The sequence below is a fragment of the Pelobates fuscus genome, chromosome 4 (genome assembly GCF_036172605.1).
Source record: "Pelobates fuscus isolate aPelFus1 chromosome 4, aPelFus1.pri, whole genome shotgun sequence".
NCBI classification, from domain to species: domain Eukaryota; kingdom Metazoa; phylum Chordata; class Amphibia; order Anura; family Pelobatidae; genus Pelobates; species Pelobates fuscus.
In genome coordinates this window covers 370267067-370339155 of record NC_086320.1, presented here as the reverse complement: position 1 = coordinate 370339155, position 72089 = coordinate 370267067, and positions in this window count along the sequence as shown.

Genomic DNA, 72089 nt, shown 5'->3' with positions numbered 1-72089 from the left:
TAATATTGAACATCGGGGTTCTGGATGGGAAAATCACGAAGATCGGGTCTACTTGAAAATACTTCATCCATTACTTCCAAACAATCATGTTGACTTTCAGTAGGTTGTGGCAAAAGGGTAGCTGGATTTAAGGTGTTTACAGTCTCTAAATGCACTCTTGGGTTTTCACACAACATTGCTTGATACTTGGTCATACGGCTGTTACTAAACCAATGATTTCCTTTGTAATCCAACAACGTCTGTACTGCATGTGGGACTCGTACATAAAGTTCTTGACCCAGAGTGAGTTTATCGGCTTCAGCTACTAGCAGGGCGGCTGCAGCTACGGCTCTTAGACAAGGTGGAAGTCCGCTGGCCACTGCATCCAGTTGCTTAGACATGTAGGCAACAGGTCTTTGCCATGATCCCAAGTACTGTGTCAATACTCCCACAGCCATTCTTCTTTGCTCATGTACATACAGGTAGAATGGTCGTGTGTGATCAGGTAGACCTAATGCTGGGGCACTCATCAAAGCCTTCTTCACATCTTCAAATGCCGTTTGCTGTTCTTGAGTCCATAAGAAGGGGTCGTGCTCTGTACCTTTGATAGCTGCATACAGAGGTTTTGCCAGTATCGCGTAGCTGGGAATCCATATCCTACAGAAGCCTGCTGCCCCCAGGAATTCTCGCACTTGTCTTCTATTCTTGGGTATCGGTATTTGGCACACAGCTTCTTTTCTCTCTGGCCCCATAATTCTTTGACCTTCAGAGATATGGAATCCCAGATATTTGACAGTTGGCAAACACAACTGAGCCTTCTTTCTAGACACCTTGTATCCTGCCTTCCAGAGAATGTGTAGTAGATCGTGCGTTGCTTGCTGACATATTTCCTTTGTAACTGCTGCTATCAACAAGTCATCTACATATTGCAACAATACACACTCTCCTGGGATGGACTCGAAATCCAATAAATCTTGACTTAGAGCTGAACCAAATAGGGTAGGTGAATTTTTAAAACCCTTGGGGCAGTCTTGTCCAGGTCATTTGGCGTTTTGAGCCCGTTACAGCGTTTTCCCATTGGAAAGCGAAGATACATTGACTTTCTGCGGCAATTCGGAGGCAAAAGAAGGCATCTTTGAGGTCTAAGACTGTAAAATAAGTAGCCCCGCCCGGAATTAAAGCAAGCAGGTTATATGGATTGGGCACAACTGGATGTATACTAACAACCGCATCATTGACTGCTCTCAAGTCCTGCACAGGTCGATACTCATCTGTACCGGGCTTTTGAACAGGCAGCAATGGGGTGTTCCAGGGGGAAGTACAGAATTTTAGGATACCATACCGTATGAACTTATCCAGATAAGATTGGATGTTCTTCTTAGCCTTCTGCGGGATGTGATATTGTCTTAGGCTCACTGGATAAACCCCAAGTTTTAGTTCGATTTTAATAGGTGGAATATTGCGGGCCAGTCCTGGTGGGTTGTTCTCTGCCCAAACTCCTGGTATGTTGAATAAGGATTCATCACTCCTAGGGTTTTGGCTAGTCAACGCTGTATAAAGTCGCCACTCTTCTTCCTTTGGTACGGATAATGTCATAATACCTGAAGGTCCATTGAACTTTAAAGATGTTGTTCCATTTGGTAGGAACGTAATCTGCGCTTGTAACTTAGATAGCATATCACGTCCCAGCAATTGGACTGGACATTCAGGCATATAAAGGAATTGATGTTTTACTACGTGGCCTCCCAATGTACAGAGTCAACTTTTAAGAACCGGTTTTGCAGCACTTCTTCCAGTTGCTCCTATTACAGTAATAGTTCTTCCAGATGGAGGAGCAACTAGATCAGTCACCACCGAATGTTCAGCACCAGTGTCGATCATGAACGCACTCCTTTTTCCCCCTATTGATACATCAACCATAGGCTCCGCTCGACCAAGGGGGATGGAGCCCGGTCGGCATCAATAGTCCTCCATGACCGTGTCAGCCAATCCTACAAAGTCCCTTCCTTCTCTATCGCGGGACCTTTGCGCTGCTGGATAGTACCTATCTTCCCTTACACTTCCTCTGTTCCCATTACTCCCTCTATTACCATTGCTCCCTCCGGGGCCTCCTCTACCTCTCGCTCTGCCTCTAAAGTTTCCATAACCTGTCCTAGGTCTGTCTCTCTCATACTGTTCTCTTCGCGGACACTCATTTCTCCAATGCCCTTCTTCCTTACAGTATGCGCACTGATTTCTACTCAGAGGTTCCTCATTCCACTTACTATCGCCTCTATCTGGGCCCCGTCTATCTACGCCTGCGATCGCTACCGCTAGCATATCTGCCTTTCTACGCATCTTGCGCTCTTCCTCTTTCTTTGTCTCTGTTTCCCTGTTCATATATACTTTATTCGCTACCTCCATTAGTTGGGTAATAGACATACCTGCGAACCCTTCTAACTTTTGTAGCTTGCGCTTAATATCTCCGTAAGCTTGGCTGACAAAGGCGGAGTTCACCATTCGGGAATTATCTGCGTCTTCCGGATTAAAGGGGGTATACAAGCGGTATGCCTCCAATAATCGGTCATAAAAGACACTGGGCGCTTCATTACTTTTCTGAATCACCTCAACTGTCTTCGACATGTTAATAGCTTTCTTCCCTCCGGCTTTCATGCCAGCAATTATAGCGTCTCTATAGGCTCTGAGTTGAACCATATCTGCGCCATTTACATTCCAATCGGGATCGGTATTAGGGTAATGTGTTGCGGCCCATGCTGCTGGATTGGCTTGATTCAAAGCACGGGCTCTATCCTCTAGCGCTTTAATGGCCGCTTGATTAATCCTTGTCCTTTCCTCATTATTGAACAATGTCATTAATAACTGCTGGCAATCAGCCCATGTCGGGTTATGTGTCTGAACTATCGAGGTGAACAGATCGGTCATAGCTTGTGGTTTCTCAGTGTACGAGGAATTGTGGGTCTTCCAATTCAAGAGATCGGTAGTCGTGAACGGGACATATACGAAGACTGGGTCAGCATGTGCCATTTGACCTGCGGCATCGATATAGGCTGACCCAGGATTCAGACGAAGAGGCATCTGATAATGTTTTAATTGTTGGGTACCGGTCAGTTGTCGGGTTAGTATGGGGCTACGTGGAGGGGCGTCAGTTAGAGGTTCCAGTCGGGGGGAAATAGGGCATGAGGATGTGGGAGCTTGATTTTGGGAAAAGTTAGTAAATAGAATACTCCCAGCCGAGCTAGAAGAAGCTTGACCGGAAGTTTGAAGTGGCGCCAAATCAGGATATTTAGATCTAACGGGGGTTGGTTCTGGTTCCGGAAGGGGAGGTTTAATACGAGGGGGGGTGGATTCTGTACTAGAGGAGGAAGCGGAAGTGGACGAGGGCAATGAGTGGAGGGGTATAGAACTTCCTGCATTCGCGTTACCTCTTCCTGTAGGGAAGTAAGGGGGCGGCAAAGGGATCTCGGACTCAGGGGGCGTGTCCAAAATGGGCCTAACCACCGTCCTAGTGGACAAACAAGTCCTGGCCACCATGAGGCGACATTGCTCCTCGTGGCATATCTGAATCCATTTTGGCGAGTCGTTTACGGCCTGTCTCCAACAATCAATATATGGAAACTGTCCGTAAAGTTCAGGCCTACCTGACACAGCCACGTGTACACGCTGTATCAGGGTTGGATCCAAACTACCACGTGGCGGCTATGCCGCAACCAAAGTAGGCCACTCCCTAGTGCACAAAGTAACCAAACGTACAGGAGACATTTTAACCCCAAAATCACATGTTTTGAATCCCTTTTTAAAATTCTTTACCATACAACCTAAGGGATCCGGAATCGTTGACTCCGACGCGCCCATACTTATCAATGGAACGTCGTTGACAACGAATACTATGCACGCGTTCTATTCAACAGTCACACCCGTTTCCTCTGGCAACAGCACCACGTGGTACGGTTACCAAGTGAAACGTACACAATAACACAATAAACACTCAGGGAATTCCCGTACACACACAGCTGTTACACCAGTCACTAGATAATCAATATTATGCCCTTTGGCGAAACTATACAGTCACCCACGCTATAATTCTCTATATATGAATTACCCGTCTATAACACACCCCAGTAACATCGTCTTTTACAAATAGCGGTTACAGTACGGTTAGCATAGGTCAAAGCACAATTTAAGGTCACAATACAATTATTAGTGGTTATGGTGTTAAACATGCAATAGACGACAATGATTAGTACTTATATACAGTGTCAGTAAATATACAGGGTTATGGTACCGTGCACTATGATACAGCAACACACTATTAACACTCTCGCTAGACGGCTGAGCTCGCGCTATCTAACAAGATATACACTTTACTAACAATCTTTAACACATTTACATTTCCCAACTAAACTATTGGCCAGTACCTTGAATGGACTACCTAAAACTATCTACATCCGTTTTGGTTAGCCACACTGCCCAAGCACCACATATAGCGAACTAGAGGACCGAATTTACACAGACGCCTCTTAGTCGATTACTCTATCAAAAATCTAGTGGGTTCCAAATTTACACGCCTTCCCACTTAGCCAAGATAGGTTGAGAGCTAGCGAACCGAATTTACACAGACGCCGCTTAGTCTCCCGGTCCCTCCGACCTAGCGAACAAAATATACACCCTAGAACGCTAGTCTAGACAAGACACCGGTGTCCGGCTAGGGCTATTTACACCAGAACCCCGCCTGACTAACCAAATCAAACGGTCTTACTAAAGAGCGTTCGATTGAGCGGTGCGCCTTCGCTCCTTCCCTCCGACAGAGGGGGAAGATTCCATACACAATTCAAACCCCTTATGGGCCTACCGCACAATCGGTATACCCCTAGTGGGTCTGCCGTCTAAAACAGCAGTTGTCTTACCTCCTCCTGAACCTGAGTTCACACTCATCGACGGGGACACCCCAGCACTTCTTACGTAGAGGCCGATGATCTCCTGGACAACAGACCAGTGGCGCCGAGACGAAGGGAGGTCCACGCAGAAGTTCAGGGGTGCAGCCGTAGAGAACGTGGGCAAAGATAGACCGTCTCACGCCTCTGCCTCTCAGCTACCGTTGAACGATGAGCTTCCCGGCCAATGCACCAAATGATACCGGAGAAACTGACGGAAGCCAAGCACAGAGAGATGGACACAGGTTTCTTCAGGAAGGAAGAGATTCTTTATTGGATCACCGATCGGGACTCAGAGGGACTAATGTCACCAAAATACAGCAAGTTCTGAGCCCCGGACAATAGTGCAGGCTCCTTACATAGGCACATAACTCCTCCCATATTAAGCTCCACCCGCACATTCTCTTGACCAATCAATACAAATAAGAATTAACTTCCTGCTTGACCGCATGGCCTGTCCAGCACAATGGAGGAGGGGAATACTACATCCTGTATTCTTGCACATGCTCCATACACTACTGATCGTATCTTGCCTCGTGCAACCAACTGATCGATACGTCAGCATATGCACGTACACATGCCACGTGGTAATCTCGGCCTACTAAATTTATTTTTACCGAGATTCCACCACAAAACAACAAAGACCATATATAGTAGTAAAGTCTTACACCTGGAGATAATAAGATTCAATGGTGAACTCACAAAAGTGAGTAGTAAAATTATTGTGATGAAGGTCATTCAGCCCCCTCTCCATAGAAGGCCATTCCTGTACATTCTCACATGACACATTTGACACCCTTTGGTCAGGTACAGAATTTTGCACACACTCACATAATTTAACAGACAATCCTGGTTCTGGTACAGATTGACATGCTCTGCCCTCCCTCCCAGCACAATTGCCTGCATACATTTTCACATGTTTCCACAGACATCCCTGGTTCTGTTACAGGTAGATATTTATCCACATCCTGCTCTCTCTCCCAGCGATCACAATTCACAAGGTCGTCCAAGGTTTACACCTTTGGTGGAGCAGTCGGCCTTTCTGGCTCACAAACATTGTCCTCTGGAGCATAGAGCATCCGGCCCAAATCTTTTCCCAACAGAACATTAACAAGGATATCCTCAGAAACCCCTACTTCCTGCAAACCTTTTTCCGCATCCCAATCAAGGTACACACGTGTCAGGGGCAAAGCAGGGCACACGCCCCCAATTCCATTGATGGACATGGTTCTTTCACGGATTATGTCCTTCGTATTCACCACTTCAGGGCACACCAACGTGAATAAAGCTCCAGAATATCTCAGTCCCACGGTCAGTGGTGTATTTAGGATTTGTGCTTCCCTCACCCCCGTTAATTTACAATTTTGCCACCCCTTCCAGTCAAGGCCGCACTTTGACTGACAGATGCACACAATCACTGATAGATGCATACACTCATTGACAGACACACACTCTCATATACATTGACAAACAATGACAAACACACACACACTCACTGATTTGACACACTGACAGACGCACACTCTCACTGACAGATGCACGCACTGACAGATGCACGAACTTACTGACCGACACATACACACTCACTGACCGACACATACACATTCACTGACCGGCACACACACATTCACTCACACACACACACACACATTCACTAATACACACACTTACAGACACACACACACATACATACACACACTCATAGACAAATACACACACATTCACTCACAGACACACAGACACACACACTCACAGATACACACACATTTACTCACAGACACACACAGACATTACCACCAACACTCACAAATTATTATTTTTATTTTTTTTAAATCCACCCAGCCTCCCTGGGAGAGCTGGAGTGAATTACTTACCTGTCCAGTAGGGCTGCTGGGTGGGCAGGCAGTGGGCGGACAGGTAGCGTAGGCAGCGAGGGAGCTCTGGTTTTCCTACTCAGCTCCCTCGAGCGCCGTTTAGTGATGCTGGGAGCCGGTCTGACGTCATATTCCGGCTCCCGGCTTCATTAAGCGGCAGCTGAGCAGGGAGAGCTCAGGTGAGTATGCTCCCTTGCTGCTTGCTGCCAGCCTCGGGGGAGCTCAAAAGTGGCCAGCTTGAGCTCCCCAGGACACGAGGCAAGCAAGGGATCTGCCTGAGCGTTTGGAAGCGGCTTTTTTGCCGCCCCCTGCAAAGTCTGCCCAAGGCAAATGCCTTGTTTGCCTCTTGTAAGATACGTCCCTGCCCATGGTCACTAGGTCACCCACAGTTACACTCTGCAGGTTATCCTCTCGTTTCCCCACAGACCCACCCACAAGCAAAACCAAAGGTACCCCTGCGGGGGTGCTCCCACTTTCACGAGCTGGTGGGGGTGTATTCCTAGTGGGGCAATTCCTGCTCAGATGGCCAATCTGCTTGCATCGAAACGGCGGGCATGTGACTCACTTGACATAGCCCTGGCTACATTGGTAGTCGGTGGTGAAGTTCTCATTGCAGATCTTGCAGGTGGTGATTGAACTGTAGCCCCTCTCCAGGTAGAAGTAGCAGCCCAGATAAGTCCATGCCTGGATGTGGGTGCATGGATGTCAGCGTAGTCATCTGCAAGTTCTGCGGCACTCCCTAGCCACTCTACATTAGGGCTCCGGGTCTGAGGGTAGTTGATGCTGCCTGCATACTTTTTTTAAAACTTTTTAGGAATACATACAAATCAGTCCCCTCTTCCAGGGAGGGAAAATCATCCTTGCTGAGCCTACGAGTGCTGGAATCTGATGCATTGTTGTTCAGTGAGGACTGAAGGGTGAACTGCAGTTTGGCATTTCCAGCTCATGTCTCCTTTGCGCCTCCCTTTTGGGAGATTCTCTTTCTGCAGCCTGCAGTTGGATCATGATGTGCAGGGCCTCCTGAGGATTTGCAGCCATCGGTTGCCGAAATAAATCAGTTGAGGAAATGTCCTTAATGTTTTGAGGGGTGCAACCACTAGGCATTCCAGTAAACAGCGCTCCTGCAGTAGTAAGGAGCTCAGTAACCCTTTCAGTGTCAGTCTCTGGCTGGAAAACATGGCTGTCAGCCTCCATAAGGTCAGCAATAAGTTGTGCCTTGTTTTTGCCAAAGGTTGGTAAATCCATTGCTTGGCACTATAATTCCAGGGCCTCTTTGGGTTGTTTATGATAGGCCTCCATATTCACAAATGGGATAAAGAAAGAAAACCAAGAGATGGGGAGGGAAGAACTCTTTTGCAATTTGTATGTATTTTAAATCAGCACTGAGCTTCGTCTTTGTAAATTACACAAAAAACAAGTATGCAATTTCTTTTAGTGCTAAGACTCATTTACAGGTCAAATCCAGCAAGCACTAAAAATCTCTAAATATATCACACCAGCTGCCACCAGTTTGTCCTGAACGTGGGCTATTGGCCCAGCCGAGACAGTTGGGAGAGTGTGGCAGCGTTAATGACACCAGACCTCTGGTTACCTGTTGCTAGTCCCAAATGAGTGAGTTCATAGAGAACAAAGACACAAGCTGATTAACCCCTTGGTGACCAGTTCATTTTTAAATTTTCTTACCGTTAAGGACCAGGGCTGTTTTTACATTTCAGCGGTGTTTGATTTTAGCTGTAATTTTCCTCTTACTCATTTACTGTACCCACACATATTATATACCATTTTTCTCACCATTAAATGGTCTTTCTAAAGATACCATTATGTAATCATATCATATCATTTACTATAAAAATATAAAATATGATGACTTTTTTTTTAAAAAAACACACTTTTTCTAACTGTCACCCCCAAAATCTGTTACTCGTCTACAACCGCCAAAAAACAACCATGCTAAATAGTTTCTAAATTTTGTCCTGTGTTTAGAAATACCCAATGTTAACATGTTCTTAGCTTTTTTTTTTGGAACGTTATAGGGCAATAAGTACAAGTAGCACTTTTTGGTTTTTTCTAAACCATTCTTTTTCAAAATTAACGCAAGTTACATTGTAACACTGATAACTGTCAGGAATCTCTGAATAACCCTTCACATGTTCATATTTTATAAAAGAAGACAACCTAAGGTATTAAACTTGGGGTATTTTGACTCTATTCATGCAACCATTTTACCACCAATCTATGCCAAATTTAAAAAGTTTTACTTTTTAAAACACTCATATTTGTCTTCAGCGAAGTCTCACGGGCAGGGCTCGAGTCCTGCAGGAACGCATGGGAACGGCGTTCCTGCACTTTTTCCAAAGCAGGAACGCCGTTCCCAGTCCTGCAGGACCTGCCCGCTGCCCTGCTAACTGAACACAGGGACCATCACACGCGGCGTTCTTCTCCAGCTCTAACTCTCGCGAGACCCGCGGCTGTGAGAGCGTTGCCACGGGTTACCATGGCAACGCTCCGCACAGGCGAGTCTCGCGAGAGTTGAAGCTGAGAGAGCTGGAGAAGAACGCCACGTGTGATGGCCCCTGTATGCAGCGGCTGCTACTCTCCACCGGACCACCAGGCGATCTCCCCCCTCCCTGACAAGGTAAGAAGCAGGGAGGGGGGAGAGTAAAGTAAAAAAAACATAAAAACAAAGGTTAAAAAGCAAATGCATCCCCTCCCCATCATCCAGCACACACACACACACACATAATCCAGCACACACACACATAATCCAGTACACACACACACACATAATCCAGTACACACACACACACATAATCCAGCACACACACACACATAATCCAGTACACACACACACACACACATAATCCAGTACACACACACATAATCCAGTACACACACACACACACATAATCCAGCACACACACACATAATCCAGCACACACACATAATCCAGCACACACACACATAATCCAGCACACACACACACACACACACACAATCCAGCACACACACACACATAATCCAGCACACACACACACACACACACAATCCAGCACACACACACAATCCAGCACACACACACACACACACATAATCCAGCACACACACACACACACACAATCCAGCACACACACACACACACACACACATAATCCAGCACACACACACATAATCCAGTACACACACACACACATAATCCAGTACACACACACACACATAATCCAGCACACACACACATAATCCAGTACACACACACACACACACATAATCCAGTACACACACATAATCCAGTACACACACACACACACACACATAATCCAGCACACACACATAATCCAGCACACACACACATAATCCAGCACACACACACACACACACAATCCAGCACACACACACACATAATCCAGCACACACACACACACACACACAATCCAGCACACACACACACAATCCAGCACACACACACACACATAATCCAGCACACACACACACACATAATCCAGCACACACACACACACACACACACAATCCAGCACACACACACACACACATAATCCAGCACACACACACACATAATCCAGCACACACACACATAATTCCAGCACACACACACACACATAATCCAGCACACACACATAATCCAGCACACACACACATAATCCAGCACACACACACATAATCCAGCACACACACACACACATAATCCAGCACACACACACACATAATCCAGCACACACACGCATCATCCAGCACACACACGCATCATCCAGCACACACACGCATCATCCAGCACACACACACATCATCCAGCACACACACACACATCATCCAGCACGCACACACACACACATAATCCAGCACACACATAATCCAGCACACACACACACATAATCCAGCACACACATAATCCAGCACACACACACATAATCCAGCACACACACACATAATCCAGCACACACATAATCCAGCACACACACACACACACACACATAATCCAGCACACACACACACATAATCCAGCACACACACACACACTGCACTTACTACAAACACACTACATTCATTATACACACTCTACACTCATTACAAACACACTAAATTCACTGTACACACTGCACTCACTACACACACTACATTCACTATACACACTCTGCATTCATTATGCACACTCTGCATTCACCACACACACACTACATACACTGCATTCATTATACACACTGCATTCATTATACACACTCTGCACTCACTACAAACACACTACATTCATTATACACACTCTGCACTCACTACAAACACACTACATTCATTATACACACTCTGCACTCACTACAAACACACTACATTCACTATACACACTTTGCACTCACTACAAACACACTACATTCACTATACACACTTTGCACTCACTACACACTACATTCATTATACACACTGCATTCACTACACACACTACATTCATTATACACACTCTGCACTCACTACAAACACACTAGATTTATTATTCACACTGCAATCACTAAAAAACACTCTACACTCACTACAAATACACTACATTCATTATACACACTCTACACTTACTACAAACACACTACATTCATTATACACACTCTACACTTACTACAAACACACTACATTCATTATACACACTCTACACTTACTACAAACACACTACATTCATTATACACACTCTACACTTACTACAAACACACTACATTCATTATACACACACTGCACTCACAACAAACACATTACATTCATTATACACACTCTGCACTCACTACAAACACACTAAATTTATTATACACACTGCACTCACTACAAACACACTACATTCATTATACACACTGCACTGAATACAAACACACTACATTCATTATCCATACTCTGCATTCACTACAAACACACTACATTCATTATACACACTGCACTGACTACAAACACACTACATTCATTATCCATACTCTGCATTCACTACAAACACACTACATTAATAATACACATCCTGCACTGCACTATATGCATAGGAGTGTAATTTATTTTTTTTAGCGGGGGGGGGGGGGGGGGAATCTTGGGTGAGCTCCCACACTTTTTTCCCCAGGACTTGACCCCTGCTCACGGGTATAACAATACCCCCATGTAAAGGCTTTATGGTGTTTTGCAAAGTTATGGGGTTAAATATAGGGTTTAAAAAAACTAATAGAAAGGTGTAATTAGAAACAAGCAATCAAATGGGCTGCAACATATAACTACAAGTGACCTAAATAGAGTGTATACTCCAAATCTGAAAAAGTATATGTGCGCTCCTAAAAACTAAAATAAAGATAAAAATTAAAATAACACTTATAATACAAACGTATATTTAATAAGTAAAAAAACCTTATGATCAAGAAATTTAAAAAACATATGAAAACATGACGAACTGAATCTTTTGCTAAAAGGTAAATAGCCAATAAAAAATCAAATGGATATACAAATCCTGGTAAATAATGAAAAAGCCAGGATAAACACCTAACAGATACTCGGTCAGCAAAATATGGAACAAAGTATCTGGAGGTGTAACCAATGCTAACAATTTGATACACAGGACATAAGTATCACACAAATATAGGAAAAGTACCTTGCCTCGGTGGGGGCCTCCACCGAGGTGTAGATGGAGAGGAATAACAGTGGCCACAGATTGTAAAAATCCAACTGGAGAAAAGTATAAAACGTTGCACCGCGGTCGGGATCTTCAAAAAAGACCGCGGTGTAGATGGAAAGCACTCCTCCAGTGGGGCAGAGACTCACTCTCAGGCTGGGTATGGTGTGCTGCACTGCGGTCGGTGTCTTCGAAAAAGACCGCAGTGTGAAGCAAACCAACTCCCGACAGGATACCGGCACACAGCTACAACTTCCCGCAGCAACAGAGCAGAACGTCCTGAAATCAGCTGCAACTCATCGAATACTCATTAAATATAGGGTTTGTCAATTAAATTATCTGGACTGTCTGCCTGTGTTGTCAGACAGGTCCCTTAAATTATAATTAATAAAATAAAACAATTATGTAGTTAATAGTTAAATTCTTAAATATATATATATATACACCCACACATATAATACATGTGTATGTATACATGTTGTGACCGAAAGCATGGAATTGTGTGGAGGGAATCTATATACCTCCCCAGATTTTGCAAGGTTCCTACTTTGTGTAATTAGCCCCAGGGAAATGTGTTATGTTAAAATGAATGTTGCACTTTAAATATGTGTATATTTGGGCCCTGGGGTGGAGCACTTGGAGAGTAGGGTGGGCCATGCTCCACTCCACATTTTGGAAGTTGCTTGGAACCTACAGGTTAGAAGTCCTGTTCCAGAGTTTCAATCCTAATTTAACTCACCTGAAAAGGATTGTCAATTACAAGTGCTATTAAGTACTCCCCTGCCAAGGAAGGATGGAGATTGTGTTTGGTTTCTGTGAGTGGAAACAGAGAGCTGAAAAACCCTGAAACAGTAAGGTTGTTATTTATATTTATGTTGGGAAATTGATAAGTCATCCAACCCAGTTAGCTAATTATTTTGTTGAGTTAGTGCTCAGAAGAGCAAGGATTGGGGGGCGTGGTTTACAGCCGGAGCAAGATGGACGTCTCCATGTGAAGCTCCGCTGGGACCACATAGCCAATAGCTTATTTTAGCACATAAACTCACAGAGAAACCTGGGGTGTTACCGGGGAAACGGACATGGAGAAGCGGACCCTGAAAAAACAGCCCAAAAAGCAGACAGAACAGGGCAACACAGTCTCTGAAATGTTCGCGGCCTCCCGCGCCATGAGATCCACGCCTCAAGATGGCGGACGGGTGAGCCCGCGAGTGTCCCACTCACCTTCCAGCCCCGGAATGGCGGCGACGTCGGAGGTCTCAGACACTAGTGCCGCACAGATATTGGCAAATCTGGCGGAGGTGCGTAGCTACCTAGCCACCGAAATCGCCAGAAACACGAAAGAAATTAAAGCGAAATATGCGCCCTGGGCGCGAGAACGACCGAGCTGGAAACGCGGGTTGAGTCCACGGTCCTGGCTCACAACACTGCTACAGCTCACATTAACACGCTGACCTCGCGACTGTCTATGGCGGAAGCTGCCCTGGATGACATGGGGAACAGATCCCGCAGGAACAATATTCGACTGCGGGGTCTGCCAGAGAAGGAGGGTGAAGGCCCCCTCATGGAGGTCGTACTGGAGATACTGAGGCCGCTTCTCCCCGAGATCCCTGACTCCCACTGGCATATCGAGCGGGCACATAGGGCACTAAGGCAACGACGTGCGGATGATAAACGCCCCAGAGACATTATAATTAAATTCATGTTCTTTCAAACGAAAGAAGCCCTTATGAGACGCGGGCGTGAGGCCCCCATCAGACATGGCGGTATTGAACTTACCCTTTACCAGGATTTGACACCGGAGACTCTGCAAAAACGGAGGCGGTGGCGGCCGGTGACAGAACTCCTCCAGAAAAATAAAGTGCGGTATGCTTGGGGCTTCCCTTTTCGTCTACTTGCATTCCGGGACGGGCGCACCAGAACCCTGTACCCGGAAGGAGATCCGGTTGCCTTCTTGCGGAGCGTGGGGATCCAGGATGGCCTCGAGGCAGCGGCGTTACCCCGGCGGTAGAGGAGCTCCGACCCCTCCCACGAGAATGGTACTCGGTAGGCAACCGAGGCCAGATGGGTTAGCGGTCGGCGGTGAGATCCCGCCTGCATTATTGGCTGGGTAGGTGAAGGACCGTTGGGGGGGCTCTTGCGGGTGGCGGGATAAGCCTGGGGGGCCCCAATGAGTAGAGGGCCAACTTATAAAAAATTTTATTTTATTTTTTATTTATTTTTCTATTTTCTCTCTCCCCTTTTTTTGCTATTTTTAGGAGGGGCGCTTGGCAAATGGGTGGGGCGCACCAGGGCCGCCGGAGCCCGTCTTTGGGTGGGTTAGGGGTGAGAGTTTAGGCTACCGGCTGCCTGCACGGGGGGGCATTGTTTGGGTCGGAGGGTCTCTGGCCGGTGTAGCGACCTTTTTCATCTTTTTGGGGGGGGGAAGGCCTCGGTGGGGGGACCCCTCCACCCGCTGGTTTTATTCCCGCCGGGCTGCCCCCACGTATGGAGGCCTGGGGGTCGTTAGTAGACTGAGACTTCAAAGTTTCTACACCCTTGCGATGTATAGACCATGTTTATGCTCATGCTTGTTCAGTGTTTAAACGTGTTTAACGTATGTGTTTTTTGGGCTTGTATATTCTCTTGTCCTCTCCCTTCGTTGGACGGGTGGGGGCAGGATGGCAACCGAGCGGAAGTTGGGGCTCTCACGCTCGATAGTACGCAGTTTTTGCGGTCATTTAACAGGCCCAAACCTCAAGGGATGCGCTGGGGTATTCCCAACGCTGCTTGGTTCTCGAAGAAGGGGCATGTGGGATTCGAGTCGATGGGGTCACAGGCCGGGGGTGGGGGAGCGGGGAGCGGGGGCAGTGGCCTGACGCCCCGGGCTAACAAACTTAGAGCCGGTTTTCTAAGAGGTGCGGGATGGTAGCTTTACCGACAAAGGGGGGTGGGGGCTTTTCAGGCCCGGATCCTTATTATACTGATTGTAATTTTAACACGGGGGTCCGTTAGGGGGCGGCTGCTTCCTATGAGTCACGGGGAGGGTTGAGGGGCAAGCCGGTCCAGGGGGGTCGGGGCAATTGGGGTTGAAGCGTTTCCCCTCTATCACGTATAGATACGCTGTCTCCGGATATCACCGTGCCCCCCTGTATCGCCTAATCACATAACAGGACGGGCTGCTGCCACCGCCGCGAGAGGTCTGTCTCCCCGATCGGGGACCTCCAAATAATTGCTAGGGGGAATGCGTAACAAAGTGTGTATTACTGCTGGTGTCCGGACGCGCTGGTCCCTGGGCGGCTGAGCCGGCGGCAGGCTTCTCGTATGCTAATTTGCGTGGGGGATGACTGTGGCCGGCTCGGTTGTGCTCCATGGGATTGCGCTCCTAAACGGCGGATCCTCCGCCACGCTAGCGAATTACTGGCAGCACAATTAACATAACGTGATTTCCCATCTAGTCCAGTCCCTTCAGGACTGAACACTGAATGTTTTCTCCCCATTTCGGCTATAGATTATGTTTGCCTCATGATTTGCCTAGTGTACTGCTGTAAGCACCGAATCTTTAAATGTGCAGCGGTTTTCATGAATGTCAGGCCTTCTCGTTCCGCTGCTATAAAAATGTATACTGTTGTGGCGTTTGGAATGTGTTCGGTATAAAGATGTGGATGACTGATGCTTTATGACGCCTCTCCTGTATACCTTACAGTAACGCACATGGTTATAGGTCATATGCCTCTATCTTATATGTTTTTTTATGAATAATTGCATTTTTGCCAGGCTGAGGCCTCGGGCATGGGCTCTTGTCACCCAGGGTGAGGAGTTTATCTCTTTAGATGCAAGCTGGCACTGGACAGTGCCCGCATTGGCTGGTCCATGTCCCTTCTGCTCCAGGGCTTTCTTATCAGGTGCTGGGGGGAATGGGACATTTACCCCAACGTGGCCTGGCTGTGGGTAAGACCAGGCGATTTCTGTACAAAGTTATTCTATCACTTTCTCTAACCCTCTTCTATTTTCCCTTTACCCCACTCTCCACTCCCTTGCCCCTTCTCCCTCTTTTATCTCGTAGGGGGTGGCGGGAGGAGGCGGTCCAAAATCATAGACAAGACACGGGGACGAGACACGGCCTATACATAGCGGTCCACCATAGTTTGACACATGCCCATTAAACTGGTTTCACTTAATGTAAAGGGCCTAAACGCACCCAAAAAAAGGCGGCTCTTATTTAGGGAACTTAAACGTTTAGACCCGGATATAGCTCTTATACAGGAGACACATCTTCCCAGATCGGCCAAATTCGCACTTAAAGACCACACTTATAACACCACCTTTGAAGCGAGAGCCCTCAACAAGAGGAATGGCGTCGCCATCCTAGTGCATCGGAGGTGCCCGATTAGCATCCATAGAGTTAGCGCAGACCCAGCAGGACGTAGCGTACACCTGTCAGGTTCCCTGTTCTCCCACACGATCCACATCTCCAATGTTTACGCTCCCAACGACCCTTCCAAAGAGTTTTGGGCAGACCTCGCCAAAGTTGTCACTACACTCCCGAATGGTATGGTGATAGTGGGCGGAGACTTTAATGCAGCCCCATCCCCGGCGGCAGACAGGGGGCCATGCAGAGGACTCCCACGGTCCCATAGAAGAGGAGGCCAGGACAAGCTGCTTCATACGTTTATACAACAGTCGGGCCTTATCGACATCTGGAGAGCCCAGCACCCGGACACGAACGACTACACGTTTTATTCACAGCCCCATAACACGTATTCCAGGATCGACTTGTTCCTGGTCAACCCCCAGACTGTTTCTAGGATTGTGGACTCCACGGTAGGATCCATATCCTGGTCGGACCACGCGGACGTCTCCATTACCCTGGACAAACTGAGCGCGGCAACTCCATGGACGTGGAGACTGAATAATTCCCTGTTGAGGGACCCGGAGATAGTTGAAATTGTACGCAGGGAACTGGCCGACTACTTCCTTAGAGAAGCCGCATCGGGGGTATCTAAAGCCGTAATATGGGCGGCACATAAGTCTGTCATTCGGGGAATACTCATCAGGGAAGCGACCTTAAAGAAACGCCGGAAAACCCAATTGCTGACGTCGCAGTTGAGCGCTCTGAGATCGGCGGAACAGAGACACAAGTCGGATCCCACACGGACCAACTTGGACACAGTACAAGAGTTGAGGCACAGTATTTGCGACTTACTCATGGAGGATACCACGAGACCTGTCTTGTGGTCTCGGCGGTCCTTTTATGAGAAGGCCAATAAAATAGACACCTTGTTGGCAAGATCCCTCAGGCCGCGCCCGCGGAACACGCATATTACAAGGATTAAAGATGCTGCGGGAGCATACCGGACGGATCCCAATGATATCGCCAAAATATTCTCAGAATTTTACTCTGACCTATACAACCACTCCAGAGGTGAAGACACGGAACCTCAAAAACGTATGGAAGAGATTCGTGGTTTCCTATCGGGGATCCATCTCCCGACACTGAGCGAAGCCGATGCGACCACCCTTAGTAGCCAGATATCGGCGGAGGAGATAGACGCAGCGATATCAACTCTGAAGAGCAATAAGGCACCTGGTCCGGACGGCTTCGACGGAAGCTACTATAAGACTTTCCGGGAAGAACTGGTACCCCACCTCGAGTCATGGTTTAATGACCTCCAAGACGGGGGGACCACGGATCGAGATATGTCCCTTGCGAATATTGTCTTACTGCCAAAACCAGGAAAGGATGACTCCCTACCGGAGAATTTCCGCCCGATATCTTTAATTAACCATGATTCCAAGATCCTAGCGAAGGTGTTAGCGATCAGATTGAACCCGATCCTCACTAGCCTGGTCCATCCAGACCAGGTGGGTTTCGTGCCGGGGAGGCAGTTGTTCGAGAATACGAGACGAAACATCGATCTCATAGAGAGACAAGCTCGACTACAGATCCCGACGTTGATGCTATCACTGGACGCTGAAAAAGCGTTCGACAGAGTTAAATGGCCGTTCCTATTCGAAACACTGCGTCAATTCGGGATGCCGGATCGTTTTATCAAGACAATACAAGCCTTATACACTAATGTCAGGGCACAGGTTAGGATAACGGGAGCGAGGTCGATCCCATTCCCGCTGAGCAACGGCACGAGACAGGGCTGCCCCCTGTCGCCGCTGCTATTCGTCCTATCATTGGAACCTCTCATGCAAAAGATACGCACCACCCCAGAGATCGAGGGCATCGCGATACGGGGACAGGAATACGTAATCTCGGGCTTCGCCGATGACGTACTACTGTCATTGACGGCTCCGTTGAAGTCAATGACAGCCCTGCAGAGGATATTGGCAGATTACGGCATGGTGGCCGGTTACAAGGTTAACCTCCACAAGTCGTCCGCACTCCCCATAGGGATGAGCGATGCCGAGATTACGCACATCGGGAGAGTATTTAACGTCCAAGTGGTGAGGGATCATATTAAATACTTAGGCATCTGGCTAACAGCCGACCCCTCCCTGCTACACCAACAGAACTACGTGCCCCTAATTAGACAATTAATGCGTGACCTGGAGGTGTGGGTAGATAAACCGATTTCGTGGATCGGGAGGATTCATTCGGTAAAAATGAATATCTTGCCTCGGATACTTTTTCTCTTTCAAGCCCTCCCGATACACTTGACCAAGTCCAGCTTGGGGCCACTCCAACAGGCAATCGGTAGGTTTATCTGGCACAACAGGAAACATAGGACGTCGCGAAATATACTTTACAGGGCGAAAGAGAGGGGGGGCTGCCAAATCTTTATTATTACTATGTGGCGGCCCAATTAGCCCAGATTGCGTTGTGGCATACACCCCCTGACGAGAGGCGGTGGGTGGACTTAGAATCCTCTTTGTTGAACCCGGACCTCCCCCAATTCCTCATATGGACCCCAAAAGAATTTAGACCCCTAGACAGAGTCCCGTGCCAAGCGGTTCAGACCTCCTTGAAGGTCTGGGACACGAACGCCCTTAAACATGACCTGACTGCCGCTTTATCCCCGATGACTCCGTACTTGAGAAATAGAGATTTCCCTCCAGGTATGCGGGCCCGAGACTTTAAAGGCTTGGAAACCGCGGGACTGCAGAGACTGCATCATCTATATGTTAATCAGTCTATGATCTCCTTCGAGGATTTGAACGGCAGGACCCCGCTGAAGCCTTTTGACTACTTCCGTTATATTCAACTTCGGGATTATGCCCGAGCTGCCAGGATCAAACGAGCGGCACAGATGCCCTTTACGTTCTTCGAGAAGATATGCTGCAGGGAACAGTTTCCGAGAGGACTCATCTCCTGCATATACGCACACCTGAGTACCCACACCTCGGAATGGGGGACCATGAAATACACTGATCAATGGGAAGCGGACTTAAACGAAGTGTTAGAAGGAGCTGAGTGGCAAGAAATTTGGGAAGCAGCCGCGGCCTCTTCAGTGTGCGTAACCCTGCAAGAACAATCGTATAAGACCCTTTTCCGATGGTATGCCACCCCGGCGACACTTTTCCGCATGGGAAAGGTTCCGACGGACGTATGCTGGAGAGGCTGCGGCCAGAAGGGTACGTATATTCATATGTGGTGGGAATGCCCGATAGTGCAGATATACTGGAAGAAAATAGCGACGTTATTAGGAGATGTATTTGACAGGGTGGTGGAGCCAGACCCGTGGGTATTCCTGTTATCGAGATCCCTAGAGAATTGGTCACGAACAGAACAGACCCTCCTCCACAGAATAACCCTAGCCGCAAGGCGAGCCTTAGCGCAAACGTGGCTACAGAGCGACACCCCCACCTTTGCATTCACAAAACATAAAATAAAGGACACATATCTGATGGATAAACTGACGGCTCAGGTTAGGGGGACTATCAGGAAATTCGAAAAGATCTGGGACCCGTGGGTTAGCAGCATAGCTAACGACTGAGATGTAACCAGACAAGATTGTTCTTGATTAAAACCCCGCCACACTAACGAAGTCGGGGGGTTTGGACTCCCACCGTCCCACTTGTATCTTATGTCGCAGAGCGATTGCTCACAGTGACGCCTAGGACAGATAGCTGGTGGAGGGGGATCACTCCCCCTTCCCTATTATCGTTACTGGAACAGAGGTGCTGCTCGGACCGACCTCCTTCCCATAATCCGCCTCATCCCCACTCGCCTCCCCTCCCTTTTTTCCTTCCCTTTCTCCTTTCTTTTTTCTCCCCTCTTTATATCTGCATATCTCCTTCTCCTCGAATCTTCGAGGAAACTTACCTTCTTTTCTACCTTTGAAATCACGATATTTTGAACTATCGTATGAGACCAGCATAAGGGTTTACTTGCAGCCGCCGGGGTTATGGGGGGCTTGCCGCACAGCTAGAGATGCAAATGCGATTATTCATAACTCCCTTAGTTGCATAGTATTGTGACTACATTACGATAGTTCCTTGTTATATCTTGTTGTTTTAAGATTTAAAAAAAACTAAAAACACTTTGCGAGATGTACAGCGATACTTAAGATCGCTTTATCAGGACTGGAAATTATGGGCAACACCATATTGGACGAGCATGGACATTGGAATGTGACACACATGCATAGTGCGTCGTCACGAAAGAGGTTATCATGGACTACCATTAACATTACATAGTTGCACACCATCATACCGTATTTCCGTTCTGTATTGTTGCTTTTATGTATGATATGTATCTGCTGTCTTGCAATGAAAAATAAAGAATATAAAAAAAAAAAAAGAAGAGCAAGGATTTAGTTTTATATATTTTGTTACAAACTTTTATACCTTACTGTGCATTTATTTTGGAACCACAATAAAAAGAGCAAGTCTTTTTACCTCATCCAGCGTGTGAAGTGTCTCTAAAGCCTGAAAAGACTGTGTGTAACACCCCAATCCCAGGACAAGGTACCAAGTGAAAGGAGTACTTTTATCACAACGTATATATTTGTGTATATATTTGTGTTGGGGGCAAAAGAAGCCGTAAAGAGTGATAGAGAGTAATATAAGAATCGCATAATACAGAATGGAAAAAAGTCGGTTGAGGTGTGCCGGAACCGACGATGCTTGTAGGCCTGTAAAATAAAGAGGGCAAAAAGGAGAAATACTGTAAAATCGTTAATACAGTCAACAATCAACATACATACTTATTCCCAAGGTTATATGATAATGCTTGACGGAGTTCCAATACTGGTTGTGGAATGTACCGTGAGCCGAGGACTTACAATGACTTAATGTTTAATTATGTGTAGTGTTATATGTGGTGAAACCAGCCTCGCCACTATGTTCTGGAGAAGCCTGGTTGCCCGCCTGCTACCTCTGGACTATGGCCCCATGTTAAAAAACTTTATTTCTCCCTGCAGAAAGGCTTGTTCGTGCCTTTCTGCCAGGGTGCTCGGTAAATTCAATTTACCGAACAAACGCCACCTGGGTATGGAGTGTGCAGGCAATTAATCTCCCAGAAGCTGCGGTTAACCGCAGCTTAATTGACGAACGCTAGGTGGCCGTTGTTCGTATAGCCAAACACGTTGCAGCGGCCATCTTAAATTGCTGAACGGCCAGCGGTGTTCAGCTACAAAACTGTGGAACTGAAAACGGTCACTTATATTCACGAACACCGCTGAGCCGCCGACCTCCCTCCTCCTGCATTTATCCGAGCGCTGGTCCCTTCTGTATTTTCTCTGTGTGAACAGTGCAACCCCAGATAGCTAGGCCATGGAGCCCATTTGTATAACGAAAGACTATGTGAAAGACTTTGGCTCAATGGCGATTGAACTGTATGTATGTGATCTGAGCGCCATTCGGTAATACAGGGAGTGCAGAATTATTAGGCAAGTTGTATTTTTGAGGATTAATTTTATTATTGAACAACAACCATGTTCTCAATGAACCCAAAAAACTCATTAATATCAAAGCTGAATGTTTTTGGAAGTAGTTTTTAGTTTGTTTTTAGTTATAGCTATTTTAGGGGGATATCTGTGTGTGCAGGTGACTATTACTGTGCATAATTATTAGGCAACTTAACAAAAAACAAATATATACCCATTTCAATTATTTATTTTTACCAGTGAAACCAATATAACATCTCAACATTCACAAATATACATTTCTGACATTCAAAAACATAACAAAAACAAATCAGTGACCAATATAGCCACCTTTCTTTGCAAGGACACTCAAAAGCCTGCCATCCATGCATTATGTCAGTGTTTTGATCTGTTCACCATCAACATTGCGTGCAGCAGCAACCACAGCCTCCCAGACACTGTTCAGAGAGGTGTACTGTTTTCCCTCCTTGTAAATCTCACATTTGATGATGGACCACAGGTTCTCAATGGGGTTCAGATCAGGTGAACAAGGAGGCCATGTCATTAGATTTTCTTCTTTTATACCCTTTCTTGCCAGCCACGCTGTGGAGTACTTGGACGCGTGTGATGGAGCATTGTCCTGCATGAAAATCATGTTTTTCTTGAAGGATGCAGACTTCTTCCTGTACCACTGCTTGAAGAAGGTGTCTTCCAGAAACTGGCAGTAGGACTGGGAGTTGAGCTTGACTCCATCCTCAACCCGAAAAGGCCCCACAAGCTCATCTTTGATGATACCAGCCCAAACCAGTACTCCACCTCCACCTTGCTGGCGTCTGAGTCGGACTGGAGCTCTCTGCCCTTTACCAATCCAGCCACGGCCCATCCATCTGGCCCATCAAGACTCACTCTCATTTCATCAGTCCATAAAACCTTAGAAAAATCAGTCTTGAGATATTTCTTGGCCCAGTCTTGACGTTTCAGCTTGTGTGTCTTGTTCAGTGGTGGTCGTCTTTCAGCCTTTCTTACCTTGGCCATGTCTCTGAGTATTGCACACCTTGTGCTTTTGGGCACTCCAGTGATGTTGCAGCTCTGAAATATGGCCAAACTGGTGGCAAGTGGCATCTTGGCAGCTGCACGCTTGACTTTTCTCAGTTCATGGGCAGTTATTTTGCGCCTTGGTTTTTCCACACGCTTCTTGTGACCCTGTTGACTATTTTGAATGAAACGCTTGATTGTTCGATGATCACGCTTCAGAAGCTTTGCAATTTTAAGAGTGCTGCATCCCTCTGCAAGATATCTCACTATTTTTGACTTTTCTGAGCCTGTCAAGTCCTTCTTTTGACCCATTTTGCCAAAGGAAAGGAAGTTGCCTAATAATTATGCACACCTGATATAGGGTGTTGATGTCATTAGACCACACCCCTTCTCATTACAGAGATGCACATCACCTACTATGCTTAATTGGTAGTAGGCTTTCGAGCCTATACAGCTTGGAGTAAGACAACATGCATAAAGAGGAGAATGTGGTCAAAATACTAATTTGCCTAATAATTCTGCACTCCCTGTAATGTGCGCTCAGATCTAAGCTATCTGGGGATAGGTTGAACGTTTATGTTTTATGCAGTATTTGTAACATTGTGTATTTTTATGTCTTTTTGCTAACATGTGTGTAATGGAGTTTTGCCTCTATCCGTGGAGATAATTGGATTACTCCCCAATTATCTCCATGATAGAGAGGAGGGATTATACTGTACTAGTGGGATTGTTTCACTATGTATGTCTGTGATTGGTCACTGTGCAATTTGTGTCCCAGTCTTCCACCAGGTCTCCTAGGGGAGTGTCCACCTGGTGGAAGACCTGCATAAATACCGGGCAGGTAGCCCCATTAAACCAGATCACTGCTTGACACCCAACACGGAGCTTTGTCTCGTTCTTGGGGGGGGGGGGATTTATTGTATGCTGTTCCAGTTCGACTGCTAGGAGTGTAAACTGTTCGTATGGTTTTTCCTGTTCGGCTGTTTGAAGCATTCGTATGGTTCCGGTTCGGGAGTTTGGAGAATTCGTATGGTTTCCTGTTCAGGAGATTGGTGTATGGAGTAGCTGCCTGTGAATCTGGGAGGGAATATCTCCTAAACGGCTTTTAACCCCTTTTATGCCTGGGGGTGCCGTTACAAATACCTTATAACATGGAGGAGGAATACTGTGGACACTGACAATCTGGAATCTGACATACACGGGAGTCATACGCTGACTAAGGTAATTGTTATAAATATCTAAGAGACTAACCAATATAAACCTTGCAAATAATTGAGGGGCTAATATGATAGCTAACTGGGGAGAGCTGTTAAACAAGATAAGTATAGGCAATTAGAATAAATCAAGTGGTATAATATGTGTTTTTGTTGAACATCTAAAAACACAAGATCAGAGACAACATGGGTTTACTTCAGGGAGATCATGCCAAACTAATCTTATTGATTTTTTTGATTGGGTAACTAAAATTATAGATCAGGGTGGTGCAGTAGACATTGCTTACCTCGATTTCAGTAAGGCTTTTGACACTGTTGCACATAGAAGGCTTATCAACAAACTACAATCTTTGAGTTTGGATTCCAATATTGTTGAATGGGTAAGGCAGTGGCTGAGTGACAGGCAACAGAGGGTTGTAGTCAATGGAGTATATTCAAAGCTTGGGCTTGTCACCAGTGGGGTACCTCAGGGATCTGTACTTGGACCCATTCTCTTTAATATTTTTATTAGTGATATTGCAGAAGGTCTTGATGGTAAGGTGTGTCTTTTTGCGGATGATACTAAGATATGTAACAGGGTTGATGTTCCAGGAGGGATAAGCCAAATGGAAAATGATTTAGGTAAACTAGAAAAATGGTCAGAGTTGTGGCAACTGACATTTAATGTGGATAAGTGCAAGATAATGCATCTTGGACGTAAAAACCCAAGGGCAGAGTACAGAATATTTGATAGAGTCCTAACCTCAACATCTGAGGAAAGGGATTTAGGGGTGATTATTTCTGATGACTTAAAGGTAGGCAGACAATGTAATAGAGCAGCAGGAAATGCTAGCAGAATGCTTGGTTGTATAGGGAGAGGTATTAGCAGTAGAAAGAGGGAAGTGCTCATGCCATTGTACAGAACACTGGTGAGACCTCACTTGGAGTACTGTACACAGTACTGGAGACCCTATCTTCAGAAGGATATTGATACCTTAGAGAGAGTTCAAAGAAGGGCTACTAAACTGGTTCATGGATTGCAGGATAAAACTTACCAGGAAAGGTTAAAGGATCTTAACATGTATAGCATGGAGGAAAGACGAGACGGGGGGATATGATAGAAACATTTAAATACATAAAGGGAATCAACACAGTAAAGGAGGAGACTATATTTAAAACTACCACAACAAGAGGACATAGTCTTAAATTAGAGGGACAAAGGTTTAAAAATAATATCAGGAAGTATTACTTTACTGAGAGGGTAGTGGATGCATGGAATAGCCTTCCAGCTGAAGTGGTAGAGGTTAACACAGTAAAGGAGTTTAAGCATGCGTGGGATAGGCATAAGGCTATCCTAACTATAAGATAAGGCCAGGGACTAATGAAAGTATTTAGAAAACTGGGCAGACTAGATGGGCCGAATGGTTCTTATCTGCCGTCACATTCTATGTTTCTATGTTTCTATGTTTCTATTAACAGCATATAACGTGAACTTAACCTAGTAGTATTGAGACATAGATTCAAATTCTATGAGTGATGAAACCTCTTGAAAGCATGCGAATTGTTAATCTGTCACATATCCACACTTGTTGTCCGATAATTGATAGATACCTGAGCAGTTGTTGCCTGACAATTAATCGATAGCCCAGAGACAGATTAGTGGTGAACGTAGATAAGTGATGAGCATAGCAATGGTCAAGTTGATAAACCAGCATTCATGGGGAAATTAACTGCGAGTACAATAGGTGGAGAAATGGAATAGTAGCAATATTGTGTAAACCAGACATTGTAAGTAACTAGGATCTGTATCCACAAGAATATATGATGAACAGTATTTACATAGACCCTAAAATGGTCAGATAAGTTCAGTAGAATTGCAATTGAGCTAACTAGTGAATTGGAAACCAACCATCAACGACCCCTAATTAGGATACTAAACCAAAGTAACCTGCTTTAGCAGACGTATGTACAGTAAATGTATGTACAGGTTAAAATTGTATTTCTTATCCTATGTATCGACCTAAGTATGAGCATAACCTAAATTTATAGTTAATTGCGACACCTGCTATGTAGGGGAGCCAAATTGAATTTCGAAGTAGGTAATAGAAAGAGTTAAATAAGCCGCGGTTGGCCAGCCATAGTGGCTTTCATGAGTATGAGGAGGAGTGGCTTAACTTAATAATGACAGTATAACAATTTACCACCATGAAACTGATAAGCGTGGTATCGCAACTTATCTGTATGACATGTTTGAATAACATGTTTGAATAACAGAATAATGAGTGTATACCTTATAACATACTGGCTTACTAGCTAATGCCAAGAGGCGAAACGATTAAACTTGGTTGGTGATGGGTGAGGCCCTGCTAGATGCCAAGCAGCTTGAGAGGCTCTACCTATACATTAGCGTGAGGGGATTTCGTGGCCACCAAATGTTGTGGCAGGGTGTTGGCCTCTCGGTGACTTTTAAAGCATAAGATAGAATGGGAATGACAGGTGAGACCCTCTCTATGCCACCATGAGAGGCGACTAACTATGAGTTGGGCCGATGGGCGTAGTACCTCTGAGTATTAGGATGGGTGCTGGCCTTGCGGGACCACTAACCTAAGGCATAGAGGCCTGTGAAATTATTAACTATTGGACGCCTGGTGTCCTGTCAGCCAGTAACGAAGCTAACTAAGGGGGGAAGGGTATGGTGCATATAAGGACATGTAAATTGACTTACCCGAGAAAAGTAAGTCAGTCATGCGGTTTAACATGAGAAATAGATAGAAGCAGATCTATAGCGGTTAATGAGATAGTTGTAGGAAATGTGGTATGTGACGTAAAATTATAGATATCCTGTATACCTATAGGATAAGTAGCGCAGTTAGTTGCAACCATAACATATTATACTAACTTGTAATTCATCTGAACCTCTCTGTGGCCAAATGATCTGGGACCTTCTTGAGGGAAGAAACCATATTCAAGGTAAAACAGTAGTCCTGTTTAAGGAACATAAAATGTGGTAATACATGCAAGAGAGTAAACTATACATTTAAGTAGCATTGAAGTAAGCAGCTAGGGAAGCCACCAGCGGGTAATTAAAGATAAAGGAGCCTAACCTTAGTAAATAATTTTGATTATACACCAAGTCAGAAATTAGAGAATGTACTATACTGAAATAGTGATAGTGTCTCATCCCTAGTTAAGTGTCCAGACCCGGACTTCCCTGTATATAGAAACAGATACAAGAAACAGTATCCCTATATTTAGAAGTGGAATAGTAGTAACACAGAGAGTATAGAATATACGGTGTTGATCCCGGAGAAGTGGTAAGAGAAATTGACGTGCAGGTGATTTAGGTTAAATAACCGAGACTTAGTAGTATGAGTATAGGAATATACCAGGTGAGCAGTAGAGGCGTAAATGAGTGAATCCTTCATGCAGAAATCACATTTATTTAAGTGAACCATATAAGGAGATTATTGAGTCCTGTAAATTGATATTGAAATTTACGCCCCAAACAAATTAGGGAACCAATACAAGGAGGATAACTCCTAGCTTGGGGAATATGCACATCATATAAGAGAACAATGTTTCATGACATTCAAGCTTAAACCAGGGGCCTACACCAAAAGAGTGTTTAGAGGCGTATGATAGTAACTGTATGCAGAATTACCATAGTTAATTAAACCAACCATAGAGTATCACCAGATATATAAACAAACACGTAGTTGGGTTACCTCTCCATAGTATTATGATAACCAGCTATTTATTTAGTAAAATGACATGTTGTAATTCATGCAGTAATGAACCTTATATTCTAAATGACCGCTAGAGGTCAGTATTTAATTTCCAGACTAGTTTCGGGTAAATTGCAAAAACCGTGCGGTTAGATATACGAATTTTCGCACAAAATGCTCTATCCGGCCATACGAATCTTTTCACGAAAAGCTATATCCGGCCATAGGGCTTTTCGTGCTGACTAACGAAAGGGGGATCGTACGTTGCAAGATACCAATTATTGTGAACGGTCATTTGAAAGAATGGCTGTAACAGGAATTGAATTGAAAAAGTGTATGAACAGATTAAAAACAACCGTTCGGGAGTTTGAAACCGAACTGACCATTAACATAGAATAGTAACCTTGTGAAAAAGACTGAAACAAAATGTTCGGTAGTTAAACACGAAATGTTAGAATCATGAAAAAACGCGAAAGGATTTTGCAAACTGTATAAGTAATTGAGATAGACCTGACTCGTGATGACGCCGTGATGGCGCCGTATGACTGCGACCATGGCGCGACAGTTAGGTCAGTAACTTGCGGTTTTGGCGCGTTCCTGGATCTGTCTTCGGAGCTGCCGGCTTGGAGGACTGAAACGTGGATGTTTTAAGCCGAGTGCTGCAGACAGTGAAAGACAGCAGGAACACGTAAACCACGTGGTGAGACAGGTAAGTTGCAAGATGGCGACCTGCATGTGACCAGGAAGTAGTCACATGCAAATCGCTAGAACAAGAACGGTGTGGAGCAAGGTAAGGAGTCCCTTTAAGTAGGGAAATCATGCCCCTCCCACAATTACAGGCAAAATCCTTAATACATATATACACACATATACATATAATACGTGTGTGTGTGTGTGTGTGTATATATATATATATAGATGCACACACACACACTTTTATTTCTTATATATGTATAATATAATTAAAGCATTTTATAATATATTATTCATATCTAATGCATATATATGATTTCATTAAAAGTGTATTTTGAGATATATGTGTATAATGAAATCATATATATGCATTATATATATATATATAATATATTATAAAATGCTTTAATTATTTTATAATAAATGTACATATATAATATACACCCTGTTCCAAATTATTATTATTCTATTTAAGTATCACAAAGATTAAATATTTTGTTTTTCAGTTTAACTCATGGATGGCATTGTGTCTCAGGGCTCTTTTGATCACTGAAAACAATCTCAGACGCCTGTGATAATTAGATTGCCAGGTGAGCCCAATTTAACCCCTTAAGGACACATGACGTGTGTGACACGTCATGATTCCCTTTTATTCCAGAAGTTTGGTCCTTAAGGGGTTAAGGAAAAACTGCTAAAGGAGGGTGTTCCACATTATTAAGCAGAGCACCATTTTCATGCAATATGGGGAAGAAAAAGGATCTCTCTGCTGCCGAAAAGAGTGAAATAGTTCAATGCCTTGGACGAGGTATGAAAACATTAGATATTTCACGAAAACGTAAGCGTGATCATCGCACTATTAAGAGATTTGTGGCTGATTCAGAGCACAGACGGGTTCGTGCAGATAAAGGCACATTGACGAAGATTTCTGCCAGATCCATGCATCGGATCAAGGGAGCAGCTGCTAAAATACCATTACATAGCAGCAAACAGATATTTTAAGCTGCTGGTGCCTCTGGAGTCCCACGAACATCAAGGTGTAGAGTCCTTCAGAGTCTTGCAACTGTGCATAAACCTTCTATTCGGCCACCACTAACCAATGCTCACAAGCAGAAACAGCTGCATTGGGCAGAAAAATACATGAAGACTAATTTTAAAACAGTCCTGTTCACTGATGAGTGCCGTGCAACCCTGGATGTTCTAGATCAGTGGTTCTCAAACCAGTCCTCAAGACCCACCAACAGTTCAGGTTTTGTTAGTATCTCCATTGGAATAAAACAGGGAAATACATAAATCCTGGACTGTTGGTGGGCCATGAGGACTGGTTTGAGAACCATTGGTCTAGATGGATGGAGTAGTGGATGGTTGGTGGACGGCCACCCTGTTCCAACAAGGCTGTGCCGTCAGCAAGGTGGTAGTGGAGTCATGTTTTGTTCTGGAATCATGGGAAGAGAGCTGGTCAGCCCCTTTAGGGTCCCCGAAGGTGTAAAGATGACCTCTGCAAAGTATGTGGAGTTTCTGGCTGACCACTTTCTTCCCTGGTACAGAAAGAAGAACTATGCTTTCCGTAATAAAATCATCTTCATGCATGACAATGCACCATCTCATGCTGCAAAGAATACCTCTGCATCAATGGCTGCTCTGGGGATAAAAGGAGAGAAGGTCATGGTGTGGCCTCCATCCTCCCCTGACCTCAATCCTATTGAGAACCTTTGGAGCATCGTCAAGCAAAATATATATGAGGGTGGGAGGCAGTTTACATCCAAACAGCAGCTCTGGGAGGCTATTCTGACATCTTGCCAACAAATTCAAGCAGAAACTGTCCAAAAACTCACAAGTTCAATGGATGCAAGACTTGTGAAGCTGTTATCAAATAAGAGGTCCTATGTTGAAATGTAACGTGACCTGTTAAAATGTTTAAAAAGTTAAAATGTTGTTATAAGTTTGATTGAAATAGCTTTTGATTTCAGTAAATATGCTGCAAACACAACAAAGGACAATTTTCAGTTCTTTACACCCTATAAAGTGTTTTGAAACTTACTGTGCGTAATAATTTGGAACAGTGCATTGTAAGTTTTTTATGTTTAAAAAAAATACTGTTATCATTAGGAGGTTTGTTCAATAAAATTTGAATTGTACTCTTAATAGTTGATAACATGACTGTTATTTACATCAATTATTTAGGTAAATGAGAAAAATATCATTTGCATAATAATTTGGAACAGAGTGTAAATTACATACAGAAACACAGATAACAAATTGCAAAACAATCTATAAAATAAAACAAGAAATCCTTACATATATTTACCCCTTATATATAATTCTTGTAGGAGCTACGGATGTTACAGGTCTCCAAGTAGTTGTAGAAAAAAAACATCTCACACTGGATAGTCCAACATCTTTAATATATACCTTAAACTAGTTGTTTCTAAGTGGACAGCTTCCTGGGGGGGGGGGGAGGGGAGGGATCAGAAGGGTTTGGCCTAGCAGTTTATTGCCCACTCCATCTTTTCTTAAATGATGTTGTCCTTTGAAGAACCCAAAGTCAGAGCATATGCACCATCACCTTTTACGATGCCCTATGTCCACCTCTGGTGACGGTTATCTTGTAGTTTTATGGCTTAGGCCTGGAGTAAAATCAAAGCATACAATAAATGTTATCCCAAAACGTACAAAAACAACTCATAACATATATCAAATGCTAACTCATGCTTTGGCGTGACATGTTTTCTTTATTCCAAGAATTACTTGGAAAAATTCCTGCAAACAGCAACACTATGGGTAGGAATTGATTAAAAACATGATACACATCAATTTTATAACCAACCAAAACATACCACTGTCAGTCGTTATTATTATTATTGCCATTTATATAGCACCAACAGATTCCATAGCACTTTACAATATTAGGAGAGGGGGGATTTTACTGTAAATAGGACAATTACAAGAAAATTTACAGGAACGATAGGTTGAAGGGGACCCTGCTCAAACGAGCTTACATTCTATAGGAGGCGGGGTGTAAAACACAATAGGTAAGGAAATAGCAATCAAATAAGGTGGGAGTGAAGCAGAGCTGGAGGAGAGAGTAAGAGACAGGTATGTGAGGTAGAGCTTACTCTGGGAGGCAATAAGCTTTCCTAAAAAGATGGGTTTAAGGCACTTCTTAAACGATTGAAGACTAGGGGAGAGTCTGATGGCGGTAGGCAGGCTATTCCATAGGATCTATCCATTACCAGAATATGGATTCTGAGGTTTTTTGGTAACTAAGACATGAGCTGTGAACAATATGATAAAATTTAGGAGAAAACAGTGCAAGGTGCAAAATATCCACTCCCATACTTTGTTGGAGATTATGTCCTACGTCAATATGTTACCAAAAGTGTAAGCGGCATTTTACCCAGTCCACTCAAAGCAATTTACTGTGTATTGAATAAACACCAATCAGGGGATCAGTACATTAGTTTCATTTTTTATTGTGTCCTTGTAAACCACCTGCATTTCATGGGTCAATTTAAATAAAATACGGCATTATGTCACATAGAGTGACCTCTCACTCAGCTTAGATTGCAGCCCATAAAACATGTCTTCATACACTCATAAACCCAAGGTCATAAGGGTACGAAGGCCAGCAATCCTGCAGATTCAAGGTCATCTTTTTCTAGGCTCCATTTGCCATGTTTGTTTTGAAATTAATGACTTTAGTTGCCTTTGTAGGACCAAGTATCGTACCAGACAGAAGCAGCTGCATCAACAGTTCAAAGAAATTACAAAAAACGAAATAGCCTGCAAGTATCTAAACTCCCTAAATGTGCGGGTCTCATTGTGATCCATGAATTCACAAGGATGGCCAGATCTACTGATAATCATAATATGATTTACCAACACTTTATATAGAGAAAATAAATCAAAATATTAGCTGATAACATTAACAAAATGTTAATTCCTTTTTTGGCTGCATTTCAATTAAAGCAAAACAGTTAACATAAAATACATTTTAAAAAATGCTCATAGTGAGACTTATGGGAAGAAAGGCTGGCAAGGAGAGAGGAAGAAAAAAGGGAGTGGGGTTACAAACAGGGGTGCTGTAGACAGACCCAGCACTGCAAACCGCAGGTGTTCAGTTGGGGATCTGTGTAGCAAAGTATGTTTACCAAAGGTGCATTTTATCTAACTATGGTTATGGAGAGTATCACAAAGCCTAGCCCTTATTGCTTAGATTTTGTGGACATACCTATTTTAATAAGACTTGCAGTGTTTGCCATTGCAAAGCCTCTTAGCTGTAAAAATCTTATGACATCATTTCAGAGAAGAAAAGCGGAGTCTAGTTTGATAGCGATGACCATTCAGCAAGAGTGGCTGAGGGACAAGACAAACTTCCACTACCTAACTCATAAGCTTAACCCCTTAAGGACACATGACATGTCTGACACGTCATGATTCCATTTTATTCCAGAAGTTTGGTCCTTAAGGGGTTAAACACGGTAAACCAAAGAGAAAACTGTGGGAAACTTCCACTACATATGACAGAAATGTCATCTACTCCCAAAGGCTCTAAGACACAAAGGAGAGTGATCCAGGTAAACATTATGGTGTTTTACAGCACCTAGTTACCAATTTATAAGCCACTTGAGCCCACTTTCCTTCAAAGAGATGCAGATCTAAACTTTGTTCAGATCAAAGAAAACTTTCTCAACTCACTTTCAATGATCACAAAACCCAAATTGTTTTACCAGAGGGATTGGTGCCTCTTCTTCCCCCTGGATTGGCAGATATCATCAAAGAATAAATAGTTGAAATTGCCCCTTCTCGAATGTAATGAATCCTGTTCTTACATGGTGGTCTGCCCATCAGCTGTTTCTCTGATCGGGCAGACTGCCTCCTCCTGTCTTTCTACTCGATTGGCTAGTCTCCTGCACGCCCCTTTTTATGACGCGGCGTACGTGTGCCGCTGTCAGGCAAAGGGCAGTGCTGAGGGCAGGATCTACAGACACCCTCTCACATTTTGGGTGTGTGACTACATTAATCACGCCCCCAAACATATAAAAGCACGTTTAGCCAGTGTTTCAGTGCCCTGTTGTGGTTCCTAGAGTGTTTTTAATTCTGGCTTAGTGCCATTTTGATATTGACTCAGCTTTTTCCTGACTACTCTGATTTCTGATTCCCTTGATTCGGCTCTGGTATTTCATTGTGGTTGTTGTCTGGCTCCCTTTGACTATTCTCTTCCTATTACTATCAGTCTGGCCATTCTAAGGACCGGTTTAGGTATTTAATTTTGTACCTATAGGAGTGTTATTATTACTGCCTGTTGGCAGTGGCGTCACTGGGGGGGGGGGGGGGACTGAGGGGGCCATGGCCCCCCTACATCATGCAGTGCCCCCCCACTTGAAATTGTTGCCCACAATGCAACCCCAGTACACATACACAATGCAGCCCCTAGATGCACACACACACCTATTTTTATTTAAATCCACCCATCCTGTGGGAGAGCTGAGTGGATCTTTCCCTGGCATCCAGTGTGTCTACTCCCAGTCTTCCTGCAGTTTCTCTCTGCTCCCCTGCGTGCTCTCTGTAGTGATGCCAGGGGCCAGAGTGACGTCCTGTCACTAAACAGTTCCATGCTCCCTGCAGCGACCGGCTTTAATGTTTTCTGCGCTGCTTAGCAAAGGGCTGACAAATGCCAGGTGCCAGGGCGAAATGTCTAGTTGCCATGGCGACCTGGCGCCTGGAATTTGTAGAGCCCTGTGTATGTATGTATGTGTGTATGTATGTATATATGCACAGGTTTATAACTGCCCCTCTACTTTTGTTCCTGGTCCCTTTTGTGCCCCATCTAAGTTTAAATCCTGGAGATGGCTTGTTGGGTTACCCTAATCGTGACATCGAAGGCTCAACATTTGAAAAGATGCTTGAATCATCTGAAAGATGAAAAATCCAGGTGTGTTCCATCCAATTGTGTAGATAAGCCATACAACTATTAAAACTGTCAGCCTTTTTGGGTGACAGTCTTTGCTTGTCTTTACATTGAATAATCTGTTACTGCAAAGCATGTCCACTATAACTAGTAAACTGTTCTCCCATCATTACTGGAAGGCATCACGGTCACATTGAGTTTGCTTATTGAAGCCAGGATTCCCAAGAATACACATCACTGGAGAACACGAGGACATCATTCCATCAACAAAGCTGCATCTTTTCCCAATATTAAGCATGTACTCGGGATAAGGGCCATAATGGCAGATCTACATAGGAAATACCTATTTTATTAACAAGATATTTGCACTTAAATGTGTTGCGTCTTGTGTGAAGGACTGTTCCCAGCATGCAGCTGTTATTAATGGCTCCGTTTAACTTCTTTACATTCTTTATAATTTATTTGATGACTTAAGGCGTTCAGAGGAAGCTTTTAATGCCTGTCTCCTAAATTCTATTGCCAAAATTTAATTTGTAAGAATATCTAAAAGTGCATGCGTCAAAGTCCACTTCTTAATAACAGTTAAACAAATTTTTTATAAGTGCATATGTTTAAACTATCTCCATTAATACAGTAGGTTTAAAAATGTAAGTGTTTTTTTTTTTTTTTTGAGAGAGACACTGTCATGGAGCTGTGTTAAAAAGAGAGCAGTGTCATTAAACAACCATTGATATTAAAGCTGTTTTAAATGTCACAACCACAGCTGTGTCTGAGGAACTTAGAGTTAGAGGTTGGTAAACACTTGGGGTTTTAAAGGTTTGGGGGCAGAGCGTTGAACTTAGAAGGTGCATTGAGTTAGGGGTACCTAGACTCAAGATACTGTCCACAAACACTCTAGTGTTTTAGATGGTTAAAGGGTATGTGTACATACACACACTCTAATAAACTGGGGTTTCAACGCAGAGTACACTACACCCCATTACAAATGGTTTTGAATTGGCACCGTTCTCTTTTGAATTCTATTCCATTATAGTATAATTTTACCACATGACAGGAGGCTTCATATTTGCATATCTTTCTTTACTGAAAACTCCAGCAGCATAGAAACATAACAACCAATCAGAAAAAAGATATGGTGCCCATAAAAGGCCCTGTCTATGATATCACTTCCTCTTTCTTTGCTGCTCCAGCCTACAACAGGTCAGAGTATTTTACCTCTCTGGTATAACCTAGAGTTTAGATTGATTACTTAATTATTCTTTTGTCTTTATTTTAAATCTATTTCTCCTGGCCATCCTATGCCTGTCCCCTTCCCTCCTTTACTTGATTTTACTACCTTTATTCACGGTCTCCTAAACTTGTACTGACTTCTGTTGCGGCCCAAGCCGCGCTCGCTTTGCAGACCCGCCTAATAGACTCGCGGGGACTGTGTGGGGACGGGTGGAGGGAGGCCGGTTCGGTGTGTTGTTTTCTCCCGCGCTACGGACCCGCAACCGCGAGTCTGTTGCTCACTTTCGAGCGCGAGCGCCGGCCATCTTGGATCTCGCGGCTCGCGAGATACAGGGCGACCACCTTCCCTGCTCGCTCTGCGGATCGGGATTCACCCGATCAGCACATTCTTCTGAGTAAAACCCAAGGATTTTTCTCCCAGGTGCTGGGGCAAATGTAGCTTATACTGTTTTTTAGTTATTCATGCCTTGCCACATAGCCCTGCAGCCCATTGGGTTAATTTGAAGTATTACTTGGGACAGCCAGTCTCATTATATACACACTGCTTCCCATGCCAGGATGGAGATGTAAAGCATGCACAGCATTAAAGGAGACTGAGTGCACTGTGGTACCCTGTACAGGGTCATACTGTATTACTGTACCTATACAGGGAGTGCAGAATTATTAAGCAAATGAGTATTTTGACCACATCATCCTCTTTATGCATGTTGTCTTACTCCAAGCTGTATAGGCTCGAAAGCCTACTACCAATTAAGCATATTAGGTGATGTGCATCTCTGTAATGAGAAGGGGTGTGGTCTAATGACATCAACACCCTATATCAGGTGTGCATAATTATTAGGCAACTTCCTTTCCTTTGGCAAAATGGGTCAAAAGAAGGACTTGATAGGCTCAGAAAAGTCAAAAATAGTGAGATATCTTGCAGAGGGATGCAGCACTCTTAAAATTGCAAAGCTTCTGAAGCATGATCATCGAACAATCAAGCGTTTCATTCAAAATAGTCAACAGGGTCGCAAGAAGCATGTGGAAAAACCAAGGCGCAAAATAACTGCCCATGAACTGAGAAAAGTCAAGCGTGCAGCTGCCAAGATGCCACTTGCCACCAGTTTGGCCATATTTCAGAGCTGCAACATCACTGGAGTGCCCAAAAGCACAAGGTGTGCAATACTCAGAGACATGGCCAAGGTAAGAAAGGCTGAAAGACGACCACCACTGAACAAGACACACAAGCTGAAACGTCAAGACTGGGCCAAGAAATATCTCAAGACTGATTTTTCTAAGGTTTTATGGACTGATGAAATGAGAGTGAGTCTTGATGGGCCAGATGGATGGGCCCGTGGCTGGATTGGTAAAGGGCAGAGAGCTCCAGTCCGACTCAGACGCCAGCAAGGTGGAGGTGGAGTACTGGTTTGGGCTGGTATCATCAAAGATGAGCTTGTGGGGCCTTTTCGGGTTGAGGATGGAGTCAAGCTCAACTCCCAGTCCTACTGCCAGTTTCTGGAAGACACCTTCTTCAAGCAGTGGTACAGGAAGAAGTCTGCATCCTTCAAGAAAAACATGATTTTCATGCAGGACAATGCTCCATCACACGCGTCCAAGTACTCCACAGCGTGGCTGGCAAGAAAGGGTATAAAAGAAGAAAATCTAATGACATGGCCTCCTTGTTCACCTGATCTGAACCCCATTGAGAACCTGTGGTCCATCATCAAATGTGGGATTTACAAGGAGGGAAAACAGTACACCTCTCTGAACAGTGTTTGGGAGGCTGTGGTTGCTTCTGCACGCAATGTTGATGGTGAACAGATCAAAACACTGACAGAATCCATGGATGGCAGGCTTTTGAGTGTCCTTGCAAAGAAAGGTGGTGTGACGAGAGCAATCTCGCCACATTGCATTGGAGAAGCCTGGCTGCCCGCCTGCTGCCTTTGGACTATGGCCCTGGGAGATTGGGCCCTTTAAAAACAGTATTCGGCCATACCAGAGTGTATGTCACTCATTCTGGCCCTTTAAATACAGTGGGGTCATTTGGTACTTGCCCTGTGTGAGCTGTGGTAACCCAGATAGCTATACCATGGAGCCCAGGGCCGGCCTTAGGGGTGTGCGAGCTGTGCGGCCGCACAGGGCGCCATGGTGCAGGGGGCGCCCTGCGGCCGCATAGCTCACACGGCATGTCTGTTAGCCGCAATGCTAACAAGACATTTGCCTTGGGCGGCATTTTCCAGGGGGCGGCAAAAAAAGCCGCCCCCAAATGCCCAAGGCAAATGTCTTGTTAGCCTTGCGGCTAACAGACATGCCTGGCTGCTGGGCGGTCGGGCGGCGCTGGCGGGCGGCTGGCGAGGGAGCACTTCCTCTGAGCTGTATGCTCAGCTCCCTCGCGCGCCGCAGAGTGAGGCTGGGAGCCGGAATATGACGTCATATTCCGGCTCCCAGCCTCACTCTGCAGCGCGCGAGGGAGCTGAGCATACAGCTCAGAGGAAGTGCTCCCTCGCCAGCCGCCGCCAACGCCGCCCGCCCAGCCCAGCAGCCACTGGACCACCAGGGAGGAAGAGACCCCCCCAGCATTCCCAAAGGTAAGGAGGCTGGGGGGGTCTAAATAAATGTTAAAAAATGTGTTAATGTGGGTGAGTGTGTGTGTATGTTAGTGTGTGTGTATGTTAGTGTGTGTGTGTGTGTGTATGTCAGTGTGTGTCTGTGTCTGTTAGTGTGTATGTTAGTGTGTGTCTGTTAGTGTGTGTGTGTATGTTAGTGTGTGTCTGTGTGTATGTTAGTGTGTGTCTGTTAGTGTGTGTGTGTCTGTTAGTGTGTGTGTGTATGTTAGTGTGTGTCTGTCTGTTAGTGTGTGTGTATGTTAGTGTGTGTGTGTGTATGTTAGTGTGTGTGTGTGTATGTTAGTGTGTCTGTGTATGTTAGTGTGTGTCTGTGTCTGTTAGTGTGTGTCTGTGAGTGTGTTTGTCTGTTAGTGAGTGTGTGTGCCTGACTGTGTGTGTGTGTGTGAGACTGTCTGCGCGTGTGTGACTGTCTGCATGTGTGACTGTCTGCGTGTGTGTGTGACAGGGTGTGTGGGAAGGGGTAAGGAGTGGGGGAGAGGGGGATGGGAAGGGGGGGCGCTGTGAAGATTTTTTGCACAGGGCGCCCAAATGCCTAAGGCCGGCCCTGATGGAGCCTATTCGTGTGATTAAAGACTTTGGCTCCATGGCGATTAAACTGTATTTGGTTGGTCTGAGTGCCATTCACCTAATAATGTGCACTCAGACCTGAGCTATCTGGGGATATGTGAAATGTCTGTGTGTTATGTGTAAAATGTGACTTTATGCATTTTAAAGTGTTTTATGTCGTTTTGCAACCATGTGGTTAATGGAGTCTGCCTCTAGTCCTGGATAATTGGATTACTTCCCCCCATTGTCTCCAGGATAGAGGGCCCTGTAAAACCATGCTTCCAGAAGGTCAAATGCACATTTGTACTAACTTTTGAACCCCTGGTCCAATTCGTATGATTTTTGAGTATGTTGTTCCCCTGAATGGATTGATTGTGAATATGTATTTTTATGCGAACCAGACTACTCCCGTGGTAGTGCTGGCATCAGGGCAGAGTACCGCTGGTCTCTGCCCACTCAGCAACCCACCAAGGCAGCCTACCAGTCCCCCACACAGCCATGGTGAGGCACCTGGACATGGACAAATTTCTCCTCTACCCAGGTGTAGTAACCAGTTATTGTGGGTGGGCTGTATTGCTGTTTCTGTTTTGTGGGTGGGCCGCTGGACTAACAAGGGCACTGACCGGCAGGAGGTCAGATACCCTGTTAGTCTGTTTGGAAAAGGGGAGAGATGTGACGAGAGCAATCTCGCCACATTGCATTGGAGAAGCCTGGCTGCCCGCCTGCTGCCTTTGGACTATGGCCCTGGGAGATTGGGCCCTTTAAAAACAGTATTCGGACATACCAGAGTGTATGTCACTCATTCTGGCCCTTTAAATACAGTGGGGTCATTTGGTACTTGCCCTGTGTGAGCTGTGGTAACCCAGATAGCTATACCATGGAGCCTATTCGTGTGATTAAAGACTTTGGCTCCATGGCGATTAAACTGTATTCGGTTGGTCTGAGTGCCATTCACCTAATAATGTGCACTCAGACCTGAGCTATCTGGGGATATGTGAAATGTCTGTGTGTTATGTGTAAAATGTGACTTTATGCATTTTAAAGTGTTTTATGTCGTTTTGCAACCATGTGGTTAATGGAGTCTGCCTCTAGTCCTGGATAATTGGATTACTTCCCCCCATTGTCTCCAGGATAGAGGGCTTGTAAAACCATGCTTCCAGAAGGTCAAATGCACATTTGTACTAACTTTTGAACCCCTGGTCCAATTCGTATGATTTTTGAGTATGTTGTTCCCCTGAATGGATTGATTGTGAATATGTATTTTTTGTATGCGAATGTGATGTATATTTTGGGAGTTATGAATGTTGTGTAAAAACTGTATTTTCCCTACCTATGATAATTGTATTTTCCTGTGTGTACAGATAATTAGTTTACAGGTAGAGGGGAGGGCTATGTGTGGGATGTAACTATTGTGTGATTGGTTAATGTACGTTACTGTGTGTGTCCCTCCCCTTCATGGGAGCACCTAATAAAAAGGGCTGCAAGCTAGCAGCCAGAGAGTTCTATTTTTACCCTCAACTTGAGTCCTGTCTCTTATTGGGGGAATCTGTTATAAGGGATTGCTATGCTAGGCATATTCCCTTGCTATAATCACTGAGCTCTTGTAAGAGCTTGTTCCTGCTTCGTTCTGAAGGGAGATAGCTGCAGCTTGTGGTGCTTATGGTGTCTGGTGGAGTGCTTGGAGTCCTCTGGAAGCGCTAGGAGCATCCATTAACGGAGGTACCCAGTCGGGGTGCCAGGTGATCCGTTACAGGTGGCTATATTGGTCACTGATTTGTTTTTGTTTTGTTTTTGAATGTCAGAAATGTATATTTGTGAATGTTGAGATGTTATATTGGTTTCACTGGTAAAAATAAATAATTGAAATGGGTATAGATTTGTTTTTTTGTTAAGTTGCCTAATAATTATGCACAGTAATAGTCACCTGCACACACAGATATCCCCCTAAAATAGCTAAAACTAAAAGCAAACTAAAAACTACTTCCAAAAATATTCAGCTTTGATATTAATGAGTTTTTTGGGTTCATTGAGAACATGGTTGTTGTTCAATAATAAAATTAATCCTCAAAAATACAACTTGCCTAATAATTCTGCACTCCCTGTATGTACAAATTAATGTGGGTGTCCTCTGGGTATTTTTTTCATGGCACACCACCCGATCTGCACCTTAGCATTGGTTTCCTTTCTCAGGATCGCCTCCACAGTAAATTAGCTCAGCTCAAACCGATCTCCACATACATATATGGATGTTTAAACACTGCCTGTCAGTTTTACATTAAAGCAACAGTACCACTCCACTTGCTGGATATGATTTGAATGCAGGATCATTAAGGAAACTGAGTGTATTGCAGAGTACCCTTCACAGGGTTACATATATGTATATTTACTGTACCTAGTGTACATATTGAACGTGGGTGTCCTCTGGGTAATTTTCATGGCACACCACCTGGGGTGACCCCCCAGATATGCATGCAATGCTTGTAAGGTGGCAATAATTATAACGTGGGTGTCCTCTGGGTAATTTTTCATGGCACACCACCTGGGGTGACCCCCAGAGATGCATGCAATGCTTGTAAGCTGCCAATAATTATAACGTGGGTGTCCTCTGGGTTACCATGGCACACCACCTGGGATGAACCCCGACCAAATGCACGAGGGTCCTGCGACTGCAGACCTTAAGGAGACAGGCCCCACACGCTTCTATAATAAGCCTGATTGTTAAAACCATGCATACAGCTCTGGCGTACATTTGTGGTGAACCCGACTAACCAGACCAACACCACTACCAGTCAGTCACGCCTGCACCACGGCTCTCAGTAGCCAGATTAAACTAATAGAGGTGACCCCTCTACACTTGGCGCAAGTATTCATACACTCAGACAATCTAAAGCAGGCAATTCAAGCCGTTTAACCTGGGTGATCCCCAGTTCTACCAGGAGTCTAGAACCACTACGTGCTGACTCTCCAACACTACTCCCACTGACTGCCACTATCTCCCAACAGGACGGGAATGAGTCATGGAGGACACTCTCGACCTTCCCATGATTTCCAGGCAATGATAAACGCCGCAGTAGCGGCCTCAGTGGAGAAGGTTCTGTTATGAACTCTGCCCCAAACTGCTTGATGGAGGCCTCAGGCCCAAAAGTCTCCAAATCAAAACGGCAAGGGAAGGGCTCCAGCCCCCCTGCCACTAAGTTCAAGGGCAAGACGCCCATCAAACAGACCAAGTGGACGGAGCACCGGGAATCCAAACCCTGTCCACCACAATCTTCCGACAATGAAGACTATTACCAACCACGCACTTTGGACATGGTAGATGAGTGGCATAAAGGCGGATCGCCATCTGAGGAAGAGGAATGGCAAGACCTACCCCACATTTCCTCGAAGTACATTAGGGAAACCTTACTCGGTGACGACGGCTGAGGCAGAGATAGCAGTAGCGGCACTAAACCAGAGTAGCCGAAGACGGAACGTTCCTGGACAAAAAAGGGGCCCCACTCTTCGACCCCCGCAACATCCTGCATCCGTGGTCTTCAGAGTCGAGCCTCCCGGACCACCTGGCACGTTTCGTGCACTATAGGCTGCGCAACACTCTGGAGATGGAAGTACGCGCACGCCTCAAGGCCAAATACCCCAGACCACTGCTACCGGACAAAGTGGCAGCTACGCCTGAGTTCAACAACTCTCTGGTAGTCCTCATTGCACGCTCGGGACGAAAGGCCTGAAGTCGACACACTATAAAGTACTTGGTTTACCAGGCCTAATTGCAAAGATGCTCTATTTTGTGGATCTGGCGCCCAACCAGGGTACACAACTCAACCCTAACACCGTCAGAGAATGGGCTCAATGCTCGATATGCCTCCTGGGCAACACAAATGATGCACTGTGCGCCAAAAGACGCAAATCTGCACTGGTCCGCAACGACAACACACTCTTTGACTTAGGTACGAAATAATTTGGTCCAAAAGCACAAGGCCTACTATTTGACAAAGCGTTCATTGCAGAACTCGAGAAACACGTGAATTTATTCACCACACTAAATTAAGCCCAAACCTCGCAAAAACAAGTCTTCCACACCCCTACGGGGAGAGGTGTTTTTTGGGAGGACTGGTCGGTAGCGGAACCGAGCCACCAGCCGCTTCTGGGCGACAGGTTCCAGATCGTATACACAGTCATCATATTTCTCTCAATTTTATGACCGGCAGCCTGTCTCTGTTTTACAGAATTGGGAGTCAATTACCAAAGACGCCTGGGCTCTCCAGACAGTACAAGGCTACGTCATAGAATTTTTTATCACAGCCGTTCAAGTCGCCCCTTCACCTCCGATACGTATGCTGGCGGAACAGGAACGCCTCGTAGATAAGGAAATCCGCACCCTCTTCAAGAAGGGCGCAATTCAATATGCACCGGAGGGGAAGGCTTCCTCAGCAATAGTTTCCTGGTCAAGAAGAAGCCAGGAGACTACATCAATTGAACTCCTACGTGGTATACAGACACTTCAAGTTAGAGGAAATTCATCTTCTACAAGACCTCCTAAGCAATAACGACTGGTTTACACATCTGGACTTCAAGGACGCATACTTGTCAGTATCCGTTGCCCTAGACTGCCGTTTCCTCCGATGCCAGTGGAGGGGACAAACATGGCAGTTTACGACTCCGTGGTACACACGAAGCTACTGAAACCAGTGAGGGCACGCATCCGAAAATGTGGGCGTGCGATGTCTCGTATACCTGGAAGACTTGCTGATCCTTTACGAATCCAGGATACGACTGCAGACAAAATTTGTCGTTCACTTTATGGAATCCATGGGTTTTTGTAGTACACAGACAAAGATCGCTTCTCCCTCCGAGTCGGGCCAGTTCCTCGGTTTTGACATCGACTTGGAGAACTGTGTTCTGCGTCTGTCTACTGCAAAGATCGCCTCTTAAGGAAAGATATCAGACACGTTTTAAGGTTGGATACGATTCCTCTCAGGATACCCGCCCGGATTGTGGGACTCCTCTCCTCCTCCATACAAGCGATATTCCCGGGCCCACTACACTACAGGGCCATGCAACGACTAAAGGCGAGATACTATGCACCGGTCACTTATACGACCACTGGATCCCACTGTCAGTAGAAGTGAGGACGGAATTTCAATGGTGGTTACTTCACATACAAGCTTGGATTGGCAAAGCGATCTTTGGCTCTTCCTCCGGATCCGAACTGCGAAGCGGTGGATGAATCCCTGCAAACGTGGCCCAGCCGTTCTCCACAATAGCAAGGGTGCTTCGATACACACGCACCCACAATACATCGCTCCTGCTCATAACACCCCCCTGGCAGAGCCAACCGTGGTTCCTGGATCTCCTGGAGATATCTCGCGAAAACCCCCTACTACTCCCTACCTTCTCTCTACTTCTGACGGGACCTCGAGGGGAAGCCGATTCCCTCGTCCTGGAAGGACAACTGGCGCTAGTGGCCTGGACGATTTCAGGGGATCCTGGTCAGTCCACGGCCTATCACAAATCAACTAAAGACCTCCTATGGGACTCATAGGCTCCCGGCACCAGAAAAGGCTATATTTCTGCCTGGTCGGCCTGGAGTGATTGGTGTGTGGAAAGCGATTCTGATCCCTTTACCGCACCTGTCCCACTGATACTCAACTATCTGTCACACCTGGTCTCGTTGGGTCGGTCATATCGGCCCCTCAACATGATCAGATCCGCCATATCGGTGGCGCACGTTCCGGTACAGGGCAGACCAGTAGGTAAAGATACACTGGTTTGTCGACTACTACAGGGTGCCGAATTGTCGAGACCCCGGCACCCACGTATTCATGCCTCTGGCAGGTGGATGTGGTGCTGAGATTCCTTAGGGAATGGCCAGACAATCCTTGTTTGTCACTGAAAAAACTTTCAGCCAAACTAGCCCTCTTATTATGCCTCGCCTCATTTAGACGGGTGGCGGATGTTAGGGCTTACGATATGGATGGTTTGTCTCTCACACCAGACGGGGTTACCTTTACCATGTCGAGACGAACTAAGTCCGATTCGTCTTCAGTGTCATACCCATACTTTGTGTCAGACGCCACACTATGCGTGGTTAGTACGCTAATGGGGTACACCGATATCTCTACCCCTTCGAACTCATTCGACGGGTCACCTTCTGACTTCTCAGGTGAACCCTCATGGAGCGGTGTCTACCGCAACACTAGCCAGATGGGTCCGCTGGCTATTGTGTTCAGCGGGCGTCGAACCTTGTTTCGGAGCCCACTCGGTCAGGGGAGCGGCGGCCTCACAAGCTTTTTCGGCCGACGCTTCCCTAGCCGACATTATACGCTGCGCGGACTGAGCGCGAGAGAGTACGTTTAGAACGTTCTATTTCGGCAAACATCTCATGCTTCCTTCACATTGGTCAATTCAAAGCTTTAAAAATGCAAATATGAAGCCTCCTGTCATGTGGTAAAATTGGAGATTATATTAGCTTTAGTGTACTAATAATCTTAATTTTAGTAATGACAGGAGGCAATATTTCCCACCCTATAGGATCCCTCCCATGTTTCTCGTGTTGAACAGAATATGTCCTTTATGTTCAGGAAGGTAAGTACCGTATATACTCGAGTATAAGCCGAGTTTTTCAGCACATTTTTTGTGCTGAAAAACCCCAACTCGGCTTATACTCGAGTCAGAGTCTGTATTATGGCAATTTGCATTGCCATAATACAGACTGGGGGGAGAGGGGGGCTGGCAGAGCTGTACTTACCTTTCCTGCAGCTCCTGTCAGCTCTCTCCTCCTCCACGCCGTCCGTTCAGCACCTCGGTCAGCTCCCAGTGTAAGTCTCGCGAGAGCCGCGGCTCTCGCGAGACTTACACTGGAAGCTGACAGAGGGAGCTGCACAGACCGCGCGGAGGAGGAGAGAGCTGACAGGAGCTGCAGGAAAGGTAAGTACAGCTCTGCCAGCAACCCTCTCCCCCCCCACTGAACTACCAATGACACTGGACCACCAGGGAAGGAGCCCCCCTCCCTGGCCAGCTAGCAAGCAGGGAGGGGGGATGAAAAAAAAAAGATAATTAAAAAAAAAATTAATAATAATTAAATAATAAATAAATAATAATATTAAAAAAAATAATAATAATTAATAATATATCAAATGCCCACCCCCACCAACACATACACAAACACACACTGCATCACACACTGCATCACACACACACACTGCATTCACACACTGCATTCATTCACACACTGCATTCATTCACACACTGCATTCATACACACACTGCACTCACACACACACTGCACTCACACACACACTGCACTCACACACACACTGCACTCATACACACACACTGCACTCATACACACACACTGCACTCATACACACACACACTGCACTCATACACACACACACTGCACTCATACACACTGCACTCATTATATACACACACTGGAAATAAATATTCAATTAATATATACGCACACACACTGCACTCATATACACACACACACTGCACTCATACACACACACACTGCACTCATACACACACACACTGCACTCATACACACACACACTGCACTCATACACACACACACTGCATTCATACGCACACTGCATTCATACGCACACACTGCATTCATACGCACACACTGCATTCATTATATACACACACTGTAAATAAATATTCAATTAATATTATTTTTTTAGGATCTAATTTTATTTAGAAATTTACCAGTAGCTGCTGCATTTCCCACCCTAGTCTTATACTCGAGTCAATACGTTTTCCCAGTTTTTTGGGGTAAAATTAGGGGCCTCGGCTTATATTCGGGTCGGCTTATACTCGAGTATATACGGTACATATGGTTTGTATGTTTGCTACTTAGACCTGTATCTTGTGGGTCTTGCATAGGTTGTATATTAGACATGAACCTTGAATTATGTTGTGTTTATAGATTCTTAAATATCATTGCTTTAGAATAAATATATATTGATACGTTTCACATTCTAATGTTCGTTGGTATATCAGATGCTTAATGCTTATTGTATGCGGACAAGTTATCACGCCAGAGACCTTTCACCTTTTTCTTTTTCTTGCAGCGTGAACGTCTTCTCATCGAGACAAAGATTCACCTTCCAGAACTCTGCATCGCGGAACTACTGGAGTTGGATATTCTAATATGTTGTTGAACTGTTGACTTAATATGATGACTCTTGTTGTTATTTATTGTTTCGCTTCAAAGAAAGAGGAAGTGATGTCATAGACAGGGCCTTTTATGGGCACCATAACTTTTTTCTGATTGGCTGTTATGTTTTCTATGCTGCTGGAGTTTTCAGTAAAGAAAGATATGCAAATATTCGCCTCCTGTCATTACTAAAATTAAGATTATTAGTACACTAAAGCTAATATAATCTTCAATTAAAATGACACCTGACATTGAGTGGTTGACATTTTAAGTTGACATTTTTTAAAACTTAAATAAGCTACCTAAATGTTTAACTTTTTTTTAAATTATAGAAATATACTTGAGCAGAAATTCTAAAATATAATTGTGTTAGGTGCTTATGATAATACAGTGTGAAATACCATAAATAAATGTAGGATAATAAAAAGAGGAAGTCGGTTGTGGTGTGCCGGAACCGACGATGAGGTAGGCCTGAGAAAGAAGAGGGCAAAAATTAAGTAATCAAATTTATTAAAGACAACCAATACAGATACATTTATCAACCAGACATGTTTTTGAAAGCATCCCCGTCATTCTTGTACTGGGTTTGGTATGTATCGTGAGTAAGCGGATGACTTCCAGTGTTTTTATAACATGAGCTGGGATGTTGACACTGGAGGCTGTGGACGCTGCTCCTATACGAAAGGAGTGCCCTGAGTAGTTGGCTGCGTTGAGGCTCAGTTGAGTGAGCAAGGACCTGACGTAGATCATGAAGGTTGTAGTGGAGAGTACTTAACCTCGTAGCTGTAGTAATGGTTGTGAGGGCAGTAAGTTATGATGCTGTATGTATGCATCAAGAACCCTGACGGGACACCATCTGTTGTGCGTGGGATAGTACGGAATGTTTACGGGTATGTGCTGACTGGTTTTGGAGTGAGGTAAAGTCAGGATGTAATGATCCATGTGTTTTGTTAAGTGGGAATAGAGGAGGATAGGAGTAGATTGGGTTGTGGTGGTTGTAGTGAACTCTCTAGGTCTTAGAAATCCATAGAAAACTATGTATATTGCTGTTTTGATGATAGAATTTGTATTGGTGTCAAACGGTTTTAAGTCAAGCAGGTTAGACAATGCTTTGAAGATATGGTTATCTATGGGTAGCCTCTGTGCTGTATGTGTGGGTTCTGATTTCTGAATGCCTCTGAGTATGGTCTCAATCTGGTGAGAGGCCATGAAACTATTGTTATTTGGGTGTAAGATTAGCATATGGTGTTGAATGCCAGTGAGATAGAGTTTGATGCTGTTATATGACATTTTAAGTTTAAGGTGGCAAAAAGAAGCAAAACCCCAAAAAGATGTCATAACAAATGGTTGCATGATGTTATGTTCCAGAAGGAATCTTCTGAATAGTGTAAAAGCCCTGTTGTATGTTTTGTGTGTATTTTTTGATAGTGCCAATTGGGACAATGTCCTGCTATGCTGCATGATGGTTTCTAGTCCAGTATGAGTTGTTGAAATGTTGGAGTGATGGTGGCTGTTGCCGCAGCTGACGGGAGTGCTTGATGAAAAGCCTGAAATTTAAAGCGAGACAAATTGTCAGCAGCTGTGTTACATATACCTGGAACATGGAAATTATGACAAGCTGCCAACCAAGTGAGTTTCCTCAGAAATCTCATGATCGTAAGGGATTTGGAACGACCTTTGTTGATGATGTGACAGGTTGCCTGGTTGTCTGAGTAACAACGCACTGGCATATTAGCCCATAAATGACCCCATGCTACAGAAGCCGCCACGATGGGATAGATCTCAAAAAGAGCTGAGGTAGTGGAAAAACCTTCCAAATCCTGAACTGCTGAAGGCCAGCTGCCCCAAAGCCATTCATTCCTAAAAATTGCTGCAAAACCTGTGGTAGATGCCACATCTGACCAAATGGTAGGAGATGAGTCAGTCAATTGAGAGAGGAACATACTTTTACCATTCCAAGTGGTTAAAAATCTCTTTAGATCTGTTTAGATCTGTCGTAGCTTGGGTATCTAAGGGCAACCTGTGCGTGTCTTCTAGGAAAAGTGGAAAAAGATGCAATAGTCGTGATATAAAGGAGCGGCCTTGAGGTATGATGCGCATAGCAAAATTTAGTGTTTCCAGCAGGGACGGTAGCTCTTTGCGGTTGCATGTACCGAGCAGAAGGTAGCTGTCTATATAAGTAAGAATATTCTCTATCTTGTCGTGTGGTAGGCTCGCTTGCATTGTGGCTGGGTCTAATTGGATACCCAGAAAAGTGATAATCGTGTCTGGCCCCTCCGTTTTCTTAGGGGAGATAGGTACACCTAGTTGCTGAAATAGCTTGATGGTAGCTTTGAGGCTACTTGGAGGGAAGTATTCTCCTCAACCAGTAGGAAATCGTCCAGGTAATGTAATACCGTAGGGCATCTGGCTATGTTCAATAGTAACCAGCACAATGCTTCGGCAAATGTGTTGAAAATAGCTGGGCTACTTTTGGACCCAAAAGTTAAACGGGAGAAAAAATAGTAGTTCCCGGACCATTTGATGCCATGCAGGTGCCACAGTTTGGGGTGGATTGGTAGTAACTTAAAGGCGTTAGTAATGTCGGTCTTACTAAGCCAGGCTCTAACCCCTGCTTGTATGATAGCGGTAATGGTGTGATCTATGGTGGTGTATTGCAGGGAGAATTCCTCAGAGGGTATGAGGGAGTTAAGACTGGGGTTGGCCGATGAGTGTGGTGCCGACAAATCAATGATGAGTCTCTGTTTAAGGGAAGATTTCCCTGTGACAATACCAATGGGGTTAGTGCGCAATTCTATGAATGGAGGAGTTTTAAAAGGCCCCAATACGAAACCCTCAGCCACTTCTTGGGCTATGAGGGTGTCAACCGCTGTGGGGTTGTGTTGTGCGGATTGTAGATTAGGGCATTCCAGAGTCCCGGCTGGTATGTGTAGGATACTTGTGTGGAAGCCTTCTGTTAAACCAGAGATAAGAAAGTCTACTAGGTGTCTAGACGGGTGCTGAGACATAAATGCAGTAAATACCGGCATATTAATGGACATTAGGTAAGGCTTGGAATACATTTTATTTGGACACATGGTTTTTGCATGTGCCCTAAAACATTTTGAACAGATATGCAATAATCTACATCCACTATAATTACAAGACCCGACATTGAAGTTATTACATATCTGGGACTTGCCCAGAAACTTGATTTCCCAGTTTGTCTCTTGACAATTTCTCTGGAACACCAGAGGAACTAGCTCCTTGCGTGGAGGCATGTTCGTCCGCCGTGTTGGGACAAAAATTTGTTGTATGGGCTGTAGAGGAGCAGTATGCACAAGCCGGTGTTCTTAGACCTGCAAAGTGTCTGCAAAAAATGACGGTATCAATCCTTCCCCAGTTGGATCGTGTTCCGTACTGGGAGAAGGCTCCAGACACTTTTGCAGAAAAAGACCTATGGTAGTCATAAAAGGCTGAACCACCATATTTGTTGCCCAGGTCTACCAGCAGGTGCATGTAAAGATCAAACTCCTCTCTTCTGTTGGGATAGACCACAGAAAACACATCATTGTAAATACCAAAGGCTAGTACAAACTCAGGGATAGTCAGTTTTCTGTTTAGGCGGGCATCCCTAGATCTGACAAAAACAGACACATCATCGTAAGCATAAGTCTTATTTTCCACAATATCCTGGGAGGCAATCAACAGGGAAGCCAGGTTGACGTCTTTACCTTCCAGGATATCTCTTTTTATGTGCTCAGGGATCATATGAGCAGGGCTAACTTCCTGGTCATCCAGGGTGATGGCTGGAGCAATTAATGGCAAGTTGGCTGGTGCTTGTGAAGCAGCCGTGGGTGGCCCTGCTAGCGTAAGGGCCGTAGTGACCAACTCAAGTTTCTCCAGCCTGGAGTTGACCTTGCTCATGGACGCCATGAGTGAAGACAACATGGAATGTATGTCTCCTGGGTTGGACTTGCTAGGTCCTTCCCCGGCATCCATGTTGTTTGTAGATGTACGTAGCAGTTTGAAAAGTTCTGCTTTCCTTGCTGTAGCGGGGTAGGGGATTTGTTGTCTCCTCAATTCCGTGGTTATACGAGGGATCGTCCAGGATCTGATCGATGCTGGACTAGCTAGCTCTCCTCCCTGTGTGGGAGTGACAGCTCTAGCCGGGGTGCTAGGCAGGGAGAAATCCTCTACCCCTTCCTGAGACATACTACAAACAAAACAATTAATTAGTGTATGAAACTACCAAATTATACTGGCAGGCTAGCTAGGCCGGATGGCGAAACATTATACTTGTTTGGTGACAGGTGAGGCCCTACTAATTGTCAAGCTGCTTGAGAGGCTCTATCTATGCGTTGGCGCGAGGGGATTTGAGGCCACTCGTCGTAGTGGCAGGAGTTTTAGGCCTCTCGGTGACTGTAAAACAGAAAAACAGGGGAAGGGAGTGACAGGTGAGGCCCTCTCTATGCAACATGCGAGGCGGCTAGATAACGTGTGGCCCGATGGGAGTTTGCCTCTGAAACGTTGAGGCGGGGTGTTGGCCTCGCGGGACCACTAACTGATGGCGGTTGCCAAGACGGGGTAAATACCTATTGGGAAGCCTGTGACCCTATTGCCAGTACTCTAACCTAGTGGGAAGAAATGAAATGTATGGTAGAATACCATATGAGCAGGTGTACGTACCTGGTAGTATGACAAATCTCACAGGAAAAACCGTGTGGAGCAAATATATTAAAGCTTGACAGCCTGAAACGGGTAAAAGAGAGTAGTATGATGAGTGTGGATTGTTGGAAAGAAGCTTGTAGCCTGTAACAGCAATGTTTTTAAGGTTTGCTGGCGAATGATTTGTAAAATGAAAATGTTGTGATATACCATGGGAATATAAATGTGTTACCCAGGAAAAGTGATGCCATGGCTTTAACAAGACATATGTATAAACAACATATGTGTTATATAATAATGGTGTGTAAGGGAAACATAAAAATTGATGTAAGTTATATATATATATATGTATATTACTGTGCAGAAAAGACGTATGATTGGTTGGATCAGTACGTGTGATTCAACCCGAGTATGCATGAGAAGGAAATTATAGCCTTATGTGTCATAGTTAACAACAAAGAAATGAGGCCTGTAACGTAGGCGGAGACAATTTTTAAATGAAATGGATAATTATGGAAAACTCCTGGAAGGGAGTCAAATGATCCATACAGAAATGTTAGCTGGTTTCATGCATCTTGATAGAATAAGGGATACCTTTAAATAGCAATGAAAATAGTCTGCCTATTAAAACAAACAACTATTTAACCGAATGTATATACATGAAATATGACATGTAACTCACGAAACAGATCTGTGAAATACATAGCAGAATAACCGAACCCAATATGAAGGGAACCAGAAGCTAGCACGAATAGCTTAAACGTATGCATTTTTAATGCGAACACCAAGCGTGCTTAAATATAACATGAATAAAGTGCCGAACGGAAAACACAACCGAAATGATAATCGTTCAATGTAGCAAGGGAACAGTTTGTGTGAAATGATCGCTTCTCTTAATATGCCTGATTTGGCCGAACAATTGTACGAAATGAAGCCGCAAAACGGCTTGTGTAATTTCGACTGTGCAGAGAAAAACCGTAAAGCGAGGACCCGTGCTGTACCGTGCGCCGTGGAAACAGATCCTAGCGTGACAGGTAGGTCTAACTTACGGTTTAGGAGTCCCTGGGACGCGATCTACGACGAAGACCCGGGTAAGAAGCTGGACAGACGGAAAAGGCCTGCAAGAGGATTCCTGGACACAGCTTGCCGCGGAGAAACTCGTGGGTAAGAAAACCAAGATGGCGTCTGAGAGAACCCGGAAGTGGATCCTCATTCAACGCTGACCTCGAACGGTAAGGAGCAAGGTAAGGGGAGTGCCTTAAGTAGGCCAGGAGTGGAAAACCAGCACCTCCCACAAATCCAGGCAAAATTGCCTTAATACCTGTGTAAATTTGGGAAATAGGGGCAACTCTTTCGAGGTTGATTTTTGAGGAGGTTTAATCTATGTTGAATAATGTTTGTACATACAAATGCCCTTTAAACGAATGAATTAGATTCAAATAGGTCTAAGAATGAAACTGATATAGTCAATATGGAAGCTGGAACTTCAGTTTTAGCTAGATCTGAACAAAGGCTGGACTGCGGGTGCCCGAGGCTACAGGTTATCGTCAAACTGCTCAAAAATATTTTGATTTTTACCCAGGGGATGGAGCAAGTCTGCTGAGGACCCCCTTACAATTACATTGGTCACCTCTGTGTATTTGACAAACAGTGTAAATAACAAAATCCTGTATATGATAAATCTGCTTACAAAAATACATCTGTTTTTAGCCTAATAGTTTGGGTTTGGTTTTGATAAACATGAACTGTACATTTTATTGTCTGTATAAATAAACTATTTGCTCACAGTAAACTCATTGTTTATTAAATAATCCTGACTGATTAAAACATAGATTACCATAGTTTAGTTGTCCTGAAACGTAATATTCCGTGCTAAAACTTTTGATAACTGAGAGAGAATTTCTGTAACCGTCAAGACTGACCTTCAAGCATGCTAATGGACAGAGATTAAGTATGCATAACTGTGTAAAGACTAATTTGTGGTTTTAGAAAGTTTCCTCACTAATAATGCATTATTACTGAATACCATAATATTAGAACAGATATATATAACCCCAACAGTTAAAGTACAATAGAATAATACTAAGAGGAGGCAATTAGATAGGCTTGTGTATCACTCTATGACAAAAATCAGAACACGGTAAGAAAAAATATAGCTACAAAGGATTTCTTTTGTTAATTTTTTTTTTTATATAGTTATTTTTACCTGGTATAATTAACTGTTCTAACAATGGACATATTGAAAAGTACACTTAAAAACAAATTGTGAAAAGCTTGTGCGGAGACAATTCCATTCTTCGAGTGTGATTTTATGGAAGTTTTGTTTTTATAACAAAAACCTACGGTGTTTATCAGGAAGCCAAATGTAAAGGTCTGAATAATAGATGTAATCAGCTACAATTGATTCATTATTTAATAGAACGCAAAAGCCAGCGGCTAAGAGGATTCAAAATCGTAGATGTTTTGTGTTAAAAAAAAAAAGTATGTATTTTATGACCAGAGCATGTTCAATGTGTATTAACTATTATAGAACCATGGAGTCATTCAAAGCACTGATTTACATCGATACAGCAGTGAAATTGTTACTTTTTTTCTCTTCAAGCCGTACTGTTCCAGGAGTAATGTTGTACATTGAATTTAAGCTTTTTGTGATATATATGGTTAACACCAGCAGATCTCCACTGTACTGATGCCAAGAGCAGTGTTTTTTGACAGCTAGATTTTAGACAAAGTTATCTCTGTGAAAAGTAGTTTATCTCCTACCCACAGTTCCAGTCAACACATAGGATGATTGGAACAGTTCTATCACAGTTCTGATATCCTCCATTCTTTTTATTTTTGACTAAGAGATCTTCCATTCTTTTATTTATTTTAAAAATGGGGATTGATGATAACAGAAAGAGTACGAAAGAGAATGAGAATTTTATATCTTTAAATCCTAATGTGAACACACGGCACTTAACACTAGTGGAAGGGAAGTTTTTGGGGTTTTTTTGTTTTGTTTTTAGAAATAATAATAATAATCTGATAATATTTTCGACATGAAACATACACTTTAAAATTCACCGCAGGAATGTGCACTATCCTATTTAAACAGCATTCACAGCACTGCTATATTTAGAATAAAACAGAACAATTCTTAACATACAAAAAAGTAGAAAAAGAGAATTTCCTTTCATGCTGGTGTTTAATAATTAATAAAAAAATATTATATGTGGCATTACTTAGCTGGGATAATTAACATTAGCAAATAAAGTAAATTCAACCTGCCGTCTCAGTTTGGAAGAAGTAGGCATTTATACGGCTTCTATTTTTGTTAAGAGTTGAGAGACAATAGATTAACCATATATATATTTTTGTTAGACTCACAGACACTTGTTTTGTATCCAAGTAAAAAGGTGGCAGATAGTCCCATACCACAGTCAGGGTTGTTATTGAAGACTTTCATTCATAATTTATACATTAATCATACATTGGGTATTTGCAAATCCCAAAAAGCAAAAATCATAGAAATCAATTTAATATACAAGGTCACAGCTCAGGACATGCAATGATCTTTGGTTATAAAGAAACAGGAAAATCCTGACTAACTTTAATAAATGATAAAATCTCTGTTTTAGTTATACGTTGCTTGCTGTAATAGCAGATTGTCACCCCCCGTGTCTTGTTTCTTTTCTGCTTGTTCAACAGGTGCTGATATTTTCTGCCCTGACTATTTTGCTCCGTTGTAAAAATTGCATTTTAAAGTGAAAACTTTTGTATTGTAAAGGGAGCTTACCGAAATGCAGTTTTAAAATCTGACAAAAGTGAATACTGTGTAAGCCTATTTGAATACTGTGCACGGATTTCTGGGAGAGTGGTGCAAGCAAAATCCTTTGGAACTGCTGTGCCAAACGTGGGATTTATTCTTACAAATTCACATTGTAACATGTAGATATAGGGCTACAGCATATTTGCAAATTATGTTAAATGAGTAGGGAAATGTTTTTGACTTTTTGATCTCACCGCAAGCTTAGTAATGTGCCTATTAGTGATGTACCGAACTGTCCGCCGGCGAACAGTTCCCGGCGAAATTAGCGTGTTCGCGTTCGCCACGGCGGGCGGACACATGCGCAGTTCGATCCGCCCCCTATTCGTCATCATTGGGCAAACTTTGACCCTGTGCCTCTCGGTCAGCAGACACATTCCAGCCAATCAGCAGCACTCCCTCCCTTCCACACCCTCCAACCTCCCTCCCAGCATCCATTTTCGATTCATTCGGAAGATGCATGCTTAGTGAGAGGAGGGAAAGTTTAGCTGCTGCTGATTAGATAGGGAAATTGATAGCTAGGCTAAGGTATTCAGTGTCCACTACAATCCTGAAGGACTCATCTGATCTCTGCTGTAAGGACAGCATCCCAAAAAGCCCTTTTTAGGGCTATAACATCAGGCTGCTTTTTTTTTTTTTTTTTTCCTGTGTAATGTAATTGCAGGTGCCTGCCTGCCTGCCAGCTTCTGTTTTAACAATAGGTTAAGCTTTACATTTAAAATAAATAATTTTTCACTGTAATAGAAGAGCAGTTGCCTGCCTGCCAGCTTCTGTGTGAGGTTCACATTGGATACTGTGCCCACTTGCCCAGTGCCACCACTCATATCTGTTTTAACAATTGGTTAAGCTTTAGATTTAAAATAAATAATTTGTTTTCACTGTAATAGAAGAGCAGTTGCCTGCCTGCCAGCTTCTGTGTCAGGTTGGATGCCTTGCCCATTTGCACAGTCAGTGCCACCACTCATATCTGTTTTAACAATAGCTTAAGCTTTAGATTTTAAAGAAATCATTTTTTTTCACTGTAATAGAAGATCAGTTAGTTGTCTGCAAGCATCTGGGTGTCAAGCCTACTTCAGCGTGTGCTCTGCAGACCTGTGCCAGCGTGCTTTGACAGTTGCCAATCATATCTGGTGTCTCTTTAGCGTGCTTTTACAAAGAAAAAAGGTTTCCAGTGTAAGCTAATAGCAGACAGTCAGTGTCCTTTAAGCGGCTCTGTCAGGCCTTCCTTCAGCGTGTGCCCTGCACAACCCTGCCAGCGTACTTTGACAGTTGCCACTCATATCTGGTGTCTCTATAGCGTGCTTTTACAACCAAAATGTTGTTTCCACTGTAATAGAAGAGCAGTTGCCTGCCTGCCAGCTTCTGTGTGAGGTTCACATTGGATACTGTGCCTACTTGCCCAGTGCCACCACTCATATCTGTTTTAACAATTGGTTAAGCTTTACATTTAAAATAAATATTTTTTTTTCACTGTAATAGAAGAGCAGTTAGTTGTCTGCAAGCGTCTGGGTGTCAGGCCTACTTCAGCGTGTGCTCTGCAGACCTGTGCCAGCGTGCTTTGACAGTTGCCACTCATATCTTGTGTCTCTATAGCGTGCTTTTACAACCAAAATTTTGTTTCCACTGTAATAGAAGAGCAGTTGCCTGCCTGCCAGCTTCTGTGTGAGGTTCACATTGGATACTGTGCCTACTTGCCCAGTGCCACCACTCATATCTGTTTTAACAATTGGTTAAGCTTTACATTTAAAATAAATAAAAAAATTTCACTGTAATAGAAGAGCAGTTGCCTGCCTGCCAGCTTCTGTGTGAGGTTCACATTGGATACTGTGCCCACTAGCCCAGTGCCACCGCTCATATCTGTTTTAACAATTGGTTAAGCTTTAGATTTAAAATAAATAATTTGTTTTCACTGTAATAGAAGAGCAGTTGCCTGCCTGCCAGCTTCTGTGTCAGGTTGGATGCCTTGCCCATTTGCACAGTCAGTGCCACCACTCATATCTGTTTTAACAATAGCTTAAGCTTTAGATTTTAAAGAAATCATTTTTTTTCACTGTAATAGAAGATCAGTTAGTTGTCTGCAAGCATCTGGGTGTCAGGCCTACTTCAGCGTGTGCTCTGCAGACCTGTGCCAGCGTGCTTTGACAGTTGCCAATCATATCTGGTGTCTCTTTAGCGTGCTTTTACAAAGAAAAAAGGTTTCCAGTGTAAGCTAATAGCAGACAGTCAGTGTCCTTCAAGCGGCTCTGTCAGGCCTTCCTTCAGCGTGTGCCCTGCACAACCCTGCCAGCGTACTTTGACAGTTGCCACTCATATCTGGTGTCTCTATAGCGTGCTTTTACAACCAAAATTTTGTTTCCACTGTAATAGAAGAGCAGTTGCCTGCCTGCCAGCTTCTGTGTGAGGTTCACATTGGATACTGTGCCTACTTGCCCAGTGCCACCACTCATATCTGTTTTAACAATTGGTTAAGCTTTACATTTAAAATAAATATTTTTTTTTCACTGTAATAGAAGAGCAGTTAGTTGTCTGCAAGCGTCTGGGTGTCAGGCCTACTTCAGCGTGTGCTCTGCAGACCTGTGCCAGCGTGCTTTGACAGTTGCCACTCATATCTTGTGTCTCTATAGCGTGCTTTTACAACCAAAATTTTGTTTCCACTGTAATAGAAGAGCAGTTGCCTGCCTGCCAGCTTCTGTGTGAGGTTCACATTGGATACTGTGCCTACTTGCCCAGTGCCACCACTCATATCTGTTTTAACAATTGGTTAAGCTTTAGATTTCAAATAAATTTTTTTTTTTCACTGTAATAGAAGAGCAGTTGCCTGCCTGCCAGCTTCTGTGTCAGGTTGGATGCCTTGCCCATTTGCACAGTCAGTGCCACCACTCATATCTGTTTTAACAATAGCTTAAGCTTTAGATTTTAAAGAAATCATTTTTGTCAAAGCGTCTGGGTGTCAGGCCTACTTCAGCGTGTGCTCTGTAGACCTGTTCCAGCGTGCTTTGACAGTTGCCAATCATATTTGGTGTCTCTATAGCGTGCTTTTAAAACCAAAATTTGTTTTTCACTGTTATAGATTGAATAGCAGTTACTTGTCTTCAAGCGGGTGTCTCAGGCCTACAGTGTGTGCTCTGCAGAACTGTTCCAGTGCACATTGCCAATCATATCTGGTGTCTCTATAGCGTGCTTTTAAAACCAAAATTTGTTTTTCACTGTTATAGATTGAATAGCAGTTACTTGTCTTCAAGCGGGTGTCTCAGGCCTACAGTGTGTGCTCTGCAGAACTGTTCCAGTGCACATTGCCAATCATATCTGGTGTCTCTATAGCGTGCTTTTAAAACCAAAATTTGTTTTTCACTGTTATAGATTGAATAGCAGTTACTTGTCTTCAAGCGGGTGTCTCAGGCCTACAGTGTGTGCTCTGCAGAACTGTTCCAGTGCACATTGCCAATCATATCTGGTGTCTCTATAGCGTGCTTTTAAAACCAAAATTTGTTTTTCACTGTTATAGATTGAATAGCAGTTACTTGTCTTCAAGCGGGTGTCTCAGGCCTACAGTGTGTGCTCTGCAGAACTGTTCCAGTGCACATTGGCAATCATATCTGGTGTCTCTATAGCGTGCTTTTAAAACCAAAATTTGTTTTTCACTGTTATAGATTGAATAGCAGTTACTTGTCTTCAAGCGTCTCTGTCAGTCCTTCCTTCAGCGTGTGCTCTGCAGAACTGTTCCAGTGCACATTGCCAATTTACGTTGCACTCATTAGAACCAAACACTGTGGGGTGATTTCACCAAGGACCACACGACGGAACAGGATCTGATTTTTAGGGTCCTTCAAATTGAAAAGGAGGATCCGGTATTTATTCTTATATCTGCTGTCAGTACACAGGAAAAGTTTAAATATTTCTTGTTCTACGTTCTCTGCAACTCCACGCACCGACTCATCCAATACGTGAAGATCTGGGGTTTCTCTGACTCTCCTCAGTAGTGTATCAAACAGAGTCTGCACTGTGGTAACACGGACATCTTCAGGACATAACTCAACTATTTGCAGATAGGCAGTCTGCAGCTTCTCTTTTTCACCTGTTCTCTTCTTTCTCTTATGCGTATTCTTGTCTATATGCAGGTGGTCTCTTGCCTTTCTTTTAACCAATTCGTTCCTTCCATATGGTTTCAAAAGATCTCTGGCATCATTACTTTCAACGCAAATAACGTCATCATAGTTAGTCTCCTCATTATTCACCGGGAAGAGAGTGTTTGCACTGACTACCCACAGCATGCTCTTGCCATTGCCTACTCCACCTTCAACGACAGGGTGCAAGTCCCAAGGAGAAGGATCATTCACTTTATTATCTGTCTTTATTTCACAAGTAGTGCCTGGAACATCCTCATGGATCACAAGATGTAAATCTGGACTAATGTCAACCCCAGGGTCTGGAAAATCATCAATTTGAAATTTTCGAATAATCCCAGTGGGCTGCCACATTCTTCCTCCTCTGATGGTATTAAAGTTTTCAGAGATTCACTATGGGGTGGTGTCAAGCATTTTGGAGAACAATTAAGCATCTCCATCCCAATACGTTTCAGATGTCCTATCAGCTCTTCCACCCTATGCGATACTATGGGCAGGCTACCCGTGACGTCATTACTCACGGCCCTATTTCACGCGGACACTCTGTGTCAGTGTGTATCATGGTCTCTGTGGACAGGGAACAGTCTCTATTCTGCTCTGTGTCAGTGTGTATCAGGGGTTTTGAGGACAGGTGTCAATCCATATCTGCCAAGTGACCCTATGTAGGGGGAACAGTCCCTATTCTGCTCTGTGTCAGTGTGTATCATGGTCTCTGTGGACGGTGAACAGTCTCTATTCTGCTCTGTGTCAGTGTGTATCATGGTCTCTGTGGACAGGGAACAGTCTCTATTCTGCTCTGTGTCAGTGTGTATCAGGGGTTTTGAGGACAGGTGTCAATCCATATCTGCCAAGTGACCCTATGTAGGGGGAACAGTCCCTATTCTGCTCTGTGTCAGTGTGTATCATGGTCTCTGTGGACGGTGAACAGTCTCTATTCTGCTCTGTGTCAGTGTGTATCATGGTCTCTGTGGACAGGGAACAGTCTCTATTCTGCTCTGTGTCAGTGTGTATCAGGGGTTTTGAGGACAGGTGTCAATCCATATCTGCCAAGTGACCCTATGTAGGGGGAACAGTCCCTATTCTGCTCTGTGTCAGTGTGTATCAGGGGTTTTGAGGACAGGTGTCAATCCATATCTGCCAAGTGACCCTATGTAGGGGGAACAGTCCCTATTCTGCTCTGTGTCAGTGTGTATCAGGGGTTTTGAGGACAGGTGTCAATCCATATCTGCCAAGTGACCCTATGTAGGGGGAACAGTCTCTATTCTGCTCTGTGTCAGTGTGTATCAGGGCTGGGCTTTGAGGACAGGTGTCAATGTTAGGTGATTTCTGCCCTTTATGGATTAAAAGCAGACTCTGCATCAACTGTGCAATTTTCCATGGGAGTTTTGCCATGGATCCCCCTCTGGCATGCCACAGTCCAGGTGTTAGTCCCCTTGAAACAACTTTTCCATCACTATTGTGGCCAGAAAGAGTCCCTGTTGTTTTTAAAATTCGCCTGCCCATTGAAGTCAATGGCGGTTTGCGCGGTTCGCGCGGTTCGCCGGTTCGCGAACATTTGCGGAAGTTCGCGTTCGCGAACCGAAAATTCCGGGTTCGCGACAACACTAGTGCCTATTATTCAGAATAACATCATAGCATTGATACAGGTGTAAGAGCTATGCACGATCAATTAAAGGTATTCTCTAAGCATACTCTTCAGCCCAATGAAGCAGTTTTGCAGTATAGATCATACCCTGCAGTGTCCTGAGCTGCTCAGTTCTCTGCAATTTAGGAATTTAATACACTTGTTTTTGTTTATACTGCCTTAGTTGCACCCCTTGTGACTGTTGCTCACACAGCCTGTATGAAACAAAAAGGATTTATTTTCAATAAGATTTTACAGCACAGTGTGTTCACTTTAGAATGTCTTACCGCCTGCTCCCGTCATTAAAGTTTTATTATTATTATTTTATTATTTATAAAGCACCAACAAATTCTGTAGCGTTGTACAATAGGTGGACAAACACACATGTAATTGTAACCAGACAAGTTGGACACACAGGAACAGAGAGGTTGAGGGCCCTGTTCAATGAGCTTACATGCTGCTAGAGGGAGTGGGGTATAGTAACACAAAGGGTAGGGGTAGAAAAGTAGGTTGTTAGAGCAGTATTCACTGAAGGCTTAGTGGGTAAATTTTGTATGAGAGAAACGGGCAAAAGATATTTGCATTTTTCTTTCTCGTTTTTCTTCTTATATGATTTGGTTATGCTTTGTCGCTCTTAAAGTTTATGTTAACAGTTGTATAACACACTCACCTTCTCTACAGCGCTCAGTGACAGACATGACACCAACAACACAACAAGTTAGCGCAGCTACTCACACTTCCACCGCAACCAGCTGGCGTCCTCCAGCCCAACACTCCCCTTCCCCCCCCCCCGCGGCCCCCTTGGTTAGGGGCACCCACCCCAGATGTCAGGAGCCTACTCACAAAGCGGCCTCGAAACAAGCCTTGGCACAACTGTCACCCATGAAACATACTCAGACACACAACTTGAGGCACCTGGACATCACACCGATAAACTCTACTGGCTCACGACCACACCACAAAGACATGTCGACCGACAACTAACCACTCCAGGAACCAAACATGCCACTAGAGAGACATGTATACATTGACACACCTAGGACAGCTCAAGTCTGCAAACTATACACATGTCTTGTAAAACCTCTGCTTTGTCCAATGTTTAACCATGTTATATACTACCAAAAAATGGTGCGTTACATACGACATATATATCTTGCCTATGCTTTACCTATGTATACTGTAACCCTGTCACATGTTACCAAAGTGAATTTCAACGCACCTCAAAAATAAAGAAAAAAAAATTTGTATGAGAGGAATCAGGGGGCAAGGAGGGAAAGTTGTTAACAATTTAATTGATACAATTGACTACTGCTTTATTCTCTTGGACAAGTAGAGCCCCCCTATATTGATACACTTGCCTTTTCTTTTTTGCATGCATAGAATCAGTTTATCATTCTAGCTCCCTTTTTTCTCGCTCGGCATTCTTTGTTCTTTGTTTGCAAAAGTCATGAGTGTGCATAAAGTAGCTCATTAATGGCTAGTAATAGTGCATGTATACTGAGCTGGGTGGAGTAGTGAGTGGTTGAGAGATGGGTAAGAGGGAGGGGGAATGTTGAAGAAAAGAAACTCCCCTAGCTGGGAGGTGTGCCAGACAATGCAAACTGACACAGATTATAGTAAATTTTTAAATGTTGATCACTTACATTTCAAGGATTTATTGCTTTATTTTTTATTTTATTTTTGTTCATGTAAATATGTTTGCTTGCTGATTTAATTAAAATAAAATAAAAAGTGATGCATGTCCTTTTAAAAATACACTTTTGTCCATCAGTGCAATAATCAAATGACAGGATCACTTTGAATTAACAAATTTAATTCACACAAATTAAAAAACAATTTAATAAGCATCCCTAAGATAAGATCGGCACACAACTCCCAGACAACCCCGAGGTTGCAATCTCACTAGAGAACACATTACAAGTTACTAACACACTAAATAGAATGTACATAACAAGAAAAGAACAGAAGCAATAGGTTTACGAACATTGTCAGTAACAAAGACCATTGATTTTCAAATGCATTGACAAAACATTTTTAATAACAATCATTTTAGCACCTATTTTTCTTTAACAGTTTTTTTCATTTGATTTACTTTATATGCCCGTTGTACAGTGTTGTTTACCATGCTGGTGATCTGTAAATAATAGCAGTATTTCCCTAACTACTTACAATAGAAGAATTAGCCATAAAACAAGGGTTCAACGTTTACGTGATGCTTTGTTTCACCAACAAAATCGATCTGGCAACATTTTGACCCTTAAAGGGTCTTTGTCAAACCTGTCTCGCGTTGTCTGTTGAAGGCTGGATGTCATATCAGATATATCAAACTCTCCCAAATAAAAGTCTTCTTCAAAAACAAAATCTGTAGCTCCGTTTATTTTTATTTTCTTTTGAATTATTTCACAGCCATTTGAAAATGTATGTTGAAAATGTTGCTATATTAAGGTACTATTTGGACATCGCTCAGTGTTTATAGCTAGCTGTGAGAACAATAGGAGAGCCTTTTCTACTCTACAAGGCAGTTTTTTTCCCAAGCTGTTTAGGTGTTCTTTGCCGTGGGATTGTGTAGGAAGATCTAAATTGATAGAATTGAATCACACAAGTTAACATTTGTATGTTCCCGTTGTTAGCTACTGGGCTGCATTGTTATATAGTACCAGGGGAAGAGAGCCTTTTCTGTACGAATGTAATAAAACATGATTATAAAATAGTACTGCCAAATTGCCTGCAACTTCCCCGCTGAGTCATTTAACCTGCAGAGCATTTGTGTTGCTTTATTCTGCCCCTGGGAAGCCAGAACTGTCACAGCCAGATTCCTTTAAGCTTGGCGCTCCCATATACAAACAGTGTGACTATTGTTTAAAAGGTGCATTAAGACTCTAATCTGTGCTATTCATTAGTTGTTTGTTAAAATTGTCTTTCGTCGATAAATTGTTGAATATCTTTAAGGGTTATTCCAACCACCATAACCTCTTCAGTGACTAGGTGGTCTATATGTGCTTCATATGCACTGTCCTCTCCTGCCTCCCTCAAGCTTGTTTCCCTTCGTTCCCCTTATGGGATCAGAACGTGCACAAAACCATCAAAGCCAGAAAAAACAGGGCAATCAAAAGCTTCACTATGTGAAACATTAGATTGGACATAAGAAATAGCCACATAACAAGCACTACGATTGGCTTATGGTAGTGGTTATGGTGCACTCAAAGCCCACGCCCTCAGTATTCAATGTCATTGCCTTTGCGTCATTCTCAATCTAAGTTTCTTCACAAAGTGAGCATGTGGCGCAATGAGTATTTGAAAGCAATGGGATAGGAGGATTCAGCCACACATAATATATAATATATAATAATAATTTGGTAGATATGCAAAAGTCCAAGCCATGGTATCCCTTTGGACCTAAATGTAATGCTATGACATGATCTGAAACAAAGAGCACAGACATGTTTAAGATTTCATTATATGAAGAGCAATAGGTCAAAATCACATCTGTGTCTCCCGTAAACCTACTGCTTCGAGTACTTTTTGAGACAAAAGTGGTAAACGTTGGTTCAATATGTCTAATAATGTACATGTAACTATAAGGACTTAATAAGTACATATTTTTTTCCACCACTGTAGAAATGGAATTCTACGCTTCTTTTCAATAATATATATTAACTGAAAAGCAAACAAAATAAAATGGGAAAAAGTAAAAAAAGGCTTGTTTTCACAAAGTAAATGTTATTAATATAATATTATCATTAATGAATTCATGCGGTTAAGATTAGTGGCCAGGTTCTGGGACTTGTAAATAGTGTGATTAAAACCCAAATGTTTAAATTTGTCATTTATATTAAATAGATTTAGTATAGTGTTACCTGGAAAACAATCGGCTTTTTAGGGGGTACCGTTACTGTTATAAATCTATGAAGTCGTCAGGAAGAATAATCGTTACATATAGACATACTCTATATGAGCGTATTCTAGTGATAAAGAATCAATCTATAAATTAGTTTCTCTTTGAAGTACCATGGACAGCAAACTTTGCAGACTCCGGAGTTATTAATTTATGGATTTCATAAGAAACAGCACATTGTGGTTTTAATGGCATCTTGTATATGGCAATTGCAATTTGGAAAACCATTAAAAGCACAGACAGAGTTTATCTTGTGTTTATTGAGAGATGAAGCATTTAAGGATAGAGAGAGGCAAGGCATGGTCTGAACAGGATATATGGAAACAAAGAGAAATATATACACACAGGGCTTACAATTTCAAATTTTACTAGCCAAGCCTTCAAAATTACCATCCACTAGAGGATCCATGGCAGACTCAGCAAACGTTTTTTTTTTTTTTTACTTGCCTCGGACACATTTTCCCTCACCAGTGACTAGTGCTAAGAGGACATTTTAAGTCCTGATAGATGTAAATATGTATCACTCTATGGGATCTCTAGTTGCCTAGCAATGTGTTATATCAAAAGTATTGTATTTCATAAAATGGTTATACTTTACCACTCACCAGTCCTCGGGCTAATATCCCACCCACTCCCAGCTAGCTCCTGTTTATGGCATGTTGTAGTAAACATCAGTTCACTCCTCACACTGGCTAGTTTGTGAGTTTACCATTGGTGAGTAACACCATTCTGTAAGAGGACTATAACACAGGACAAAAAGAAAGACTGTGTCACGGTGCCTGCCCTCTCCGGGCCTCATCCACTTGAACATTCCCTTCTCCCTGTCTCACATCATTCTGGAATCAGTTGTGTTGCTAGATGCTTCGTGGAGTCAATTGTTTACTAAGCCTTGGTGCAACAAAATAATAATACAAGCTATGCGGCGTTGCCTCATTTCTGATGCAGACGTACAGTTGTGGCGAGCAAGAACGAATCAAATGCCTATAAAAGCCCATTCTGACTGTTAGCCAATGCTCAGTGGGGGTGTCCCTATATGTAATAGCAAGTTCCTTGTTCTTTGTGTGATATGCTGGTATTCTGAGCCAGATTGTTCTGACTTTCCTGCTTTATGGTATCCTTCGACCCTAACGTGTTTATGTACCTCTCCTGTCCTGGATCTAGGCTAGTATCTCAAATATCGCTGCACGAAGCACAGCCGCCTAAATGACCCTTAATACTCCCTTATCCTATACATCTAATACTAGAGGTTAACTTTTGTTTTAAGTACTGCCTGCTGGGATACTTGTGGCAGACTGTCCTTACAATGCTTTCCGGTACTGGGTTTAGGTGATGAAGCGTTCAATATCTGGGGTTCATTCTCAAATTAATGGATGGAGGATTATTTGATAGGGTATGCACCCGCACCCCCACATTAAAACAATGGAAGGAAAAGTCACATGAATGCATGTTTAAAGGTAGAGCTTTTAATTGCGGTAAATAAAATCCTTTTAGTCGGGTAATTTGCTAGTCATGTCGTATGACGGTGATAAATTATATATATTTTATTGGAGCATCTTTTCTTCCTGCCTTCTATTAAGTGTAGTTCTGCCAAATATTGCAGTAACCACTTTTATTATCAGATGAATCAATCCGACTACTAACTAATGTGATGCACTCAACCTTTTGGCACATAATTATTCTGGTTTTCTATATATAAAAATATTCAATACGCTTTTCACTTCAGTAGCACTTTACATTGTCATCTGCAAACTCTCCCTTCCAACCTATGATTTTGTCTTTCTAATTGCTACACTTTAGCTGCTAGGTGAAGCCCCAGCACATGTCCCATCATACACTAGTTACAGGCGCATCTGACGGAGTAACTGAACCTCTATTGAAATACACAGTTTATAGACTCTCCGAATGCAAAAAATCTATGAATATTTTAGTTGCTGCTTAGTTGTATTCCAACCTCTAACTAGACATCCATAATATTTAAAAGTATTTCATAAACCTTTTTTTTCCCCCAGTAGAATCCAATCTAAAATTAACATCACCTTACCATATGCTCGTTAAATCAGCTTATTGAAAGAACATTTAATTCAAGCCATTTAAATCATGCAGACAATGAAATACTTAGGCACCTGTTGCAGCAGTCGAACATACTGAGATAAACAAGAAATCGGCGCTGATTACGCTAAGCCAGGGGTTGGCAGCCTTCGCACTCTAGATGTTTTGGACTATATCTTCCCTGATGCTTTGCCAGAATTTTAGTTGCAAAAGCATTATGGGAGATGTAGTCCAGAATATCTAGAGTGCCGAAAGTTGACAACCCTTGCTCTAAGCCAGCGTTTCCCAGTTGGTGTTCCAAAACAAAATGGCTGCTGGCGGCGATGGAGCACTCTCTCCGGCTCAGCTCCCTCACGCACGGAATATGACATAACTCCGGCTCCACTAAGAGGTAAGCGAGGGAGCTGAGCAGGAAGATCACTGCTCCCTCGCCGCCCGCACTGTGCTGTAGGCCAGCCACTCAGCAGCCCACTGGACAACAGGGACCGCACATCCAGCCCAGTAGCCCAATGGACCACAAGGACATAGAGACTCCATGCCAGCACTCCCAAAGGTAGGGAGGCTGTTTTGAGAAAAATGTAAAAAATTAAAATAAATTGTGTGTGTGTCTGTTAGGGAATTTGTATGTGTTTGTGTGTCTGTCAAAGAGCGTATGTGTGTTTGTCAGTGAGAGTGTATGTGTGTTTGTCAGCGAGACTGCATATGTGTTTGTATGTGTGTCTGTCAAAGAGTGTATGTGTGTTTGTCAGCGAGAGTGTATATGTGTTTGTATGTGTGTCTGTCAAAGAGTGTATATGTGTTTGTCAGTGAGAGTGTATATGTGTTTGTATGTGTGTCTGTCAAAGAGTGTATGTGTGTTTGTCAGTGAGAGTGTATGTGTGTTTTTCAGTGAGAGTGTATGTGTGTCTGTCAGTGAGATGATGTTGATATACTATGTCAAAATGTTCCACGGGAAAAAACTATTGGGAACCCCTGCTCTAAGCAAGCAGGCAGGTATATCTCCAAAAACACGTAGCCCATTCTCTATGGAACTAATTACATTATACCCTCTCAAGTGTCAGACATGGAGGGCACATATTAATTTACACCTCTTTTCTAATGAGGGTAAAAGTTTGTTAGATTGTCCAGACTGTAGAGGGAAATCTTGTATCATCAGATGCTTATGGACTAATTTTCCCATGATGCCCTGCAGGACTATTCTCTAATCTCAGAATATTTCATAATTTATATCAAACAAAAATGGCGGATCTGTGAATTTCTCTCATTCAGGAGGTTAAGTCACACCTCGGGCATCCTGATAATGGATATTTGGACGTATTTTACTAACATTTGGATTTCATTAAATAGCCCTGCTGGAAGGAGGTGTGTGGAAACCTCTACGTCAAACTCCCAGTAGAAGGATAATATGTATTATCTCCAAATATCTCTCCCAGAGCAGCCCCTACACTCCTATGACAATAAACTGTGTGGGCAAGGTACCAATATAAACATGTACGCAGGTGACTTGGAAATCCATCCAGGTGACCTATCGAACCTTCCAAAGAATACAGACTCATGTCATTAAACACATTAACTTGTACGGCTTTTTCTCATCCTTTCTTTTCTACTTGAGCAACAAAATAAATACAGAAATGCAATTCAATTGGTTTTGTGTGTAAACGGGGACGGGTTGAACTTTAAAGACTTTTGTCTTTGTTGATGACAATTGTGACAAATGTGCAATTGTGAAACTATGTAACAGGATAAAAGGCACTGGGGAGAATATCTGTATGTGTTGGGGCAGAGATTGTTTTCGTTTTCCCATTCACATGGCCAGTCCATTAGATTATTTACAAAAGCCTTTACAGCGGAATGTGAAACCCATGAGTGGAAATGTTATGTTCGTTCCATTCTGCCCAATTCATTCATTGTCTGATCTCTGTGAGCATCAATCATGTTGGCAGAAGGTATAAAGATGGAGACTAGTGCAGATTACTGTATGTGTTCTAACCAAAAGTTTGACTGTTTAAAGTGCAAGTGGCCCTTCGTGCATTCTAACAGCTGACAAAGTAATGTACTGTTTGTTCTTTCAGTTTTTACAAAATCAGTGTTTTGTTCTTTTCGTAGGATTTGTATTAAGTACAAGGCTATGGTGAAGGTGCAGGTTGCATAAGGACTGGTGCAGGAGCAGAAGGCTACTGCAGGTGGAGTGAGGGCTTGTACAAGTAGCCTGAGGCTGGCAGGATAATGAAAGGACTGGTGCAGGTGGTAGATGTACATATATATATAAATATTAGTGTGGATTGAATTAGCTGTATTAGTCCAGAAGACTAACACAATACTTAGAAGACAAGCATTTGAGAACAGTCCATTGCTTCTTTAACCCCTTAAGGACCAAACTTCTGGAATAAAAGGGAATCATGACATGTCACACACGTCATGTGTCCTTAAGGGGTTAAAGCTTGTCTTCTAAGTATTATGTTAGTCCAATAAAAAGGTATCATTGCATAGTGCAATGGCATCTATATACATATATATATACATAGATTTTTTCATCTATATACATATATATATATATATATATATATATATATATATATATATATATATATATCAATATTTCCACCAGCTAGTGGGAATTTATCTGTGGTGATCATGCTATGGCTTGCAGTGGTAAGTAAATTTCAAGGCTTGGCTAGTAGCACAGGACTTAAAATGTTAAACCCTGTACTATTGTCTATATCAATTTCTTTCCATTTCCTGGTATTACACTATAGCTGAACATCTTTATTCATTTTCTGTCCACTGTACATTTTGTAAATCATGTTCTATGCAGTATATCATAACCTATTTCATTCATGCTCTGGGTAGTACGTTATAAATCAGTAAATGTAGCTACAATATAGAAATACAGTGAAGGACATTCAATATATTTCAAGAAGAGGGAAACTATTATTGTAATAAATGCAGTACATACCAAGAATAATGTTTGAGTGGGTACTTAGAACTCTAATCTAAACAAAGACACATGCCAAGGTTATATAGACGGTGTAGTATTTCTGTGCATACAATGGTTTGACCAGAGCAAAGCTAAGAATGTTGACAGGTATCCCCCGCATTTGTATGGGTCAAGTAGTGACATGCCAGTGGCTTTAAACATTCATTTGGTTCTTTAAGAAGGTGACCTGTCAGAATAGCGGCATGTGAGTGCAGCATCCGCAACATATGGTGAAACCTTTAACTCAATGACCGTCTCGTCATGAGTTCAGGACATCTTGCCGTTAGTCATACAGTTGTTTTAGCATTCTGGCACGTACTCTTCTGCCCTATACAAATGTGTGATTTGTCCACTAAATGGTAAATTACGGAACGTTAAACTTCCTCAACTCAAAACTATACTGAATTAAAATCCAAAAGGGAAATGTTTTTGCATTAATTTAGATTTAAAACCAGATGAAATGAAAAAAATATATATATCTAATTATAAGTTTTCCAATACACTTGAAATGTTATCATCATTCCCTGTTCTCTAAATATTCCCCTAATTAATCAGCCAATTACCCTATAATGGGGATCACGGATCTTTTTATACATTTGTATCCACAACATAAAACAATATAGTGAAAAATCCCTAAAGGGAATTCCATTTTCTATTTTATTTTTAGTTTAATTACAAGGAGATAATCCTGTGTTTGAGCTGTAGCAGAAATTAAAGAACTTAATTTAGGGCCAATGAGATGGGAAAAAAATTATACGCCGTATGGCTAAATATGGCCGGCATGGTCAATCAAGAAATAATGCGCAACTGAAAATAGAAGAGGTTGTCAAACACTGATAATTGGAAGGTGAACACAGATTGACGTCACTGAACAGGAAAACGAAAAGAGATACAAATCAGCTATATAATATCTATGGAAACAGGTCGCCATCTGCAGGAAAAATTGATAAGCACATTCGCAAAGGTACGTGATCAGACCATGCACATTTTGTGTTTGAAGGGTCACTCTAGGCACCACAATCACTTAATCTCACTGTTTGAAAACGGTTTAACATTGAACAGTAAAAAGGCATCAGGGGATTCCTGGTTCGATAACCATTTCAATGATATGAAGTAATAAGAGGGCATAAAGTGTCCCTTCAATTAATGGAACAAACTTTTTTTGACCTTTAATATAAAGTGTTTCTGTAAAGTTTAAACTGCTAAGAATTCAAAGGGAAATGTAATGTTCGGTGTGTCACGATACTGGGGAACCCAACACGCTAACACACACACAGACAGAAAGTGTGCAGTACCGGTCCTTAGAGTGGCCGGGCTAAGCACACACAGAATAGTCAGGAGACAAGCCGAGTAAGGGGAACCAGAAAACAGAATAACGAGAAACAAGCCGAGGTCAAAGGGTAGGAGAAAGTCACAAAGTCAGTATAACAAGCCAGAGAGTACGTAACCAGAAAGCACACGTTCAGAATCAATACTATAAAGCAAAGACCACAACAGGGCACAGATAGACAGGAAAGGTAAGTATTTAAATCCTAGCCTGAATCCTGATTGGCTAACCACCAATCAGTATTAACAAACACACGTGGGGGATATCTATACCCCCCACTGTGTTTGTTGCACTGTAGCTTTAACGCCGGGTCACGTGAGTG